The sequence below is a fragment of the Gallinula chloropus genome (genome assembly GCF_964237585.1).
Source record: "Gallinula chloropus genome assembly, chromosome: 2".
NCBI classification, from domain to species: Eukaryota; Metazoa; Chordata; class Aves; order Gruiformes; family Rallidae; genus Gallinula; species Gallinula chloropus.
The window spans coordinates 102,446,082-102,518,170 of NC_140086.1; positions in this window are offsets into that span (position 1 = coordinate 102,446,082).

Genomic DNA, 72,089 nt, shown 5'->3' on the forward strand with positions numbered 1-72,089 from the left:
AAAAGTAAGATCAACTGTGCTAGAATTGATTTCCATTAAAAAGCCATTGTCTTTTGTGTTTGTTTCTGTACTGAGTATCAGGACTGCTTTTCTGTTAATATTTAAGAGATACATTCTATTATTTTCACAATTATGATTATCACTAGGGTGACTATGTCTTTCATGCATAACATATGTAAGAAAGGCAACAGGAGTCATTATCAATAACACTTATAAGCCTTAAAATTTACAAATCCTTATATTTTAATAAAGTCTGTTATAGAAAGAAAGGTTTTGTCCCTTTTTATGATCTAGTAAAGAAATCTATAATAATAATAGCAAAGTTGATAGGAGATGGGTAGGTTTGGGGAATTCTATGATAACCAGCATCTTCAATACGAGAAAAATTTAATTCAGAGCTAATGATTTTTTTATTAAATTTAGAGTTTAAAAATATTCAGGTTTGACCCTATAGCTTCAGTCTTGCTACTTTTTTAGTTTGAGACTCTTGCTGATAGTACCTGTGTTATTCTGGTCTGTACCAAGCAGCAAGAGAAGCAGTAGTACTCTTCACTGAATAATTAAAATTAATATCCTCATACATATATAAAAATTATCTTTGTAAAATACTTATTACAGTACTAGTTTAGATTTAGAGCAAAATGAGGTTTTCTGTTAGGAAAGACATGTAGAGATCATTTTTAAACAAGAGGTTGATTTTTGGAAGGACTGGTTTTTTTGACTGTAGTGTTTCATCTAATATAATGGGTATTAAAAAAAAGTAAGAAGCTACTAATGATCAGAAAACTAAATCCTTTTAAAAATTAGGCAAAAATGGTTTGAGGGCAAGACAGAAATTCAGACATCCTCTCTGTACAAACTAATGAAACATTCTAATCATGACATTACTACTGACATTTATCATAAATTTCAATGGCTCCATGAGGACTTACAAAAGTCTGGCACTATATCAAATGAAATTACGTTTTTTAACTTCTTACAAGGCATTTTAGTTATGCACAGTAAAGCCAGAATTCAAATTGGCACTGGAAAATAGTTGTTTCATTGCAAAATATAAAGGAAATTATCTTTGTCCAAACCAACATGGATAATATGTGCACATTTCCAGATGTGAATACCACCTACTGAGAAAAGCTATCATGCTACTTCCTAGAAAAGGGTCCAGCAAATCTTACTAGCTTTCTGAAATTAGGCTGGAGATGAAGGTAGAAACCATGTTTTCTTCTGTGATTATACCTAATAATAGTCTTACTGGCAGAGGTCCTAAGATTATTGACAGCATAGTGAATTAAAGCTTTGCAATTTTTTTTGGCAAGCGAAAACAAGAAAAAACAACACTAGAGACACTGACCAGTTACAGTTCTTTTCCTGAAGGCAAGTAGTCCTGAAGCAAGTAACTTCCAAAAATTCACTTCTTACTAGTTTCAAGTATAAATGAAAATGTTAAGTTTTCAAGCAGTGAAAACAGCTTCTTTAATGAAAGTATTAAAGACCATGTGTTTTACATTTTTTGTTAGCCTTTCCATCATATTGATTGTCAAGGACTGATGACTTTTTCACAAGCTCTGGGGTAGCTATTGACTCATTTGAGAAATCAGAGAAGCAATTAATAGATGGTTTAATTGTTCATCCTCTCTGTGACACTGATCAAGTTTATGGAGAGAGAAATAAGGTACAACAAAGATGAGTAGAGATGGACATACTGAGAGCTGGTACCAAGAAAAGGTTGTTTCTCTATGCCAAAATATGTGGTCCACACAGCATGATTCCCTTCCTATTCCACGTTTTGAATGTGGAAAATGTTTATAATGAAGAATAGTTAATCCAAATTCTCTTCAGGTAGGTGTTGCAATGAAGAAGAAACCAAGAAGAAAAAGGGTTTAGAGAAAATGGAAAATAGTAAACAACTGCAATGTTGGAGACACGGGATTTTGTCTGCTAAAGAACTGGCTCATGAACTCAGAAATATATTTAAGAGTTACAGTCAAAATTGTAGGTAGAGAAGATAACGCAATTTAAAAGGGTTTTGTAGTACATAGTAAGAAAATAACATATTTTGGCACACATACAAAGACAATAGTCTTTAAAAAATGAAGTGTTAATTTTTTCTTCATTACAATCATAAAAGTTGCTTCTTAAATTGAGTTATTTTACAGTAAAATAGGTTTAAAAAATAGTCTTTGCTTCATGACATCTTTTTTCCCTCAAGTCAAAATTATAATTTGCAGTTAGGGTTTTGGCCTTTTAAAACAGTTTGATAAGAACTAGCAGGAGTCCAAACATTCAAGAAGATATTAATTTTTAATGAAGATTTTAATAGCTGTTGACTTTATAATTAAGTAATATGAAAGAGGTTTACATCAGATTTTTTTTTTTTTAAATCTGTGAACAAATAGCTATTATTTTGTTCCTAATAAAGTGTCTGTGTACTGGGTTGAATTTTTCCATCTTGGTTTCCATCTGCAGTAAGGAGGTAGGAAATACTGATGATTGTGAAGTTTGTTATGTTTATGAAACTGAGTACTTGCCAAGTATTTGATCTGATGGTATATCTCATTTCTACACAATAAAAAAGCAAATGATAGATAAACACTCAAACCAGATGAAATACAATTAAATAATTCCATGCTAAAACCAAATTAGTGAACAAAGTAATCTCTGACACAAGCCTCACCAAAGAGCATACCCAGTAGCAGCCATAAACCTGCCATTAGGACTGCCAATATAATCTATCAAGGAGCCAAGTAATACTTTCCTGAATTTGGCATCTGGAATTCCTCATTTTCTGATGAACATCCAAGTATGCAGAAGGGCAAAAGGCAGTCATTCCTTGCTAGTGGCCTTGAAGATATTAAAACAAGTACTGAGCACACTATGTAATATACCGCAAACTATGTAACAATTTTAAAAAGGTATTCCAATTACAAGACTTTTTTTCTTCTTTTCTTAAGGAAAAGCACTGCAACTGCAATTAACAGCCAAACTGTTTCCATACAGTCTGGTTTTCTCACACCTTCTCCAAATACTTTCATGTTGCCAGAAGGAAAATTATCTGAAGTATTCTCCAGGTTTTGGGCATTCCCCTCCAACTTTCTATGGACTCACTTGACACCATGCAGTGCTACAGAAAGAAACTCAAATTAAAGCATACTTTTAAAAGTTTTAGATTTATTTTATTTAAATAAAAAATAAGTAAAGTGATAATTAGTGCTCAACAGAGGAAATGCTGGCCAAAGCAATTATAAGCGCTGAATATTAGGTGGGGTTCACTTCCTTCTACTGTATTACATATAATACAGTTGGTATTAGTAACACTGAGTGAGGCTCAGTGCCCTAGTTTATTCTGCTTTATAAATTTTAATTGACCCTAGGTTCATTGAGATAAATACTGATATGGCTCTAAAACCTGGTATTTCTGAGAACAGATGGTTTTGATCATAGTAATTACTCCTGTGGGTATTGTAGAACTTTTTCTTTAGGGCTTTACATGGAAAGGTACTGAAATCAAGTGAGATTCTTTTGATAGTTGAAGGGATAATAAATGCTACCTGCAGCAGGCACAGAATCACAGAATGATAGGGCTTGGAAGGGACCCCTGAAGATCATCTAGTCCAACCCCCCTGCCAGAGCAGAATCACTTAGAGCAGGCTACACAGGACAGCATCCAGGCAGGTTTTGAATATCTCCAGAGAGGGACACTCCATAACCTCTCTGGGCAGCCTGTTCCAGTGCTCTGCCACCCTCACAGTAAAGAAGTTCCTTCTCATGTTTAGACGGAACTTCCTATATTCAATTAAACGCCCATTGCCTCTTGCCCTGTCACTAGGCACCACTGAAAAAAACCCAACCCCATTCTCCTGACACCCACCCCTCAGTCTTCTCTGCCCTAGGCTCAAGTCCCCCAGCCTTTCTTCATAAGAGAGAGATTTTCTAGTCCCCTAATCATCTTTGTAGCCCTTTTTTGTGCCCTCTCCAGTAGCTCCCTGTACTTCTTGAACTGGGGAGCCCGGAACTGCACACAGTGTTCCAGATGAGGCCTCATTAAGGCAGTGTAGAGGGTGGGGAGAACCTCCTTTGACCTGCTGGCCATGCTTTTCTTGATACACCCCAGAATGCCACTGGCTTTCTTGGCCACAAGGGCACATTGCTGTCTGATGGTCAACCTGTTGTCCACCATGACTCCCAAGTCTTTTTCCACATCGCTGCTTCCCAGCTGGTCAGCCCTTCCCTGTACTGGGTTATTCCTCCCTGGGTTCGGGACCCCACACTTGCCCTGTTGAATTTCATAAGTTTATTCTTCGCCCAACTCCCCAGCCTGTCCAGCTCTCACTGGATGGCAGCATAGCCTTCCAGTGTTTCAGCCACTCCTGACAGTTTTGTGTCATCAGCACTTTAGACAGTGGTGTCTTAAAGAATCTGAAAGAGAGAGAAGATTTGTTCTGGATGTTTTCAGAAAATAGCAGTGACTAAATGTGACTAAACAGTGACTAAACAGCTCAATCTTGCTCGTCAGTCAGTCAGCTTATTACAGCTATTAACATATCTGGAGTCAATCTCTGTCTTCCATATAGCCTGGCTATGCCTGTTATTTTGATAGCTGGTTTTCTTCCATGTCATTTATCCTCCTTGTTTTATGTGACCAGGCACACGATGGCAGCAAAGCATTAAGTAACCACACTTACCTCCTCTAGCATCCAATAGTGCAATACCTAACCACTCTGAGACTAATCAGAATGAGAGCCACAGATAATTTGCATTGATCCTAGGCACAAATAACGATGCTCAAGCAATAAAACATAAACTCTGTGTGTGTTCATCTGTGAAATTGCTTTACTGCTTCACTATAAAACTTATTTGTGTGTTAGATGTCAGCATGGTTCAAAAATGTCAGATCAACATAGAAAAGAAATTAAATTGGTTTGCTTTAAAACTCACATTTTTGTTCTAATTTACATAATCACCACTCTCAAATAAAAATGAAATTTAGTACAGCTATGTTCATCCCAGATGGCCAACCGTATCCTGGGCTGCATCAAAAGGAGCTTGGCCAGCAGGACAAGCAACATGATTCTGCCCCTCTTGTGAGACCCCACCTGGAATACTGTGTCCAGTTTCAGAATCCCCAACATAAGAAGGACATGAAACTATTGGAACAGGCCCAAAGGAGGGCCATGAAGATGATTAGAGGGTGAAACACCTCTCCTATGAAGACAGGCTGAGAATGTTGGGCTTGTTCAGCCTGTAGAAGACTCCAGAAAGATGTTATGGTGATCTTTCATTTTGTAAAGGGAGGTAATAGGAAAGATGGAGAGACATTTTACAAAGGCTTGTAGTGACAGGAAAATGGGCAACAGTTTTAAAATGTTACATAACAAGAAGTTATATTTAGGTTGGACATAAGGAAGAAATGTTTTACGGTGAGGGTGATGAGACACTGGAACAGGTTGCAACGTATATATATATCACAATATAAAATGTGTTATAATATGATGGAGTGGCATTTAGGACTATATCAGGGAGAACAGTTCAGACTTAATAATGTCTTTCCCTTTAAACACTAAATACACTCTAAAGCTTATTTTTCCTAATTTAGTTTTCTTAAATGTATGTCCTTAATAGACTCAAGTTTAGTTATCTACTAAGCTCATAGTGTCAGGCTTAAGGAATGCATCTCCTCCCTAAAACCTCAGTTACAAAGATGCTAGAGTCTGTTGTCCCAAGCCCTCAGCTAACAATATTTTGAAATTTTATAACTTACTCTACTTTGTTAATTTCATAGTATTTTGTAATGAGCAAGAATATTTTCAATTAAGGTTGGGTGGCAGTTTTTTGATCTTTCTGTTTACCTAAGAGAGGATTCTGTAATTTTTTGTAGATTTCAGATCATGCCTCTGAAGTGCTCATAGTCTGCAGTAATAGGAACTGTGCTCCGTGTTGAGAAGAAACCCTTGCTAGTTAAGATGATGGCAATCTGAATGAACTACTAAAAATTTGAAATAGGTGCCAGGGTTGTGAGCATAGATGTGCTTGTTTAGTTCTATAGTCACTAAGTGGCATCTTCTCACATTATTTTATGGTAGCTCAGAGTTTATTTACTGATTTTCTTAAATTTTAAATCAGATTTCAATGTAATAACTGTGTTTATAGAAACATTTTCTTTCTCATTGTTATATCTGATTCTAAAAGAAAAATCTTTCTCTGTTTTTTACTGCTTTTGTAGGCAAGCGTTTTGTTGATGTTAATTGTACAGATGACTAGGGAAGCCTGTGCTAACCTATGAAATTGGTATCTTTCCAAAACAATTTCATAGTTACATCTCAAACAACAACCTGAGTTATATTTTGATGATGTTGTATGCCTGTATTAAAATTTTGTGGAAAAGAAAATTGCTTTATTGCAGTAAACAGGTGTTACTAAAGGCACTGTTTCTTTCTTATATCTCAACCCAAATGTGCTACAAAGTTATTACAGATCTTATGGGCAATATGCATATACTATAATAACAGGAGTTTTCTGGTTTCAGTGTCTCTCTTAATATTCAAATGTATGTGTAATTCACATCTAAATTTTCACTTTGATGTCTGTAAATATCCAAATATGAAATGTCTGTCCCAAAGATAATGGCATACCACTTTAGACCTGTCTGATTCCCAAACTTTTATTTTGGGTGTCTTGTGTTGGAAAACTTTCTGTGAAGTGGAAATTGGAAAAAATGTTTTTCACAAGTATGTAAATTAGTTATACATTATAAAAATGGATTATGATTCCACTCAAAGATGCAGAGCAGACATGCATTGTCTCAGCAAACCTGCTCCCACTATTTTTATCTTTAAAGCCATAAAACCAACTGGAAAAATGTGGATCAGTAGTAGAATCACTGTTCCTGTATGTTTTGTGAAAAAGTTCACAAGATGCCTGATGCTTCAAACATGCTCCTAAAAAATCATCTAAACTGAGGTAAAAACCCCTCAAACTGGTCAAAATATACTTTTTTTTTGGGGAGGGGTGGTGTAAGCAAAGTCATCGTTTTGTATGCATGCTGGTTTTGGGTTGGATAGAGTTAATTTTCTTCATCGTATCTAGGATAAGGGTGTGTTTTGAATCTGTGCTGAAAGCAGAGTTGATAACACAGAGATGTTTTCATTACTGCTGAGCAGGACTTACACAGAGCCGAGGCCTTTTCTGCTTCTCACCCCATCCCACCAGTGAGGAGGCTGGGGGTGCACAGGAAGCTGGGAGAGGACACAACAGGGACAGCTGACCCCAACTGACCAAGGGTATATAGCATACCATATGACATACTGAGCATATAAAGCTGGGGGAAGAAGAAGGGAGGGGGGACATTTGGGGTGATGGCATTTGTCTTCCCAAGTCAAATGATGAACTAATGCATTGACTAATGTTAATGCATGATGGAGCCCTGCTTTCCTGGAGATGGCTGAACACTGGCCTGCCCATGGGAGGTGCTAAATGGATTCTTTGTTTTACTTGGCTTTTGTGCACATGTCTAAACCACAACAGTGCAGGTTTTGCTTCTCTTATTAAACTGTCTTTATCTTAGCCTATGAGTTTTCTCATTTTCACCCTTCTGACTCCCACATCCTGACATGAGGGGAGTGAGTGAATGGCTTTGTGGTACTTAACTGTTGGCTGGGGTTAGACCACAACAATATGAAATCTATAGTTAACTGAGAATAAATACTTTGGTACAAAGTGAAGGCATCTAAATGGATGGGTAGCTAATATATACTTAAATTAATGTAGTTTTACAAATTAATGTGGGGGAAAATTGAATGGCCATTTCTATTCAAAACCATTAATCTATTTCTTGCAAAAATAAACTCTGCAAAACCTCTTAACAATGTCTTGGAAAACTTTAGAAAAAAATCCTTACTAGTTCTTATTCTAATCCATTTTTAATTATGACTCTCATGATTTCTCTTTTTGAGATGGGACAGGAAAAGCAATTGATTTTAATTAATGTGAAGACATTTAAAATCTCACACAGAATTTTAAAATTACTTGCTTGTGAGAGTAAGTTTTAATTTGCTGTGAATTACATTAAATTACACTTTCTGTCTTCATCATTCTCAAAGATCAATCTAATGCTACCTCTGACTAATTTTAACGCATCATTTCTTCAGCAAAAACTAGTTTCTGGGTATTGTTGGAAAAATTGGTCATGTTTCTTCATAGCTGCTATGGGGAAATAATTAGTTAAAATATCAGAAGCAATTGTTAATATTTTTCTGATGATGGAATTCTATGTCTGTAAGCTTTAAGGATGATGAGAGCAAGTTACAAGGAAGGACAGAATCAGAATTCAGATCGAAAACTGTAGAATCAAATTGGAAATAGGCTAAAAATGGTGGTAGTGGGTCAGTCATAGTGAACACCATACTAAGCCTGTTACCAACATCTTTGGGGGAAAAGGCCTAATGTTATTAATGAATATACATACTTATGTAACCTCATGTAAGAAACCTCATCTATTATTCAACACTGATAAAATTTTGTCTAGATAAGTGCTTCCAAGTTTTCAGAATGTTATGCCATTTAATTTTACAATGTCACTTAACTGTATCAGCCATAGCTATCTTTGGGTACCATGTCAGAGATACTTTCCTCTTTTCCTCAGGTGTATTGTGCCTATCCAGCACAGAGTTTGTTTTCTATTGTGCAGGAAGACTGCTTCAAATATCTTTGTGTAAGTACTTATCCTGGTTTCCACTAGGATAAAGTGACTTTTCACAAAAAGCTGGGATAGAACACATCTAGGACAGGTGACACAAACTAGCTACAGATATAGTCCATACACTATGATGTCATGCTCAACATAAAAGGGGACTATTTGAGGAGGGGTGGTGCAGCTCTGGGATGGACTGTACTGGGTGAGAAATTCCATTGTGTCTCAACATGTTCTTTATATTCTAAACACTATTATTATTATTATTATTGTTTTACCCATTCTCCTCTGCATCCCACTGAGGGAGCGGTGAGCTAGCAGCAACATGGTGCACAGCTGCCAGCTGGGGCTAAAACACCACAGAGCCAGTGAGGTGAAGGGCTACTAAGCAGAGAATCACAATGGTGGTCCTTCCTTGAATGGCTAAAACAGCAGGAAAAGGCCCCAGAAAGCTCAGGAAGAGTTTCCCAGCCCAATGGGTAGGCAAGAGGAGGCTCTGACAACACGTGGCTCTGACTCAGTGTGGGCAGGGACAAGAACGAAGGCAGCCAAACTCCCTCACATACAAGAGCAGCTCCCAGGGAGGGTGAGAAAATAGGATGGGCAAAGGTAGGTTGGCACGTCAGAAGGGAGTGGTGCAGCAGTTTGTGCAGAGAGGGCAGGTGGGGAGGGTGTGGCAACTAACGGACATCTCATCTAATGACAATGACCATCCCAGAACTAGAACCAGCTATGGTCTGCACTCAACAGAAAAACAATGCCAGAAGGAATGTGGCAACCCAAACTGAGAACCCAAAGAAACATACAGCAGTCCAAGTCTCTGGCTGCAGACAGTGCCTCAGCCTGTCACTGCTGTCTGGGGGCAGCAGTGATACCATCTGTATGCAGTGTGAGCAGGTGAATGATTTGCTTAGCATGGTGGTGGAGCTTAGGGAGGAGGTGGAATGACTGAGGAGCATCAGGGAGTGTGAAAGGGAGATAGACTGGTGGGGCCACCTCCTGTCATCCTCACAAGAGAGGCAGCAGGGCGGTGCTCTGCAAGTTGCTGCGCAAGTAACAGATGTTCCCTTACCCTATTGCCATCAGACAGAAGAAGGGGCCAAAGAGACATGGAGGAATGGAGACAGGTCCATACTCAGAGATGCAGGCATATTTCCTCCCAGCTGTCTTTGCCCTCCTGGGTGCCCTTGCACAACAGGTTTGCAGCTCCGGAACTTGAGGAACAGGAAAATGAGAATGTGGACAGCAGCACACCCAGGGGGTTGCCTTGGGTGAGTAGGTTATCCCCACGCCTCAAGACTGTCTCTGCAAAAAAGGAAGGATGACTGTCATATGAAACTCGGTTCTGAGGGGAACAGAGGGGCCAATATGTCGCCTGGACCCTACCCCCAGTGGTCTGCTGCCTCCCTGGAGCCAGGGTCAGGGATATCACTAGGTAGCTCCCTAAACTGGTATAGCCCTCTGACTACTACCTACTTTTGGAGTTTCAGGTTGGCAGCAATGAAGTGGCAGAGAGAAGTCTGAGGGCTCTCAAAAGGGACTTTACGACACTGGGGCAATAAGAGGTGCAGGAGAACAGGTGAGTTTCCTCCATCCCTTCAGAAGCAGGGAAAAACACTGAGAAGCAGAAAAACACACCTGATCAATGCATGGCTAAGAGGCTGGTGCTGTCAGTGGAATTTAGGGTTTTTTCATTATGGGATGGTTTACTAGGCACCAAATTCTGGCTCTGCTCAGGGCCAGACAAGTCAGAACATGTGACTGAGCACATCATCCAGATGCTTCTTGAATCATGTTGTTGTGACCACTTTCCTGGGGAGCCTGTTCCAGTGCCTGACCACCCTCTCAATAGAGAACCTCTTCTTAATATCCAACCTAAACTTGCCAGTTTGCAGCCTCATACTGATCCCTTGGGTTCTATCACTGGTTGCCAAAGAGAAGACATCAGCACTTGCCCCTTTTGCTCCCCCTTCTTCCTTCCCATCATGGCACAGGGAGGGCAGGGACTGGGAAAATGGGGGTTTTGGTCAGTTCCTTGCAAGTTGGTTTCCTTCTTGGCCTGGTGGGGGCATTCATTCCACACACCCTACCTCTGCTGCACCATGGGGTCCCACACACAGGAGACAATCCTTCACAAACTTCTCCAAAATGAGTCCTTCCCCACAGGGCTTCAGCTCTTCACCAGCTGCCCTGCTGTGGATCACTGCTATGGTGGGCAGTAACAAATCACAACGTCTCTCAGTCCCAGTCCTCCACAGGGTCACCAGCCTCTGCCCAGCAAACCTGTTCCAGCGCAAATCTCTCTCTCTCTCTCATCTCTGTGTCTCTGTTTCTCTCCATGGGTTGCAAGTGCTGGTAGGGGCTTGCTCCAACACGGGTCGCAGCATCATCTCTATGTCTCCACCTGCTCCATTCAGCATGGAGCCTCTCCACGGGCTGCAGGTGGGGTCTCAGGCTTTTCCATGGGCTGTGGGGGGACACCCGCTCCACCATGGGTTTCTCTACTGGCTGCAGGGGCATCTTTCTCTCTGGCACCTGGAGCGCCTCCTCCCTCCCCTCCCTGGCCTTGGTGTCTGCACAGCTCGTTACATCTTCTCACTCTTTTCTCTGGTGGCAAAATTCATCTGCTTGTGATTTTTTTTCTCCTATATGTGATTCCTAGAGGTGCTGTGACCAGTGGCGATTGGCTTGGCCTCGGTCAGCAGCAACTCTGGCTTGAAATGGTCGATGCTTACTCTCTGGGGCCTGCAGAGAGCTTCTAGCTGCTTCTTACAGCAGCCATTTTCTGCAGCCCCTCGTTCTCTCCCAGTACCCAGCTACACAAAACTGTGACACTGAGGTAACTTGAGGGGGAAGCCGGTTGCTCAAGTTTTGTCAGCATAAAGTAGGATTATGACTAGCCTGACTTTACATTTCCATAAATTTTTAGTTTTCTGATTGAAAACCCCGAATTATTTGAAAAAATGGTATGAAATGAGTATGAAATAATTTTTCAATAAAATTTAGCCATTCTCAGACTTCTATACTTTTTTTGCCACTTGTAAACTTTAAACATGTATTCCATTGCATTTGATAATTGTTTGCACATAGACTTATAGATATGCACAAAACATAAATTAATTTAAAAAACTTTGGATTCATGTTGTTCTTACCGGGTTTATTAAAATTTCCAGGCTTAGCACATGTTGTAAAATGGAATACTTTTAGATCAAGTAATTTTTGCCCTAAAGTGTATCTGCAAAGAAAAGTCTGCTCTGTGGCAAATCTTGTGGTTAATTGTGGGTCGTTGTGGCTGAGTCTGGTATCTACTAAAGTGTATTTATGTAGGCTTTTACAGTCATATCTTTCATGAATAGTTGTAGTTTTGCAGGGCCAGGTTCTGGTGGAGGAGGGGTGGCTGTAAGGGTGGCTTCTGCCTAGAAATTTCTTTACTAGAAATGTCAGAAGAGAGTAACAAATTGGTTTGAAAACTGAAAGTGTTAGAATTAACATCTGTTATCTTTATGCAAAGACTTACTATATCCTCTCTTCAAAATGTTTTTTACAAATTATGAAAATCTGTAAGGACATTTCCCTTTCACCCCTCAAAGACTAAATTCATTATCATTAATTGGTCTGATATAGTGTATATATATTTCCTCTTAAAATTATTACTAATACTCTTAGCAAATGTAAGAAGGGAATTAACTGATGACTGGAATAGGAAGTAAGCAAGCCAGCCATCAAGGGGAACAGTAACTTAATAGCCACAACTGGGACAGTTGCAGGAGGTTGCTTCTTGTAGCATTGCAAGTAGGTCGACCATTTTCTAGGATGAGAAATGTGTGCTGAAATTTCAACAGGTTGAAAAATTACTTGAATTATAATGTTATGGCTGGGTTAAACAGATAGCCCTGATCTGTATATTCCTTCTTCTATATGTGAAAAGGGCTTTTCTAGCCAAAAAATTTGAAATCAAACTCATTTTTTGAAACCAAATTCATTTTTTGAAACCTGATAATTACTCAGCTGTGTATGTGTGACTGTATCATTGAAAAACCTCAATGTATTTTCTTTCCATTTTATCTATCATTTTATCTCTCTGCTAGTGAGTACTGTCAATAATAACAACTGAAGCTTAGCATAAAGTCTGGTTTTGAATGAAACATACACTTTAAATTGTATGAAACAGAACTGTTTAGTTTCACAGATGCAAAATTCAGATACAGGACTTTGGAAGTTTGACCCCAGCTGGAAGCCAGATGCCCTCCAAAGTTGATCTATCACTCCCCTTTTCAGCTGGACAGGAGAGAAAATATATGTTGAGAGGCTTAGGAGTCGAGATAGGGGCAGGGAGAGATCGTTCCACAATTAGTATCAAGAGCAAAACAGACTCAACACAAAATAAAGGAAAGAAAACTCTGTAATTTATTACACTACATTGCACACCTAGTGAAACCAGAGTTGGATAATGAGAAGTGTGACTAGATCTTAAAACACCTCCTCCCACCTCTCGCTTCTGAGCAGACTTCACTTTATTCATGATTTTGCTCCTTTCTTCCACCTGCATTGTGGCACAGGGAGGGGCAGGGACTGGGGGAGTGGGGGTTTTGGTCAGTTCCTCACCAGCTGTTTTCCTTTTTAGTTTGGGGGGGGGGGGGGGGGGGAAGGGGGGAGAGGAGGAGGCATGGGGATGGGACATTCTTCATATTCTTTCCCTGCTCCAGCATGGGTCCCACCCATGGGAGACACTCCTCCATGAATTCTCCAACATGGAATCCTTTCCCACAGGGCTTCAGCTCTTCACCAAGTGCCCCAGCGTGGGTTACTTCTATGGGGTGCAGTCATAAATCATAGAATGTGTCTCAGTCTTTCAGGCCCAGACTGCTCCAGCCTGGTCCCCCATGGAGTCACAAGACCCCCGGCAAACCTGCTCTGGTGTGGGTGTCTCTCTCTGTCTCTCAGTCTCTAGCTCTCTCCACGGGCCGCAAGTGCTGGCAGTCTTGCTCCAACGCGGGTCACAGTGTCTTCCGTATGTCTCCACTCACTCCAGCATGGAGCCTCTCCGTGGCTCCAGGTGGGATCTCTGCTCTCCATCATCTTCCATGGGCTGTGAAGGGACAATCAGCTCTACAATGGTTTTCTCAATAGGCTGCTGGGAAATCTTTCTCTCTGGTACCTGGAGCACCTCATCCCACGCCTTCTTCACTGACCTTGCTATCTGCACAGAGACACCATCTTCTCACTCCCTTCTCTGGTGGCAAAAAGCAGCTGCTTGCATTTTTTTTTTCTCTTAAATGTGATTCACAGAGGTGCTGTGAATACACCATTGGTAAATGAGAAAGGAAAATTGGCTGCAACTGATGTGGAGAAGGCTGAGGTACTGAATGAGTTCTTTGCCTCGGTCTTCTCTGGCAGCCAGGATTCTCATAAGTCTCAAGTCCCTGAAACTTGCATCCTTGGACCTCTGGGTGGGAACTGGTAAAGTAAATCTCCCCCCCACTGTAAGGGCAGAGCAAGTCTGAGACCGCCTTATGACACTGAATGTCAACAAGTCTATGGGGCAGGATGACATGCATCCCAGGGTCCTGAAGGAGCTGCTGATGTGGTTGCCGAGCTGCTCTCCATCATATTTGAAAAGTCGTGGCTGTCGGGTGAGGTCCCTGGGGACTGGAAAAAAGGTCATGTCACTCCCATTTATAAGAAAGGGAGCAAGAAAGGCCCAGGGAATTACAGGCTGGTGAGCCTCACCTCTGTGCCTGGGAAGATCATGGAACAGATCCTCCTGGATGACATGTTGGAGCACATGAGGGATGAGCATGAAATCCAGGACAGCCAGCACGGCTTCACCAAGGGAAGGTCGTGCCTCACCAATCTGATGACCTTCCATGATGGAGTGACAGCATCAGTAAAGGGAAGGCAACTGATGTCATCTACCTGGACTTGTGCAAGGCCTTTGACACAGTGCCCCACCACATCCTTATCTCTAAATTGGAGAGATGTGGATTTGATGGGTGAACCCTCCAGTGGATAAGAAACTGATTGAAAGGATGTAGACAAAGGGTAGTGGTTGGTGGCTCTTTGTCTAGGTGGAGGCTGGTGATAAGCACTGTCCCCCAGTGTCTGTCTTGGACCGGTACACTTTAATATCTTTATCAATGACATGGATGATGAAATTGAGTGCACCCTCAGCAAGTGTGCAGATGATACCAAACTGAGTGGTGTGGTTGACACAATAGAAGGTAAGGAAGCCATCCAGAGGGATCTTGACAGGCTGGAAAGGTGGACCTGGGTGAACTTAATGAGGTCCAACACTACAAAGTGGAAGGGGTTGCACTTGGGTTGGAGGAATCACAGACATACATAGAGAGTGGGAGAAAAGGTCCTTGAGAGTAGCCCTGCTGAGAAGGACCCGGGTGCAATGGTGGATGAGAAACTTAACATGAGCCAGCAGTGTGCTCTTGCAGCTCGCAAGGCCAATGGTATCCTGGGCTCCATCAGAAGAGGGGTGGCCAGCAGGGACAGGGAGGTGATTGTCTCTCTCTACTCTGCCCTCATGAGGCCACATCTGGAGTATTGTGTAAAGGTCTGGTGCCCGCAATACAAGAAAGATGTAGAACTGTTGGAGAGGGTTCAGAGGAGGCCACGAAGATGATTAGAGTGCTGGAGCACCTCCCCTTCGAAGAGAAGCTGAGGGAGCTGGGCTTGTTCTGCCTGGAGAAGAGAAGGCTGTGGGGGGACCTCATTGCAGCCTTCCAGTACCTGAAGGGAGCATACAAACAGGAGGGAAATCAACTTTTTAAAAGAGTAGACAATGGCAGGACAAGGGGGAATGGACTAAAGCTAAAGGAGGGAAGGTTTAGATTAGATATTAGGGGGAAGTTTGTTAGAGAGAGAGTGGTGAGGTGCTGGAACAGGCTTCCCAGAGAGGTGGTGGATGCCCCGTCCCTGGAGGTGTTCAAGGCCAGGTTGGATGGTGCCCTGGGCAACTTTGTGTACATCCAGTTCTGGAGGTTGGTGGCCCTGCCTGTGGCATGGAGGTTGGAACTCTGTGATCCTCGGGGTCCCTTCCAACCCAGACCATTCTATGATTCTATGATTCTATGACTGTCACTAATTGGCTTGGCCAGCAGTGCATCTGACCTCTAACCCAGCTAGTGTTTACACTGTTTGGCCTAGGTGAATCTTCTGTCTGCTTCTTGCAGAAGCCACCCGTGCAGTCCCCCTCCTCCACCAGAATCTTGCAACGCAAAACTACAACAGTATCCTAAACTGAATGTTTGAAAAGGAATGTTTCAGAGTTTGAACCAGCAGAATGACCTTTTTATTCCTAATCTTTGAAAAATTTCATCCATAAACAGAAACTAGGCCTGCAGAATTAGTCATCAATGCTTAATTTTATAGGAGTTAAATAGCTGTTTTAAAAATAAATATACAGATGACTTTAGGTATTATTTCATACTCCAGTGAAAACCAAAAATGAGAGGTTTTTTTACATTAGGGAGCATTATATGGTGCTGATTTTTAAAAGTCCTCATTTATCCATGAAAAAAGCTATAAGGAACAATAACTACCATGAGGAAAATATTATACTTGACAATATTTTTTATTGAAAACAGACTGAAATATTGCATAGACTAACTTGTAATTGAGTGGGCTTTCTTTGTATTTTTGTGGCATTGTGAGTACAGCTACTGTGCATATGCATCTCCCATGTGGTCATTAGGCATGGAGATGGTTTTATAGGTTCTCAGATAATTTTTTTTTGTAAATAAAATGCCTGTTTTATTCACACACTTGTCTATAATGGTTTTAATGCTGCAATGAGTGGATTTTCATTTTTACATATTTTTAAAAAGCAAAGAAAATAGAGACTTTGGTAACCAACCGCTGCATGTTTTCTGTCACCTAGGACTGGGAAACCCTTTTCCAGGCAGAACAGGGCTTTTAAGTTATGTTTTCAGAGGTGTAGGAAACAACTCAGCTCTCCTTTCTTTGTCCTTCTGGGACTTCACTTGCTTACCCTTAGTAATGTTGGTCCTGTTCTGATGCTGAAAAGAATTATGTTGAAATGTTCCCACTCTTGTAGACTGGTAAAACCATTTCCTGCCCAGTTCTAGCCTCTAACTTTGTTAATTGGTGCTAGTGCTCCACATGTTGTCTTTGAGAAAAGCTCATTGATGTATTAAGAACAGTCTAATGGGTACAATATATCCATTTAATCAGTGGCATATGCAGTTTGTTGCTGTTGTTATTATATGGGAAGGACTTCAACCTTTAAAACTCAGTGAATCACTGCTAAGAATGGTTGCAGCTATTTCCATTATAAGCCTTAGGACTGATTTGAGCACAGAAGAGCAGTAAATGGCTTATCTGCTGCCTTGTCACATTAGTGTCCCCGGAAAATCAAAACTAAAATGAGAAAGTAAGCTGATTTCAGCCTGGTACTCTATGCCTACTTGAAAACTATAATGTAGATAGGCAAGTGAATTTTCTTGTGTGTTGTTTTTGCCATGATAGAATGTTTTAGTCTCCAAGTCTGGATTTTTGATATATGGCCAGGAAGAAAAAAAGCAAGAAGGAAGAGAAATAGAAACTATTGAATTACTTCAATCAAGTCTTTTATTTTGCTGCTTTTGCTTCTACTTTTGCTTCTGCTTTGTCGCAAAGGAGCTACTGAGCTTTTCTTAAACAAGTAACATTTTACACTTTTACTATGTTCTTTATTCTTCAAAATTGGAAATGCCTTTTGAAAAAAAAAGCCAACCAACAAACAAACAAGACAAAACCAAACTTGCCTTCATCACACTCCAGCAAGTAAAACTTAACGTAGTAATGTGGGAAGCATTTAATCTAAAAGATGTTATTAGAAACAGAATTAGTGTACTTTAGATTCATAAATCTGAGTTGCCATTAACCTGGAAAGATAGATATTTGCACATCAGGACTGGACATATCTTCTTCCTTGTATGAACTGAGCTCCACTGTTCACAGATCATGAAGTCTGTGGTGTTTTGTCTTTGCTAGCTGTTTATTTTATGACATTATCGTAAAGCAGGATTTACAACTGTACAGACTCTTTCAAGGTTTTATTTTATGAGAAGCTAACTGTGCTCACTGCTCCCCAACAGTGGGATGAGAATCAAATGCAAAAATGTTAAAGTCGTGAGTTGAAATAAATACAGCTTAATAGGACAGAAAAGGAAGGTGTTGGTAATAACAATATCGATAACAATATACAAAACCAGTGATGCACAGCATAATTGCTCACCACCTGAAGCTGATATTCAGCTAGTTCCTGAGTCATGCTGCCTCCCAGCCAACCCCCCAATTATATGCTGAGCATGCTGTCATATGATATGGAATATCCCTTTGGACAATTTGGGTCACCTGGCTGTGTCCCCTCACAGCTTCTTGTGTGAACCTGCCTTCTCACCGACAGGGTATGAGAAGCTGAGAAGTCCTTGTCTGCTTGACAAAAACTAAAAACATCAGTGTGTTATCAACATTATTCTCATCCTAAATTCAAAACACAGCACTACCAGCTGCCAGGAAGAAAATTCACTCTATCCCTGCTGAAACCAAGACAGAGACTTTGCAGAGATACAGATCACAGTATCTAAACAGTGTAAATTTAAACCCTCCTATCATCTCAGAAATAGCTAGTAGAATAAATTGTTTGGCTATGCATGTCTGTACCTGCAGCTCATGACCAGTAGTTTCACCTCAGTCTTATTCTCCCATCCCAGCATGCCTTCCAAATCTGTGCGAATCTTGACTATGTGTCTGTCTGCTATTTTTACACCACAGTACATCTGCAATATTGATGCCACTGTTTGTTGTAAACTTTAAAAGATCACAGAACTCAGCACTTCACTCTTTCTACGCAGTTTTGATTTTTTTTTGTGTGCTGAGCAAGTTTTATTCATCACGTGATGATTTTGAGTTTTGACATAATATATTGATGTTATCCTTGCATTGCCTCATTTTTATGATTTGTGGTGACACTTGAAGCTAAACCAGAACTGTTGTTTCATGAGTTTGTCATCACATATTAGGAGTTCAGAATTAACAATGATATCTTTGTTCTATCGCTACTGGCAGTTTCATTAGATAATAAAAGCACATGTATCCATTATTTGTCCTTTTGCTCAGTTTTGTTAGTCACAGCTACTTAGTTTTTGTTTTGACATTTTTTTTACTTCTCACTCACGTCTCCCTTCCAGCCTAATTATTGCCACATTTCTGGGAACTGAGAGGATTCAATTATTCTAGTGACATAGGACTTGAAAAACAACACAGCTAGAGCCTATTTGCATGATGACTAATTTCCACTCTTTGTTTTACGTTTTGGGAGCTGAAGCATGCTTTATAGTTGTACAGAAAGGAAGAGCCCTTCCTTCTCAATGACTGCTTACAGGAAATGTATCTTGCCCTGCTGAGAAGAGGAAATAGATACAGGGATTGACTTAGATTGAGTAGGAGCACGCTGTGGCAGTAACAAATTATGTATCATCCTCATCACACATGCAGTGTGAAATGTGACTGTGAAATGTCTCACAGTCAAGGGGGGGTGCGGGTGGGGTGATTCCAGGGTAGGGATCAGACCAATAAACACAAGCAAGAATCAAAGTTGTGTGGAGGGCAAGCAGATAGAGTGACAAGTACTGTGATGCTGGTAGTGATTTTTTCATGAGGGAGCAAAAGAAGGCAAATGTGTTTTCACTACATAATCAGTTTTTAATTGTTACCTACACTGTTTCAATTGTTAGTTACATTTTAATATGTTGTGTATTTTAGAGCATAAAGCACATTCAGTTCTGTATTTATATTCTAAAAGCCAAGTTTCATCTTCTGTTAGCTGAAATGCAGGAATACTTTTACCATTTTCTGCAACAGTATTTCATGCCTTTTATCTCAATGTTTCACTAGTAAAAATTAAGAGGCATATGCATACACCTTTCAATGTAGGTGCAAATGTATGCTGAGAACTTTTTAAATTAAAATTTATTTTCACTAGGAAAATTACAATTCCTAGAAACTAGAAGCTTGGGGAACATATCACCTTGGGTAAAGGCTTTTTTTTTGGGAGGGTGGGAGCAGGCAGATGAGTGGGGGAGAGACTTCTCATTTGCAGACAGGAATAGCAGATCCAGGATTTGTTCTCCCTTTTTGTGGCTTTGCAGTTGTTATCATGATCCAAGTTGGATCAGACTTGATTAAACATACCCACATATATTGATGTATGGCATAAAGCATTACATAGTTCTTAAAACACTGCTGAATTATTTTGAATAAAATGGAAAAGTACACAAGTTAATATTTACTTTGATGGAAAGTTATGTTTCAAGAACTTTGGTAGGAATTTGTTAATAATACCTCATGCTGAAACATCAGTTTAGGTACAAATGTACAGATGTATCTATAATTTCTGTTAACATTCCATCAACAACCAATAAAATGTCTTTTACTTGGCTTGAATTATATAAATGGCTACTTCACTATCTGCAAATGTTAAAATTCTACATAAGAATCTGTTTTGTGGGGTTATTTTCTATCCAGGCCAGAAGGATAAAGGAATTTCAACTGGGTGAACCTATAGAAATGAAGTGTACTTTCTGTAACTGTGGGATGATCCATATGATGTGAACACATCACTTTTTGTAACTAACAGAATCCTAGAATCACAGATAGAGGTTGGATAAATGCTGATATGGCTCTAAAACCTGGTATTTCTGAGAACAGATGGTTTTGATCAAGTAATTAAGACTGTGGGTATTGTAGAAATATTTCTTTAGGGCTTTACATGGAAAGGTACTGAAATCAAGTGAGATTCTTTTGATAGTTGAAGGGATAATAAATGCTACCTGCAGCAGGCACAGAATCACAGAATGATAGGGGTTGGAAGGGACCCTTGACGATCATCTAGTCCAACCCCCCTGCCAGAGCAGAATCACTTAGAGCAGGCTACACAAGACAGCATCCAGGCAGGTTTTGAATATCTCCAGAGAGGGACACTCCATAACCTCTCTGGGCAGCTGCTTCCAGTGCTCTGCCACCCTCACAATACAGAAGTTCCTTCTCATGTTTAGATGGAACTTCCTATATTCAATTAAATGTCCATTGCCTCTTGTCCTATCACTAGGCACCACTGAAAAAAACCCAACCCCATTCTCCTGACACCCACCCCTCAGTCTTCTCTGCCCTAGGCTCAAGTCCCCCAGTCTTTCTTCATAAGAGAGAGATTTTCTAGTCCCCTAATCATCTTTGTAGCCCATTTTTTTGACCTCTCCAGTAGCTCCCTGTACTTCTTGAACTGGGGAGCCCGGAACTGCACACAATGTACCAGATGAGGCCTCATTAGGGCAGCATAAAGGGGGAGGAGAACCTCCTTTGACCTGCTGGCCATGCTTTTCTAGATACACCCCAGGATGCTACTGGCTTTCTTGGCCACAAGGGCACATTGCTGTCTGATGGTCAACCTGTTGTCCACCATGACTCCCAAGTCTTTTTCCACATTGCTGCTTCCCAGCAGGTCAACCCTACCCTGTACTGGGTTATTCCTCCCTGGGTTCGGGATCCCACACTTGCCCTGTTGAATTTCATAAGTTTATTCTTCGCCCAACTCCTCAGCCTGTCCAGCTCTCACTGGATGGCAGCATAGCCTTCCTGTGTTTCAGCCACTCCTCACAGTTTTGTGTCATCAGGAAACTTTCAGAGGGTACACTCTATCCCTTCATCCAAGACATTGATTAATATATTGAACAGGGCTGGACCCAGGACTGAACCCAGATGAGCACCACCAACTAGACTCTATGCGACTCTGGGTTCTGTCTTTCAGCCAATTTTCTATCCACCCTGCAGTCCATTCACCTAACCCACATTCCCTGAGCTTGCCTGTGAGTATGCTGTGGCAAATGGTGTCAAAAGCCTTGCTGAAGTCAAGGTAGACAATGTCTACTGCTCTCTCTTCATCTAAGCATCCAGTCATGCCCTTGTAGGAAGCTATCAGTTCAGTTAGACGTGACTTCCCCTTGGTGAATCTGTGCTGACTAGTTCTGATAACTTTTGTCCATATGTTTTGATGACCTCCAGAATGAGCTTCTCCAACATTTTCCGAGGAATGAAGGTGAGGCTGACTGGCCTGTAGTTTCCTGGATCATCAATCTGACATTGGCTTTCCTCCAATCTTCAGGAACCTCAGCTGAAGCTAAATTTGTCATAACATTTTAGGTTTTATATTCCCATTGAAGTTTATCTTTCTGAATACTTCCATGGCATAACACATTTTGACATAGATTTTTGACATTTTTGCTGTGTGGTCTCAGAAATTAACTTCTTCAGTCATTAGTCATCTCACCCTAAATAATTGTCTCTTTTGGCAACTCCTCTGTGTCAAGAAACAGCAACAATTGGGCAAGTACTGAAGACTTTTACCCCAAGTATTATTCCAGCTTGTGACTATTTTAACTTCTCAGGATTTCCTGACCCTGTTTCAGTTTTGTACCTCTCACTGGAATTCCTCTCTAAGTACTTGTCTTATGTCTTCTTCAACCCATATCTCTTTCAAAACCACAGTATTCAGAGGCAAAATATTCCAGAAGCCCACTGCCTGTTGCATGAAGAATGACTTAGTTTTTATTTTTTCTGCTGTTCTCACCTGATTTTAACCCAAATGTGTCAATAATCCTGTTGAACACCTCGTAGGAGAAGATCATCCAAAGACAGAACCACTTTAGCCAATAGCACTCAATAGCATGTCATGGTATGATGCTGTTCCGATCCAGTGTTAAATACTCTGAATCACTTCCAAAATTAAATGCTTAACATATTGAGGATGCTTATTGCTTGAGTGAGGGGAAAATCATTAATATCTGCAATTTAAAGTTTTGATTTGGAGTCTCCTATGCTTATTTAGTAGATAGATATTGAAACTAGAATAGTTTGGTTGAAAACCAATCAAATGAAAAACAGCATGAAAACACAGATCTACCCAGGATGTGAGCTTGGTATGTTTCAAAGGGAGGAAACAGTGGAGGAGAATCAGAGACACAAAGGTTGAACTAGTATTCTTACTGTTTTAGAGACAAAAATATACTTGGGGTTAAGAAATATTCATGGGGTTTGACATTTTTTTTTTTGTTTTATCCCCCTTGAGGAATTCAATATACAGAACACTTTTGAAAAATCCAAACAACCAACCCACAACTCCTCCTCTCCCCAACAAACCCCCCACAACCTAACAACCAACCCCTACCCAAAAATGCCCAAAATGTGTGCTTATTTTCAAAGTTGTATCTCCTTTCCTCATATAGAGATGGAGGAGAAAAATGGCAATATCTGTTAAGGAACATTTGGGCTGGACATAACAGCCCAAGAAGCAAGTCTGTACCTATGTACACAGCTGGTTACACAGATCAACCCAGACATAGAGAAGCAGCCACAAAGACACCACCAGTGGCCTCATCCTGTTTCCCTCTCTGGATAAGGAGGATGGAGGTTCACCGGTGAGAATATATGTATGCATATGTGTGAGGCAGACTCCTCCAGCAGCTGGGCTCATAGACTCAGTCTTCCCAGTAGCTGCCCCTTGATCACAGTCTCCCTGGATACTAGCGAATGGACATAAGAGACCCCAAGACTGCAGCCTTCCTCCTATTTCTGGTATGGACTGTATCACAGGATACTCACACGTGTACACACACAGACTGCTAATCTGGATGCTCCTGGCCTCCCCAATAGACAAGCTCCCTACCCATGGTCTTCCATGTAGAAACACACACACATGCTCTCAGAGCACTTCACCTACTTTCTGGCAAATCTGGTCTGACATTCACGAGTGCTCACACTTGCACCCACTCCAGATGCTGCACACGTCTCTGGTGCTTAGTTTTACTCCACCCAGTCTTTCCATTTAGTGGCACCCAAGCATATGAGCCCTTTAGTCCCTGATCCCCGTACAGTAGCTGGCACCAAGACACATGGTCACTCTAGTTGCTGGCACCGTGAACACAGTCACATACGGTCCAATGCCCAGAAGATGCTCCAGGGTTGACTCATCAGGATGGATGTCACAACTGGACTCGGGGGATGACAGTCTACTGGCACAGACCTGTGAAGGACTGGACAGGGTGTCACTTTCACTGAGTTTCACTGGGTTCGTGCCTGCCTTTGTGCCCTGTGCTCATCTGGCCTGGTGCATACAGGCCTTTGATGGGTTTATGGCTCCTGTGACAGTATTGTTTGGGTTGCTCCAACCTGTTATAACCTTTTATCACATAGCCTGACATCATCTGTCATGGTCTAATGCATTAGTCTGCCACGACGGAGAGACGGGACACAGCTTGATGCAAGCAAAATTCGATGTATTGTATAAAATCATTCCTTTCAATGTGCTCAGAAGACGGTGCGCTTTAAACAGATTGGTCCTTTCCTACATAGACTGCTCGCGGGGCGGTACCTGGTTGGTCAGAGATCTGCTGTCGTGCCAGTTTATCATGCTAAAACCTCGCCAGAGAGCAGGCATACCTTTTCTTTGACGACAGGATACTCAAGGCCTCTTCTGGCGCCTGTCCCAGCAGGGGGGCCTGCAACAATGTTGCCACCTCTGTTTAGTTTCCCCATGGTTTATGGCCTAAAGGCTCCCTCGGTTATCTATTAACCTAGCGGTGCTTGAGGCTTAGTTTTCCAAGCCCCATGCCACATTAGTCAGAAACTGGAATAAAATGAACAGATAGTATTGTCTCTTTCAGAAAGACTACTGGTTACTTAAAATGATATAGTATGCTGTATATTTTCATTTATACTTTGTCCTCACATGTAAAGTCCATATCTGCGAAAATTTTACACTTTTAATAATTTTAACCTGTCCCTTAGTTTGCTAGTAAAGCAGAAAGCTATCCTAATGCCTTCAGTTAATCAGATTTGACCACTTCAGATTTCTCAACTTTGCTATCTAAAACACATTGAAGAAATACCAGAGCTCTTGAGATTTTCAAGTTTGCAGTTGAGTCATTTTTAGACTTTTTCTCTGCTTCTGCTGGTTTTTTTTGTCAAACAGCAGAGAATGAATTTTGGCAGCTCTTTTTGTTGCTACTGGAAATGTATAGGAAAGGAGACAGTTAATTCAGGGAGGAAAATTTTGCAAAGCAAAATTAAAGATGGTCTTCCTTTAGTGATGAAAACCTTTCAAACCATACCCTACTCTCTTGTAACTATACACGAGCAAACATTCTTTCCATCTTCCGCTGTTCGAAATACCTTCTTTAATACACAGTAGAAGCTTCAGTTTATACAATAGAGACATCAGTGCAGTCAGGCAGTATAAACTGTGCTTAAAGTTATTTTGATTTGTGCAGGATTTTTTCCTGACTCTATTAGGCAAAAAATATTATAATTTATGGTATAAAATTAATTCTTTTAATTTGATCTAAAGTCTAATTCATATCATAAGGATGCTATAAAGTGTTTCTAAGGGCTTCTGAAAAAAACATTTTGAAGGGACTGTCTTTGGTCGAGCTAATAATTATAATTTCATGTTATTGTTCTAATTTAGGAATCTGAAGAAAAAGAGGGGCATGGAGTGAGATTTCAAGGCTCAGTGATTTATATTACTGTATCTGAAATCAGTTGTTCTGTATAAATGTTTCTTCTCTCCATTATCCTTATTTTATATGGGCTTTCTGTATTAATATGCAGTGTATAAATCCAGGATCTTTTAAACATTATCAGCAAACTATCAGCAGATATGAATGGCGATGATGAAAGAAGCGAAATGATCATATCCATGAGTGATGTATTTTTATATTTATGTGCATTTTATTATAAGGAATAGATGAAAAAGGCGTGGTGCTGTTTTAACATCATGCTGATACTTAGGTAAACTTTCATAGTGTAAAACTTTTCTGACTGGAAATAATGTGTTGATTTCTTGTGTACATCCTGCCCCTTTTTATCAGAATAAACTTGGGAGAGTTTTGGAATTCAGAACTATTTCACGTGCTATATATAAGATTAGGAAAAATGACTATTTTATACTTACAGCCTGTATGGAACTGACATTTGTTGATTATTTCTCATTTACTGTAAAAACATTTATTTTGCGGGGTCATTCAGTCCAACTACAAAAATGTTGAACGTCATGGTTACTCAAGCCAACATGCTCCAGTGAAGGCTTTTTACACCCTAATGTTTAACCTAAATATTTCTTTCTGCAACTTAAACCCATTGCTGTTTACACTTTCCACAACAGAAATAGAAAGATGGTATTTCTTTTTGTAGCAGCCTTTTCTAGATTTGAAATTGTCATGCTCATTCTTCTCTAAACTTCTTTCAGTCTTTTCTCATAAGTTATATTTATATAAAGGTCTCACCTTCCCATCTTGCTGAGCTTTGGACTTCTAACATCTTCTGCAACTTTAAGGATGCTACACAAAATTGGGCATACTGCTCAGAGGGAGGACTTTCTATCCATCCATATATCTAAGATGTTGCTTCTCATGCTTTCTTTCTGCCTGTGAGCATTATAGCCCTTTCTACCTTACATTTTTTCCCATCCTTACACCTCGAATTTTCTAATTTCTATACCTTTTCTCTGTCTTTTCTGAATTGCATTCTACTATTTTTCACACCAAGTTAGTCCAAGGACTTTAGAATTCTATTCTGTTCTTCATTTCACTTGTGCTTCCTGCAACCCTGAGTGTGCTAACATTAAACACACACTCAGCATTTTATTATTTAGTTCTTTAATGAGAATAGTGAAGGACCTAAATAAAAACCTGCAGAAGCCCTATGAAAGGGAAGTAATTCTTGTTAATCTCAATATAGATATTAACCATTTACAGTACATTCATCTAGACTGTGCTTTTCTCAATTTACTCTTGAATATAAAATATGGTTTCTAACTGTAGTTGTCTCTATTTATACAGGTTGATAAGATGTGTTACTTGGATAGTTGATATTTTTTTTCTTCATAAAATATGGTTGTCTCTTTGCATGTCTCCTTTGGTGTTTTTAGGTCTTAGAAATAATCTGTTTCTTTGTCTCAGTGTTCTTCCTGAGGGTTGAAATTGCCCCCTTCTCTGCAAGTTCAAAGATTAGTGCTGCATAATTACTTCCTTTCCTCTTTGATGGGTTCTAGAAAAGAACTGCTAATGAGTCTGAGGTTGCTTTATTCTAGTTTACTAAATTTTATGTGGTATATTAGGGAATATGCAGCTGACTTGGAAAAAGTAATTTTGCTTTTGATCCTTGTTTGAGATCTTACTGTGAAGTCACTAGCATCACGTTGCATTAGCTATCTGATTTGCAATTGCTATTTTGTAAGAAGAAGAGACAAACAAAGCTATTCACCAAGTCTGGCTTTCTTACTATCATCACAGTTATGCATGATTCTATGAAATTGTCAGCACTTCATTAGAAAACACATCTAGTGCTCATGGTTCCAAGTAAAATCTTGAAAATATAGCCAAACTCATGATGTGGTCTTGTCTTTGAGCATAAAGGCAGAAATAATAACTCCTAGAAACACAAATCAACTTTTAATCTTGTAAGCCTGTGCACTTCTGAAAGCATTGCTGTACTAGCAAACATGACTTTGTCTGAAAATGTCTTATAATAGAGATAAAGTATACGGGGTTTCTGCCTTTTTGGGACAAGGACTACCTTCTTCCCATTCTGTGTTCTTCAAGAAAGACTGCTGTGGCAGGTAGGGGTCTCATTCAGCTACCCTTCTCAAGATCACCCAGACATCAGCCATATCCCAAAATGGAGTAGTACTATGTGTTTCTACTCATTGCCTTTCCAGTGTTGAACATAAAACCTAGTTTCAGTGCTCTAGAGTCCAAATGGTCAGGAAATGATGTATTTAAAAACCTGAAATACACACTTATTTTCCTGTTTAGTTGCTCTTCAAAGAAATAGCAGTCTTGGAAGTACCAGAAACTGGAAATGGCATTTAAGAATAGTGTACACACACCAAAATAGTGCATAAAAATATATTTTTAGAAGTAAGTGGAGGTGGGTTGCTTTTTAAGGGATTTTTTGGTTCCATTTGACAGATGCTCAGTTTCTTCTGTGATACTTGGGTGATTTTTAGTATAACTCATATCAAGTAAAAAAAAATAAAAAGACTTACAGAAGAGAAAGGAATTTTGTGTGTTCCATTTTTTTAAAGGACTATTTTATTTGCAAAGTCAAAATTCCTACTTCCAGACTTCAACTGAATTATAGGAATTGTGAATAAAACCATACTGAACCATCCTGATGATGCAAACCATCCTGATGAAAACTTTGTGCTGTGGTTCTTGTTATATTTTCAAAGAGTGGATATGTTTTTCTCAAAGTGATGCACTTTGAAAACTGCTGGTTAGGCCTATGAATCTGATTCAATGAAATACCAAACGATTGCTGCAGCCTATGTTACGCATTTTAACAAACTCAAACTGTAAAGCATGGCTACTTTTCAATTGGAATAGCAAAAATGATTTCTATTTAGTCTATGAGAAAAGATTCTGAAGCATTTATTTTAATTTAGGAACCTGTAAAGTATTTCCTCATATGAAAACAACAGTTCTACATTAAAAAATTGTATTACGTTTCATTTAATTATAATTCATTTTTATATTGCATACTATAATTAGCAAGGTTAATTTAGACAAGTCAAAAGGAGGAGAAACTATAGTTCATGCCAGTTGCTGTGGCAGTTTTTAACAAGAGATGATTACAGTTGAGCTGTATCAAAATATTCATTAATATTGAAGGTCTTTATCTGAATCTGAATTTATGGCTTTGGGCCTGTCTTGCAACCTTCTCTGAATTTTCTTTCTGTAAAGTTGGCTGAAGTAAAGGGAAAGCAAAAATTCTCAATTGACATTCAGGCTTAAACATATTTAAATTTAAATAAACTTTAGGACTTTGCTGAAGAAAGGTTTAGTAAAAGGGACAGAACACAAGAAGAAGGAGAAAGAAAAGTAACAATTAAATTGAGATGAAATAAAAGTAACACTAAGAATTGGTAGCTTTCTAAAATTACATATTTTTCTTCAGAAGCATTTGCAAAATACAATGAATCAGCATTTGGTCATCATTCATTCCTCAGGCAGAGGAATCAGTGGTGTGCAACATTCAGACTGAGTCTGATTAAGTTTCACGTATGGAATTTTTCTGTGAATGTCCCTTCCTTTGTGTTGCCTTCACACCTGCTGAGCTAGAGAAACATAACAGCTCCTTTCATTGCTCCAGCTAAATCCTGTCACAAGGATGACATCATTGCCACTGCAGATATTTCAACTTCAGTCTCTGGAGCCAGTATTTCAAACTCTTTGACAGAAAAATGTCTGAACTTTTATAACTGATTGTGCTAAATAACTTGCCAGAATCAGTTTGCAGGTACACAGTAGGTTATAAAGTTTCTTCAGGAACAATGTCTATCAGCTAAGCATTGTTATTTTTACCCATTTATTTTTCATATAAAGATGGATATCTCATGAAAAATGACTTTATGTTAGTCCAAGCCCTAGCTGAACTTCTGCAATACCTCTGAGGTTTGAGTCTCAAAGACAGGGTATGCAAAGCTTTGGCTTCTTCTCAAATCCCCAAAGAACTCCACAGATGGTCCTAGTGAAGCATGAGTTTTCAACTTTAAAGTAAGCAAACAAACAAACAAAAAAATCATTCAGTGAGACTCTTATGAGTACAGATCAACAACAGCGTATTATTCTTGGGTCTCTGAAGACATCTTTGATCATTGTTGCCATTGAAACCATAAAGAATAAGAAGACGGCTGCGTGTGAGAAGAAGGAGGAGTTGAAGAGCAAAATGAGGGATGGGGAAACCCATTACATGTTAGCAGAGTAAAATATGTACTTTCTCAATTCTGGCCTTTCTAGCTTCATGGCATTTTTGTTCATGTGTGTGAATACCAATTATATGAGAGTTATCATTACGACTTTCTATCACCATGAAGAACTCATTTCAAAATAAAAACTTGGAACATGGACTTGCTTAATTACATAGTAAATAAATTAATGCAGTAGATGGATTTAACAAGAAAAGTGAACTGTGCCAGGAGAAAAGTTGGGAAAAATCAATCATTTTCCAGTGCAAAAGGCCTTTTACCAGCTTAGGACTATGTCTTTACTTCTCTATTTTTACAGCTCATTTGTCAAAATATTCTCTTTGCTAACTGGAGTTGCAGGAAGCAGTAATAATACTCATATCTTGCATACATAACAATGATAATAGAAGGATATGTTTTCCATCTTGTGTTTTGACTGATGTTAGGGGGAAGGGAATAGAAGTCAGACCATACTTCTATTCTGTGCTTGAAGGCATTATAAAGTAGTCTAATAAAATATTTTAAATAAGTGTCTATAAAAGCACAATAAGCTGTGTGTTATTACTGGATTGACATTATTGTATGCTTTTTAACAGGGATGTTCCTATGAGAGGTAAATTTTTCTTTGGCCTCAATTCCTGAGGGAATATTCAATGGGAATATTTATGCATTTTGTTTAACCTAATTAGTCATTAGTGAGCAGGAAGAAGGTCTGGTTTTATACACTGTATTATGGGATTTGCACATTCTCATTTTCTCAGCATACGGACAACTGTAAGTGGGACTTTGTAATTTTTTATAATATGCTTAAATGATAATCAGAAGCAGAAGAGAGGGAAAAAATGTAGATTTTTTTTAACTTCACTGCAGATACTTGTTTTAAACTATTCTGCAAAACCCTTCCTGTTGCATGATACAAAGTGTCACTGGAAATGACTAAGGAGACTACACTTATTCTCTTGCTGGGTTACCTGTAACTTTTACACTAAGACATGCAGTAAGATATACACAATCCATTTTGGGTGCAAAACCAATTTTTGCTTTCAGGACTGGTATATAAAATGCATGCTTTGTGTTTTGGGTTGGTTTTTTTATCTCTTCATAAAAACATTATTTCCTTTTTTTAACCTTTTATAACAAAACAAAAAAATTATAGTGAACCTGAAGAAAAAAGGTGAAAATTATGACCAATGAACATTTCTGGTAGAATTTCTCTTTTTAGATCTCTGCCTCTGAGAAGATCTGAACATTTTATACTTATCTATGTTTTTGTCCATGGAAAATATGGGTTTCATTTTCAATTATACTGTATCCAGCATCCTTAATAAGTATATACCCTATTATGAATAGTATAAGAAACATTCATATATATATATACACAGTTTTTAAATTAAAGTACAATAAATTGAAATAAAAAAATTTGTTTGATCAACCGTTCTTTGAATAGTGTATTTGCTTCCATTTTGCTTTCACGGTGGCTGTCAAAGTGAAATGCCAGCTTCTGTACTAAAACATTTAAATAAATTCTTAGAAAATTGGTTTTGCTTAACTGTACTGAAAACCAGTTAAGTCTGGGGCTTTTTACCTACACATGACAGGGTACCAAAAATTTACATTAACTCATGTTTAGCTTCCAATTCCAGTTATTCTGAGCTTGAGTGTTGAAGTTAGCTCACTTGTGAACACGAATTATTGTGTTCAGGTGCATAAAATCACATTTTCCATATTGAATTGAAAAGCTTCTAAGTTTTTTCTTTGTGAAGTTTCTATCATTCGATTATAAAAAGGCATATGCAAATGAGAGAACAACAAAATTGTGAGTATAAATGTTTTCTAAGGCTCCTGTGCAAATAGAATAAATTTGTGCTAATCCTAAACAAGTAGAGGTTCTCATGTCTTAGGCTAAACTGTTCTGACAGTGGTCTTGCCCTACCATAAAGCTCATTTAACACTTTCACTGCTTATCTGGGTACTTTCCTGGAGTCTAGCTTCAGGTCTTCTACAAATAAATGAGTTTTCTTCAGAGGTGAAGTTAGGATTCAGAGCTGAAGATCTGGAGGTAAATTTTGGATCTCACTAGAAGTACAACATCCAAAAGTGAGACAAAAGAGATTCAGAAGAAATGAGGCACACCACCCTTACAACATGACACAAATATGAACACTTGAACAGTAAATATTTTATCACAAGAAGGAACATTAAAAGACATTAATATAAGAATTTGTGAACAGACACATGGCATATGAAATCGATCTGCATCTGCCAGGTGTTAATCAGCTGAAATTGAATTCCTTGAGCTTTTGTACTAAGTGATCTGCTCTTCATTACTGAGCTGCTCTAGCTTGCCTGCCATGCTGATATCTTAGAAGTCATAGTTTCGGGTTTTAGTTGGATGGGCAGCTGCTTCTAAATCTTTTCCACAACAGGGATTTCTGAAGGTTAAAATCTTGCTATGCAGCCTTTGCTCCTGTCTGGAGCCAAAGGTCATGGAAGCCCAGAGAGTTTGGTAGATGTGAAGCAAGCAGCTGCCCAAGTCATAAAATTTTTGTGGAGATTCACTGGAGTTGAAGAGGTAATGAGAATCTTGGACTTGAAGGAAAAGTGCTATGTCTCTTTGTAGGGACTTGAAGGGATAGTTACCAAATACAGAAAGTAAGTGTATAATACTAAATCCACACCTTGTTCTGTGTGGATTTAGTATTCAACACTAGCCAGAGAACCCAGAGGTGAGTAGAATCTCTGAAGTAAATTCAAATGATTAAATAGCAAAACCAAGTCTGTATTGCCTCTCTTAACTCCTGTTTCAGTGGCATTTTAAGACCTTAAATAAGGGTTACAAGTAAGAATAGTCTTAATTCTCTTAAATACAGAAAAGTTTGATGGATACAATAGAACTGAGGGAGTTAATAGAATTGGATCCCAGCCCATCCAAGCTTGTAAAACTCTGCAAGCTAGATCTGAACACTGGAGTTTGGCTTCTGTTTTGAATAATTCTCTTCACCCTCAAAGAAACCCCCCAATCTTGTGGTCCAATAATCTGTGACAAAATGGTGCTTTGATAGTTAACAAAAGTGCTCCCAATATTACCTATAGTCTCAGGAGCTACTGTGAGTAGAAGTGGCTGTGATTATTTACTGTGACTGTGAATACCTGTAAGGTTGAAATGCATTTAATGTCTTTACGTATAGTAGTAATCTTATGATATTCTTTAGAGTTCAGCTCAATTTCATAAATGAAGACAGATATCAGTGCAAGCAAAATCTAATCAGATTATAAGGCTTCGCTTAACTGCTTCAGTACTCCTATGAATGGTATGTATCTGTGCTCTATTGAAATTTACAAGACAGTCTCACATATCAACATTTCTAAGACTAAAAGAACACAATTGAATCGAATGCATTAGTAGAAGACATTAATGGCAATTAGAATTTTAATATGAATGCTATAACATAAGACTGTTGATTGCTGGTCTGATAACTAGAGCATTCAAATCTGAGAGACATTCTGCCCCTGTTGATCTCAAGACAAAGTCCTTAGCAATTCCAGCCTGATGCCAAAATAGTACAACTACAGCGTATGCAAATGGCATTCAAAAGAGATCAGTGCTGCTCAGCAGCAAGGCAAGTCCATGACTTTAGATGTGACACTAGTTTCAGTGGTGTAAGCAAATATGAAAAAGCATTATGGTGTGCTCATAGACTTGAAACTGGGGGAGAAAAATAATCATTGCAAAGGCCATAATTATAAACCTGATATACTTGCTGTAATGAGAATACTGACAAAGTAACTAGATTCGGGTAACTAGGCTAACATTTCTTTCTCTAGTGTTTCCACTTCAGATGCATCTACTTTTTTTAAATATAGTATATAAATAAATATTTATACTTCTGTACTTTTACAGTAGTGCTCCTGCAATGTACTGTATTTGTCACCAAACTACTTTCTCTCATACAGTTATTCATTCTCACTTCTTACTCATAGTTGTGTTTAACACATCTTATTCGGAAGGAAAGACTGAAAATGCATGTTTGATTAAATTAATTTTCTTTTTTAAAAATTGCTTTGAAAAAAAAATTGTTAAATAAAATGAAATTCGTAATTTGCTTTTTTTTTTGCCAATAAAAATCCCACAAGTAGTATTTATTTTCCTAGTTTGTATTTTAAATGTGACAGATAGTTAGGTAGTCATAGTGACAGATAGGAACTTTAGAACTTAACACAATCCACTTTTTTCCCATTATAAAAATAGCTAAAATGAAAAATAAGATTCTCATTGGCATTTAGTTTGGTCATGGGTTAGAAAAATAAAAGTGAGATTATTGCTTTGCAAAGCAATTTGAAGTCTAGATATACAGGCACTATGAAGAATGAATTTTAACATGTAGAATTATAGTTGATGTGCAACATAGAGATACTTTACAGTGACTTCATAATACCTTTTAATATTGTTAGTACTTTTTCTTTCTAAGGTAGAGAAAAAGCCAACATCTGTCTTTGTATCTGCAGAGAATAACAAGAACTTTTAAAATCAAACAGCTTAATCCACAAGAGTCTTACGGATTATTAGAATTATTTTTAATGAAAATTATAGATTTTATAAACACGTAGATAAAAACAGTGAAAATGGACTTTGTTGTATGTTTGGCAGCAGTTAAATTTTCAGTTTTGGGAAAAAGCATGCAAAAAGCATATTTAGTTTTATTTCTTTTTCTCTGAGAAGCTGTTTGTTTGAAACAAAGGTTGGGAGTGGATCACCGTGCTTCTATTGTCCCAGTTCAGTGCATATTGCTTTGAGTTTTTCAACACATTCCTTCATTTGTCTTCATCCTTGGTATATATGCTCAGTTCCTTTCCTCCGCTCCCTTTTTCCCCTGTTTCTGATAGTCAACATGGCATTCAGATCCTTGTCATTGTGTGCCATGTATCTGCTTGTCTTTTGTCTTCATTCTTCATTAAATCTTGTTCATGGTTTGTGTTCTCCTAGAATCATGTTTCTTTGTCTACATTAATTCTGTATGTTCACTCAGTGTTCATTGACTTGCCTGCATTCATTCCCTTGCAGTGCACGTGAGCTGAGCATTCACAATTTTATCCTGTGTGTCCTCTTACCTTCACATCCATTCATCTGTGGTCTCCTTCCTTTTTCTATTCATTATGATTTGAATCACTCTCTTAACGTGTCAACCACCTGCTGCCAATAAACCGTGAAGCAAGATGACTGAGCACATTTCTCTTTTGGAATTTATGCCTGGATTAGAGTCCAGACTTGACAGGGAATTTATCTTCCATTCACACCATAACACCATTTAGTTGAGACTGTAGGACTGGACAAGAGTTGCACTGGTTGTCTTTCGGTTGCAGCTAACTTCAACTGTAAACAAGGCTCCACAAACAGAGGGCTGAGAAGCAATTATCCTGAACTAGTGGCCTGGAGGAGCCTGGGCTCCAAGAAGGTATACCACCCAAAAAGTGGGCTGCTGTTTCAGCCGCTCAATGGAGGGGAAGCTGTAGCCCAAATATTACTACAGGGACAAAGGTAGAGGGTCACCATTTTTTCTGGACCAGATTTTGAACTTCGGACTTACTGTAGTATTCAGAATAGAGTGCAGCAACATCTAAATGAGGTTGAATAGGTTTGAAAGGTTTATGTATTGCTATCTCAGAAGGTAATCAAATGCAAGATCCTTGCATCATGCAAGTTGTTAGCATGCAACTAGTTAGTAACTTGTTAGATACTGAACTATACAAACTTTGTATATTAGTATCTTGGCCTGAAACTGTAGTCAACGGTTAGATGTTGCATAAGCACATAGGGAAAGCAAGGTTTTAGTTCTTTATTAATGCACTATATATTAAATTGGAAAAGTGTGGTTCAGTTTGGTTATGCAGAAAACATTGGCAAAGCAGATAACTCTTCATTAATTCACTGGACTGGTAGATCATGGAATTGTCCGTCCCTCCTCTTTTTTCCTCTCACCTAACCAAACCTCATTCCTAGCACACTATACCACCACCACCGGCTCAGGCTTCCAAGGACCTAATGACTATTCAACAAGCCACCCAAAAGATAGCCATTCACACTCCAGGAGAACATTCCACTATCAGGAGAGACATCAGGAGCCGTTCATACATCCGTTATCAACCCTGAAGCATTCCCACAAGGCAGGTGGAAGCTTGTGAGGATACAAAGGATGACTACAACAAGAGAGCATTCTGCCATGGAACCAAGCAACTTGGAGGAAGGGGAAGCAACAGAGAATGAAGACATCGAGGAACAAAGGAAGGAACACTCTACCCTGCCACTGGATGGAATGCCGTAGCCTCGTGGTGGTAGATATACCAGGCCCCCACCCTGTCTCTCTTTCTTCCTCTTTACCACTCTCTCTATCTCTCTCTCTATCTCTTTTTTCCACCTTTTTGTCTTTCCTCCCCCCCTTTCCCTGCACGTTTGTTGTGTGCCAAATAAAGCAACCTTAACCTTGACTCCATTTCGAGTCTTAATTCTGTTCTCCAAGAACTGCAAAGAACTTACCATGATAAAACACCTAATAATTGGACATCACTCAGGGTTAAGCCCAGCCGCCCCCAGCCACCCAGAGCAGTCTGAGGTTTGGTTGGAATGCAAGGGGGTTTAACCTCTGCCAAATTAAGTCTTATCTAGGTTGTGGATCGTGACACATGGTCCAGAACAAATACTTCAAAAATTATTTTTGTTTTAAGTATTAATCATTAAATCATGAGAGCCTGGTTCTTAATTAAAAAGTGACAATATGAAGGGCCTATAAACAGAGTCTTCAGACAAGTTTACTCCTAGCTTGCCTTATGTTTCCAGATAGTGAGAATGAAAAATTTCTGGTAAGCAGTGGAGAACTTTCTGGCACTAAAAAACTTAGCAGAAACTACTTCAAGGTCTGCATAGGGGTTAAGCCACTGCATAGAGGTTAAGCCAATGAGAAAGAGGAAGAGTACCATAGCCAAATTATTTCTTATGCTCTGTTCAGTGTCCACTACAGAATGCTTTTGTGGTAGAACTTATGAAGACTTTATTTCTGTTATCATCCCAGGCATCAAAGGCAGCTTTGCATTCTACCACAGTGGCGTTTCTATGGAGATGTATGAGAGACCACATCGTGAAACACCCATCATCCATCTCTTTCTTAGAATCTCCCATGTGGATGTCATGTGGGAAGGCCTCATCATCTGTGGCAATGTATTCAGCATCGCAATTAATCTGCCTGGGCAAGGATTGCAGTTGCTACCAATTCCTTGCCTTTATGTCCTTTTAATTGAACATTGCATGTGACTCTTAGAAAAACTGTATTGTGAAAAGTAATAAAAGAGAGTTTAACTGCTTCATATACTGTTCTGTAAAAACAGTAAGTAAGGGACAAGAGTAGATAACGTGGAGTAAGATAGGTCAGGTGGACATGATTAGCTACTGATATCATATCAAACAGGAACAAGACTAATAAGAGTGCCTTGTCTTTTGGGAATGACTGCAGAATGATTTCGTTTGCAGGGAGACGAAAGTGTTTTGTTTGTTTAACTATGGTTGCTGAATAGGTAATACATGGCTGTGCTTTGGAAATTGAAACATCAGTCCTTGTTTATGTTTACTCAAAATACTAGATGAAGTGAGCCAGGAAGTGAATCTCTCTCAGAAACTCCGTTTTTCACATCCCAATCCATAATCCTTAGCCTGAGGTAAAACCACTTCAGAAAACTTGGTAAAACCAGAATTGGTCTGATAAATCAAATTTCCAGAGCAGACTGTCTGCACATGAACTAATTGCTTAAGTTGTGTGCGGAATCTGTGCAGCCATTTTTTTCTTTTTTATAAAATCATCTCTTTTTTTTTGTTGCTTCAGAAAATGCTGGTGATGTTTGCTTTTTTATAGCTTTATTTTATTGGGAAACTGATGTCAAGAAATAAAAGATATCACGGATGAGTTTGTTGTCCTTTAAAAAGCGTTAAGCTTCTTTGGTGCAAAATTATGCTTGTATTTAACAGAAAGCATTTAATGTGAGTCTTGTAGGTGAAATAAACAGTGTGGAACCCACCATACTGTCTTCTCCCTATTACCATTTTCCTGACAGATAGGAAAAATTAATTTATTATCTTAACTGCTAGGCATTGCCACAAAGTCTTGACCTGCCTACTTTGTAGATCACCACACTGTTTTATGGAGTTATACAATAATTTAGGTTGGAAAAGAACTTTAAGATCATTGAGTCCAACCTTAAATCCAACACTGCCAAGTCACTAAACCATGTCCCTTAGTAAATCTACACATATCTTAAATACCTCCAAGGATGGTGACTCAACTACATCCCTGGACATCCTGTTCCAGTGATTGATAACCCTTCCAGTGAATAAATATTTACCAATATCCAATCTAAGCCTGGTGCAACTAGAAGTCTTTTCCTCTTGTCCTGTCACTTGTTACTTAGGAAAAGAGACTTATCTCTACCTTGCTACAACCTTCTTTCAGGTAGTTGTAGACAGTAATAAGCTCGCTTCTGAGCCTCCTTTTCTCCAGCCCTCCTAAATCCTGTCTAGACCTTTCACCAACTTCATTGGTTGCTCTTCTTTGGACATGCTCCAGTAGATTAATGACTTTCTTGTAGTGAGGAGCCCAAAACTAAGAAGAGTATCTGAGAACAAAGTATAATGAAAATTAGGGTTTTTCTGTCAGACAGGAAGAAGACATTGAATGTCAGTAGAGCTGAGTGTGTTTGGCCAGCAGTGGAAAGAGCATCTTAGAGTATGACTTCAGTAGTTTAATTCCGAAGCAAAAAGTTCTGCTTTGTAAATTTGACTTATGGACCTACTTTTGGCTTTATTAGCCTGTCCAAAGTGGTTTTACTTCAGGCGTAGGATTATGGTCTGGTATGTGAGGAACTGTGTGTGGAATATTGTCACTGTTCAGAAAACACAAAAATACCTTTACATGCTTAATAGTGTTGAGTGGGACGGGGGGGGGGGGGGGGTGGGTGGGGGGGGTGGGGGAGGGGTCCTATTCAGTTCAAGACAGTATATTCAGTTGAATGCATGGAACAATATTTGATTGTAATTTGTAGGAAGAATAAACAATTTACTGTTATTAAATTGTGAAATTTCAGTGAATGATTGTGAAACTTGTGGGAGAATAGAATGTTTCTTTTTTCTACAAAACTTTTGTGTTGTGCATGCAGTAAGAAATGTTTTGTTTGGTTGCTCCCCCTCCTGCCCCCACATTCAGATACTGTAAAAAAACCTACTGAAGTTTCTTCTATGTCATGGGAGCCCTGTTTTTTTCCCCACAGAGTAACTATCTTGTCCCCATTTACTGTTGACACGCTGATTTTGTCAAATACTTTACTAGAGGGATGGAAGTGGTACAACTATGCCTGTGCATAGAATCAAGCAGTGCATAGAATCAAGCAGTTTGCACTTTTCATTATCAACAGAGAAGACAAACTAAGTAGTTCTCTGTACTCCCATTGACTTTATGTAAACTTCTTTTTGTTTTGTGCATTTCTGTAGTGAAAGACATTTTGACTTGAGCAAGGGAGAAAAGGGAAGAGGGAGTACAATGAAATCAAGTTAAGATTGGGGGCTGAGGATTACTATTTTTATTCAAGACTGCAGTTTACTACTCAGTCTCTTTATTTCTCCTCTGATATTTTTTACTGAACTAAAGAGCTATAAAAGAATAACAGTATAACAATACTAAAATACATCATGTGACCTAAGGTGGAGATTACTTGAGCTTCAGTATAGAATAATCTATGTCCAGTTTAGACTTTTTAATAATCACAATCTTCTTTTATTAAAGTCTAAGTGAGGCTGTATCACATTCAATTACTCTCAGATCTGGTGAAAAGCAATTTGTATTGAGAAAGATAAATAAATGTTAAAACAAGAACCCAGTCATTCACCTTAGTTATTTTGCTGTGCAGTGCTAGCTAAAAAAATTTTGTATTATTTTGGGTTTTAGTGTTAAACAGTCAAGATAGATAGTAGATATGATTTTAAGAAATGGTAGCTTAAGACTCAGCATCATGTAGGAAGCCTATGACAGAACTGTGATGGAATATAGGTTGTTTTGGTTCCAGTGTACTGACATTGCCTAGTAAATGAAAGGTATGATGTACAACAGCTGAAAAAATGACAAAATAACCTTGATTAAAAAAACAAGTTAATAACTTATTTTTTAAGGTCATAAAGTTTCTTAATTTATAATCTGCAAATGTAATAAAGTAGAAAGTTTTCAAGAATCTATGTGGTGCTGCTGAAATGTTTATTGCATTAAGAATGCTTATGCCTAGGTTTCAGATAAGATTTAGTTTGAGGGAAAGCAGATAATCATTTGGGGTAAAACAAATTAGTGTGGTCAATGGTTTGGTTTTGATACCTATAATAATCATAGAATCACAGAATTGTAGGGTTTGTAAGGGAACTTGAGAGATCATCGGGTCCAACCCCCCTGCCAAAGCAGCTCCCTAGCTCATATTACACAGAGAGGTGTCCAGACGGGTCTTGAATATCTCCAGAAAAGGAGACTCCACCACCTCCCTGGGCAGCCTGTCCCAGGGCTCTGTCACCCTCACTGTGAAAAGGTTCTTCCGCATGTTGGTGCGGAACTTCCTGTGCTCCAACTTGCAGCCATTGCCCCTTGTCCTGTCTCCACAGAGCACTGAAAAGGGGCTGGCTATTTCCACCTGTGTCCCACACTTGAGATACTTATAAACATTAATGAGCCCTTCTTAGTCTTCTTTTCTCAAGGCTGAACAGCTCCAGTTCTTTCAGCCTATTCTCATAGCATAAAAAACTCCAGGCCTTTAATCATTTTTGTAGCCCTCCTCTGGACTTTCTTCAGGAGATCCCTGTCTTTTTTTACAGCAGGAACCCCTGAACTGGGCACAGTACTGCAGGTGGGGCCTGCCCAGGGCAGAGCAGAGGGGAAGGATCACCTCCTTTGACCTGCTGGCAACGCTCCTTTTGATAAGAAGTGACACATGTATCCAGTCTGACAGAACTGGATATCTGCCAAAATTATCATACATGTAAATTATAGCAATGGTTATTTTGCTGCTGTAATCAATCTCCTTTTCTAGACGTGTTCTGTTTTTCAGTTGTAGGTAGTAAATCTGAATAGATACATGGAGTAACATGCTATATCACATCAAAAGGATAAACCCAAATGATATTGCTTATTTTTAAGATTAGGGAAATTTATACTGACTCAATGGAAAGAAGATCCTAGGATTTTTAATCATCTAACTTTGGTGGGTACACTATGAAAATATAGATATAAATGAAAGTGCTCAGGATCAGTGCACCATTTTGAGCAAGAAATCAGGAAAGAGAGGCAGAAAACCTGCATGGATGAGTAGAGACCTCATGTGTAAACTCAAAGGGAAGCAGAAGGTCTATGAATTGTGGAAAAAGGGTCTGAGCACCTGAGAAGAATGTAGGAATGTTGTCAGGGCCTGTAGGGATGCTACTAGGAAGGCTAAAGACCACCTGGAAATGAAACTAGGAAGGGACATAAAGGATAATGAAAAAGGTTTTTTTAGATATGTGAATAGTAAGAGGATAACCAGGGATAATGTAGGTCCCTTGCTGAATGAGATGGGTGTCCTGCTAATGGGGGATGCTGAGAAGGTGGAGATGCTGAATGTCTTCTTTGCTTCAGTCTTCATTTGAAAGGCCCCTCAGGACCCCTGGACACAGGAAGAAAGTAAGGGAGTTTGGGAAATAAAGAGCTTCCGTCTGGTTGAGGTGGGGGTGGTCCAGGAGTGTCTCAAAGGGATTAATGCACTCAAATCCCTGGGCCTGGATGGGATGCATCCATGTGTGCTGAGGGAGCTGGCGGAGGTGATTGCTGAGCCGCTCTCTATCATCTTAGATAAGTCTTGGAGAACAGAAGTCCTTGAAGACTGGAGGATAGCCAATGTCACTCCAGTCTTTAAAAAGGGCAAGAAGGAGGAACCTAGTAACTATAGGCCAGTCAGCCTCATCTCTGTCCCTGGAAAGGTTATGGAACAGCTTGTACTGGATGCCATCTCCAAGCAAGTGGAAGAGAAGGTCATGAGGAGTGGTCAGCATGGATTCAACAAGGGGAGATCGTGCTTGACCAATCTCATAGCCTTCTATGATGTCATCACTGGCTGGGTAAATGGAGGGAGAGCAGTGGATGTCATCTACCTTGACTTCAGCAAGGCTTTTGATACTGTCTCCCATGACATCCTGACAGCAAAGCTGAGAGAGCATGGGATAGATGAGTGGACAGTGGGGTGGGTTGAGAATTGGCTGTCGACCGAGCCCAGAGTGTGGTGATCAGTGGAGCAGAATCTGACTGGAGGCCTGTGACTAGCAGTGTTCCCCAGGGCTCGGTGTTGGGTCCAGTCCTGTTTACTATCTTCACTGACGACCTTGATGAGGGAATAGCATCCACCCTCAGCAAGTACCCAATGATACAAAGCTGGGAGGAGTGGCTGACACGCAGGAACACTGTGCTGCCATCCAGCGAGACCTGGACAGGCTGGAGAGCTGGGCAGGGAGAAACCAAATGAGGTTCAACAAAAGTAAGTGTAGAGTCTTGCAGCTGGGAAGGAATAACCGCTTGAATCCGTACAGGCTGGGGGATGACCTGCTGGAGAAGAGCTCTGCATAGAAGGACCTGGGGGTCCTGGTTGATGACAGGTTGGCCATGAGCCAGCAGTGTGCCCTGGGGGCTAAGAGAGCCAATGGGATCCTGGGGTGCATCAGGAGGAGTGTGGCCAGCATGTCAAAGGAGGTGATCCTCCCCCTCTACTCTGCCCTGGTCAGGCCCCACCTGGAGTATTGTGTCCAGTTCTGGGCTTCTTGGTATAAAAAAGACAGGGATCTCCTGAAGAAAGTCCAGAGGAGGGCTACAAAAATGATTAAGGGCCTGGAGCATCTCCCCTATGAGGAGAGGCTGAGTGAGCTGGGACTGTTCAGCCTTGAGAAAAGAAGACTAAAGGGGGGACCTAATTAATGTTTATAAATATCTTAAGTATGGGATGCAGGGGGAAATGGCCAGCCCCTTTTCAGTGCTCTGGGGAGACAGGACAAGGGGCAATGGCTGCAAGTTGGAGCACAGGAAGTTCCGCACCAACATGCGGAAGAACTTTTTCACAGTGAGGGTGACAGAGCCCTGGGACAGGCTGCCCAGGGGGGCTGTGGGGTCTTCTTCACTGGAGATATTCAAGACCCATCTTGATGCCTATCTGTGCAATATGAGCTGGGGAGCCTGCTTTGGCAGGGGGGTTGGACCCAATGATCCCTGTGATTCTGTGAAATTGCATTGTTGTGGAATTTCTTTAAAGACAAACATCATGTCATTTTATTATAGAGTTCTGTTAAAAATTGAATTTTTTTTTTTGTCATTTAAAAAAAAATCAGATGGAATCCAGTGTCTATTTTGTTCCTTCTTATAATGAGCTTTTTGGCAGTATCAGATGTATGTTTTGATAGTGTGTTTTCCTTCACAGAGTTTAAATGGAACCTTCTTGACAGCTCTTCTTTTCTATGGTGATTTTTGTTGTCTTTCTGTTTATGGTTCTTTTGTTAATGTATTTGTCGTTCTTTTAACTAATCAAAGAATTCTCAGATGTGTTAGGAATCAGATGGTCTAGTAGCATCGCTTCTATTAACCATAGAACTTTTTTTCTCTACTTAAATTCTGAGAAGGAGGGTCTTTTGTATTGAAAGTATATCTGGAGCTATGTTTCATGGCATAGGCCTGCTCCAGAACGACTTAACTCTGGAGGAGCCTAATCTCCATTAAGGACTTCATTTTAATTATGTTTTCCTATGGAAACAAAGTTTACATGCTGTAATCTTTTCTTCCTGTACCCTCCTCCCTGTATGATCAAATTCAGGATGTTTCTGAAAGTGGGAGTCACCTCCTCTTCTGAAAGAAAAGCTCCATTATCCTCTTATCAGACATGGAAGAATTCACATGGAACAACTTTTCTTCCTGACATAGATTCTTTGATCTATAACAAGGGGGGAGGTCACACTTAGTCCTGTTAAAAAGTCATCCAACAACTATTGAAAGCCAGCCCTTAATTATTCTGTTGTTCACACAACTGTTGTTTATCTCAGAATTCTCCAGGCATGCAAGATTGAGATAGGAATGTTTTCTTCTCAGCATTTCTGACCATCATTATGTTATCTTATGGTCACACAGATTCAAGCCTCATTGCTTTGTCAGTCTGCTTAGTCTTAGTGGTGGTGGTCATCTTTACACCCGTGGTCAGACTTCATGCAAATACGGTGGCAGTCCAAAAATTTCAGTTTCCTGTCTGCTGGAATGCTTACCTAGAATAAGGAAGCATCAATTTTGCTTTGCTGCTTGAAGACACTCCCACATGTAATTCATGGTAATTTGTAAACTATTTGCTGGGGCAGATGGAGATTAGGAATCTGGATTTGGTAGGTTATGTTCTTGTCTGTCCTACTTTGCAGTTCTTAACTGAACTGCATTCCTGAATGTCATCACACCTGAGTTACAGGGAAACTCATCCTCAGAACTGAATGTTATCATGAGCTCCAGGACAAACCAAAATGAGAGCCTTGGATCCAATTTGTCCCTGTTCCCTGAGTAAAGGGAAAATTTATATCCAGATGATGTGACCCAGGCTCACATCTATTTACAGCCTGTAAAACTATTACATATCCAGCAATTATAGATGTGTAAGTCACATGAAGCCTTCTTTATTAGGATGAAACAAGAAAGGAGCACAGCTCATGTAAGGAGACTGTCGCTTTGCAGAGTGCATGAGGATATCAGTGGTATGGCACATAGTGTTGTGTCTAGGTGTATTTTTTATTGAAGCAAGTGACTAAGTTTTTGAAGTTACCACTATTGTTTTTTATAAAACAGCTGTTGTAAGCAGGTGTTCCTTCCCAGGCTATGTGTGTTTGCCTCGGTGTCTGTTGCCTATTCCTTAACACCACAGCTGCAGATGACAAAGTTATGTGCAACTGAAGACAGCACATACAACTTGAAAAGAAATTACAGGAAACGTTTTTCTTTTTCTTAGAATCTCCTCCACAAAGAGGAAAAGAATATAACAAAACAAAATATCACAAGTACGTAATGGTCATACATTCCTATTTATTTTCCCCTTTAACACTATATTTAGTATGTTTGTTTGATAGGACCATATGTCTCTTTTAAAAACAATGTCTGTATCCGCTAAGAAGAAAGGTCTTCATTGGTGGGAGATGCTCTGTGGAAACAGATTTTTCATCTCACTTTATTTCTTCTTAAATTAATGTTTTTACTGTAGGCTCAGACTTGTTTGCATCTGAAATCAATTAAAGATTAGTCACAGACTTAAATGAAAATATGACTAAATTTCCAACAGTAGGCCTTTGAAAGAGAACCTGAATTGAATGTGCTATAATCACTACAGGACATACACTGCTATTAGTTTCCCTGACTTTTTTCTGTCTACCTTTTTAGTTCTTGAATCATGGGATAAGCATATTCCAAATTTTTTTTCTAATATCTTCTTTCAAATATTTCCTTTTAAGAGTGTTAGAGTTATATGTCCTATAAAACAAATGCAGAAGTTAGAGAAGTCAAAAGTCTTTTCATAGAATCAGAATCTTTAAGGTTGAAAAAAACTTCTAAGACCATCAAAATGTTGATATGAATTGTTAGCATTGAGTTGTGCAGAAGAAGTCATCCAGAATCAAATAGATACTGAATTTGATCTAGCTTGTCCTAAACAGTGGAATTCTTAAAATAAACAAACTGAGCTCTGTCCACAAATAGATGCAACCCATAGCATTTGAATGACATGAATGAGAGATCAATATAAACTCATAAAAATGTCATGTGCATTCAGCTTCCCAGAATACTGCCTAGCCTTTGTTTCAGTCTTTTAGAAATTTTTTGTACTCAACTGTACTTTATCAAGCCTTTTTTTTTTTTTATAGCAGGAGATAGCAGTTAGTATACTATGTGGTCAATCATCTTAAAAAGGTATGAATCTATTCACTAGTGCTTTGACATCTCTTTAGCAGCTTTAATCATCAGTGGTATTAGAGATAAAGGTATGCAAATCCTGGATGAATTAATGTATTTTAATGGAACATCTTTGTAAGAATTGAGAGTGCAAATACACATTCAAGTTTTTCGTGCATTATCAAAGGATTTGTGTGCATGTTCCTGTGTATATATAAACATATATGTGATACATTTTTGAGGTTTTATAATTTCAGATCCCTAAAGAAGTATTTATCTGTGTAACTGTAATATGTTTATTAGATTGCATATAGTTTTCAGTACCAAAACTAATGCACATCCTTTGTCAGAAATAGCCTGTGATATAAACCAAATGTCTGTTTAGTAAGAAAAGTATTACAGAAGTTGTCTGTTTTAATTCAATTACTGAAAGAGATTAAAAGAACTAGGTGATTATGGTGTAAGACTTAACTCCTTGTTCTTAGGAAGTCCCTTCTAAGGCTCACTGTAGCAGACAGTAGTTTAAATGACTTCTGTGTGTAATTTTGACCATAACTGATGCAAGTAGATGGAGGCTGCAATTGGTGCTGGATCCTCAATGGAAAACTTCTGAGTATGTTTTGAGGAGATGAGGGGAACTAATATACTATTAAATCAATGGCAGGTAGCCTGGAAATTTTTTGTGTCTGAACTGAGTATTTTTGTAAGTCCCAGTAGCAGAAAGAAAAAAGTTCAACATTTTACGTCAGAAAGAACCTTTTTACTAGCGAAGTTCCACAAGCAGGAGCTTTGAATAGTAGCCTCTGTATAGTGGCTTATCAAATGGACAACTTGATGCAAATTTTCCTATGTTGCTCTGTGTAGTCTTCCTTATAACAAAGACTGAAGAAAAATAGACTTAAAATTTAAGAATTCGTATATTTAATTTTGTTAAATGTAGAATGGAAGGAAGCCATGTCTCTGAGGTTTCCTAATCCTCACAGTTTAAAGCATCTGTTTCTGAAACCTATTTTTTTTTATATTGACTTTGATACAAAGTTTTATTTGAGGTTTTAATCAAATGTTACTCTATTGTCATTATCATCATCCTTGGTGCTATCTAGATGCTTCTCATTAAATAACTGAGAAAATGGTTGAGAAAATGCCTATTTTGTTACAGGTCAGATTTAATAAACTAGTTATGGCTTGTATTTATATTTTTCCCAGAAGAACACATGGCTTTTTGCCATATTGGCTTTGGTTCTTCAGTGAATCACTCATAAAGGAAATCCAACTTGTGAAGTAATGATTTGATATTCCTTGTTTTGCTTTTTTATTTAATTTTTCAAATATTGTCTTGTGAATCAAAACGACACTTTATACAAAAAAACCCCCACCAAACCAAGCAACAAATTAGCAATGTAGCCATTTGAACCAAACGTCAAGGTTAATAGATATAATAGAAAAAACATATCAATATATTTTTGTGTGCTTCATATTGATATAAACATATTTGTTTATAATTAGCATGTCTTCTGGGGGACAATAATAATGAAGTCGTGAGAAGTGGTAATCTTTCAGTGGCAGTAAGGTTAAGGAATGACATTTCAGACTGAAGCCAACTCTTTGTAAGCAAAGTTGGCAAAAATATATAGGTACATACTCAGAGCTGGTTTCAGACCTTGCTAGTGCATCTCAATGAGAATAAATTTTTCCTCTGCTTAGTTAAAAATTGTCTTGTCTGGGAGATCTTCTTCAGTTAAATAATGCATTGAAAATTATTTTTATTCACTACCTTGACTCAAGTCATTGACAGGTTTAAAACCATGTTGTGAGAATATATAATGTCTGCATTGAATTAGTCAGATGATAAATTTGCTTAGACAGAAGTCTTTATAGAAATTTCATCTTTCAGATGGAAATCAGTTAACACTGGCTGAGTAATAGACTTTGAAAATATCTTGCTTTGCCCATCCTTGGAGCCTTAACAGAATAGTTTGGCTAAAACCTTTGGCTAAAAACTGTACTGCATTGATTGCTCTGGCCTTGGGTGAGACAAGTCTCTTACAGTAATTTTTCTGTCAGATGGGACAAAAGTGACTAGTGGGCACAGTGCTACCCATTCTTGTCCAAGAATGCTCAGCACAGAATACAGAGAGGATAAGTGAGTAACAGGAAGAATACATGGGAACCAGAAGCTCAATCTCTTCAGCCTTTTTATAACATTTCCCCATTTATAACTAACTCTTCTGTGAGGAATATATTATGATTCAATTAGGAATAGTAATGAGTGCTGGTAACTTTGACTTGGAATAGGTGTAACCCAGCCTGTGTGTTTGCATATGTGTATTCATATATACATCCACATATATAAATGCATTTATTTTTACTGAGAAATTCCACTATGTGCATGTTAACTTCAAAGCTAGTTAAGAATAAACTTTTCAAAATGTATTTTACTTCTTTTCCATAGACAGGATATTAACCCTAGTAGAGGGGAATTTTTTAAGAGCCTTTTAATGATTTCTCTGTACTGCTGCTTTGTTAGACTTTTTACTTACATTGACGGAGCTGTCATCTAAAGTCCTTGAAATTTAAATGACTGAAAAATACACATGTGTATGTGGACATGCCCACAAATCTCCACACATATTTTTTTGCAACCTATTTAGTTATAGGTTGCTTGAACACAATGGTTAAAACTATTGAAGTTTAACCTGTGCAAATTATACCATTCTCTGGCTTTTAAGAACGACCCCAATCTTTTCACATTCAGGAAAGGATTTCAACTGAAAGTTGTCCACAAAGATTTCTGAGGACTCTGTGGTACTCTTCCATTTAAGATAAATTCAACAATTTCCTATTAGTTGTCTGCTTATTCATATTGTTTTAGCTTCTTGGTTTTCCAATATATTTTTTAAATCGAGTTGTAAGACTCATATCCCTTCAAAAATAACCCTACTATTACAAAGTGTAATTGACCTTTGTTTTTGAAATACAAATTCTGTCATAGTTGGTTATCTCCTCTTTCATAGTACTTTGACAAGCTGAACTTTCCCCAACGTTTCAAAATCAATAAATAGCTGATGTATCTCTTAGTAGTACTTTATCTTACCTTGCTATGATATACACCATCCCACAAATCCTGACACATTTTGTGACTCCCCAGTTTTGTCTTTGTATGTGTTGACTTTCTTTTATGGATCTTTAGATGTTTTCTGCTTTATATGCACTAATTTCTGGAATAAATCCAGCACTGAGTTGAAGTGCAGCAGATTTTAGTCTAGTTCACAGCAATAATGCATTTCAGGTTCCACTCCAAAACTATGACGGACTAATTAGAAACTAATTACCATTAATGATTTTGAATTTCACAAGAGTAGCTCCTACTATGTGCTCCTCTTCCAATAATTTTTCCTTTGTTCCTATCTAAGGATTATCTATATCATCTGTTCAACAATTTGTGACCTTGGACTCATGCTACAAACTTCTTTTTATCTTTCTTTAGTAACTCTTCTGCTCATATTGCAGATACATTTTTTAAAGGACAAAGGAGGATTATGAATTTCTGTATTATATATAGAAAAATAACATCTGGTCTAGGATTTTGTTTGATTAAAACACAAGATCTAGAAACACCCTGTTTCTTCATTCAAACTTTCCAAGCTTCTGCTTTAGATCATGTTAATCTACTGAAAGCAATGCCTTTGAGCATGTAGGCCACAATGGAAGGAGAGAAACACAAAAAAATGAGCTGTAGAATAGTTAAGATATTCAAAACTGGAGGAATATTCTGGGTTAAAATTGCATCAGCTTTTACAGCTTCTTTACTTTTTACAAAAGAATTCAAAGATCTGTTTTCTGTCAGTTTCTACTAAATGAACATTCCTGTAAAGTATCTTCTTGAGCCTTACTGAATGGAGTATAGAACCGTAAGTCATATATACTAACTTCACAAAATGTTTCCATAGTAGTTCTTTCTTCCTGAAAGGAAACTGAACCTGATGCTCAAAGGCCATAGAATTTTATAATCACTGAAGACAGTTTGTCAATCTATTATTCCCTGTATCTTCTTCCATGATTAAACCTTAGTCAACAGCCACTTATGACTTTTAATTAGTCTAAAATTGAATGCAGACCCTCATACTTTCAGTAGCTCACAATTTTCTGTAGAAAGGCTGATGAAAAGAAGCTGAATGCGTAAACCTGACTGCTCAGCACTTCTTCCTAGCCGTATGTCTCTAGCCCTTTTAATAGCTAATTGGCCTTTAGAAACATGTCTATTTGATTTATCACTGCTTTCTGTCTCAGTTATGTCACTTTGTTTTACCTAAGGTCTCAGCTTTGTTGAATGGTAATATTACAGTAGATATGGTGAAGACCAACAGTGCTTGCAATGTTTGTGATGCTTGAAAAAGACTCAATTATTCATGTTGTTTCAGTAGGATTTCTGAATACAAGTTCCTATTAACCAACATTTTAAAAAGCTGGCTGGAGGCAATGGTAGAAACAATAACAGCAATACAGAACAACAAAGGTTAAAGAAGGTTTGAGATTTACACATTAAATTTTAATTTAATAAAATTTTAGACTCAGGACATGAAATAAAGAACTTTTCTACTGTGCATGCATTTTTGCTTTTCAGTAACCTCCTGTCTATACATCAAATTAGGCCAGTCTTGCCTGCACATAGATACACACACTATTGTCAATTGCAGATAATATAAAGCTATTATTAACCGCAGATGCTTCTCAGTAAGATAAAAGTAGTGTAAGACACTAACTTCCCTGCAATCTTATGAGTCTGACATATTTTCAGCCTGAGCAAGCTTATACATGGATGTTTTATCAGCTAGGCAACCCAGTAGATGTAGCTAGCATTGATTTTTTGTATAAATGGACATGTACAGCCATCCCTCATGTGATTCAAATATAATACTCCAAGAAATGGAGTTTAAATTTACTCTTAGTTATCACAGTTCATAAGAGACTTTATTTTAAAAGGCTTGCATTTCAGATAATTGCTAAAGCAGGTATTAGGTCAGGAAGAGTAAAAATGTCTTGCCATGTTTTTCTTTTAAAGTAGAAATTTTTATACTTACAATCTTTTTTCCTTCCTAATCTAACAACCCCTTCATCTCTTCTTACTCATAGTCTAATTAGCATGATGACGTTCCCAATGTAATGTTTATGTGTCTTTCTAGACTGTAGCCAGCAAAAAGCAGAAAAGTAGGGAAGAATGATTTGCAGAATACATATGTCGGCAAATAGTAAGGAAGGTCATAAAGGGAAGGTCACATTTAAACTTCTCTACTGAAGTTCTGAGTTACCAGGCTGCAGTAGCTGTAAATATAGGTTGATTTTGTTTGTAAAGGAAAATGACAATTTTCAGGACTATGAATTTTTATTTCAAATCATCACATTGGACCCATTTCTGCACTGACTGAAAAGAAAATTGTGTTCTTTCCTATACAGTAGAAAATTAAACACTTGAATATGATTTGGGGTGGAATAAATGACTCCTAGACTCTGCTGACATAGTCTGTAGCTTACTACAGTTGGTTTTGCCAAAGGAAAAAGCAGGGTAAGGATGTAGGATCCCTGTGGTAGAAGCTGGAGTTCTGTCAAGGGCAAAAAAAAAAAAGTCACAGCAAATCTCAGCTTGTCATGATGTCCTCTGAGAGAGGAGAAAAATTAACATGAACATTCAGGAGAAATAAAGTGAGTAAGGTTAGTGGTGATGAGAGGCTGTTAAAATGTTATTGCCTGCAAGTCACACGTTTCTGCAGGTAGTATTTCAACCCAAATGCTGATGGCTGTGGCATCTGGAAATAATTTCATAACAGAAAAATCTGGGAGAGAAGTGCATGGATAGAATGATAATACAATTCATATGTGTAAATTGAGAAGCAACGAATTCTTCTCCAGGGTGGTACTGGATGATCTCTGGTAGAGATGGTTTCTGCTTGGGGGTCACTGAGGTTGGTAAAAAAGCTTTGCTATTCTCAAAGCAATTAACTCATAGAAATTATGGAAACAGCAAAAATAAGGTTCAAGGTTATCTTTGGTTACAGGTCCTGGTGTAGATTATAACCGTAGGAGATGTGATGGTAGAAGTCCATTTACACACCCTCAAAGGACCACAGAGAAAGAATAGAAAGGGTGGAGACCCTAAATAATATCCCATCCCTGCTGTTCCCAGACCCATCACAGGATCCTTCATCCCATCACCACATAGGGATTTGGGGACACACGGACACAAAGGCAGTTGGAAAGCCAAACAACAGACTCAGAGAAAGAAAATGACCCTCCTGAACTGACTGTCCAGAAACTCCCAAAGGTATCCCAGGAAACCTCTTATCCTCAGGTCCAAGTGTGACACCCACCAAGATCAGTGTTGCAGTTTTGTGAGGCTGTGCTGTTGAGACAGTTTCTTTAAGTAGCAGTTACAGTTTTCTGCCAGCCTAAACTATAAACAACGAGCAGTTCAAGGCCAAAGTCACAGCCCGAGAGACAGTCACAGAGCCTCTGAGAATCACATAGAGGAGAAAACAACCCGGAAGCAGCTGCATTTTGCCACCGGAGAAGGGAGCGAGAAGATGTAACGAGCTGTGCAGACACCAAGGCTGGAACAGGGCGGGGGAGGAGGCGGCCCAGGTGCCGGAGAGAAAGATGCCCCTGCAGCCCCTGGAGAAACCCATGGAAAAGGCTGAGACCCCACCTGCAGCCCGTGGAGGGGCTCCACGCTGGATGGAGCAGGTGGAGACATAGAGAAGATGCTGTGACCCTACGCTGGAACAAGCCCTTGGCAGCACTTGCAGCCATGAGGAGAATCAGAGACACAGAGATGAGAGAGAAATATTTGTGTCAGAATACGTTTGCTGGGGGGAGGCTTGGAATCCTGTGGAGGACTGGGACTGAGAGACACTGTGATAAAGAGAGAAAGCCCTGTGGGAAAGGATTCACATTGGAGAAGTTCATGGAGGACTGTCTCCTGTGGGTGAGACCCCATGTTGCAGCAGGGGGAGAGTGTGGAATGAATGCCCCCTCCCCACCCCCCAGCCGAGAAGGAAACCAACTTGCAAGGGACTGACCGAAGCCCCCATCTCCCAGTCCCTGCCCCCCTGTGCTGCGATCAGGGGGAAGAAGGGAGTGAAATCATGACTAGAGTGAAGTCTGCTAAGAAGGGAGTGGGGGCAGGGGGGAGAGGTTAGAGGTGTTTTCAGATCTGAAAGAGGAAAACAGCTCATGAAGAAGTAACCGAGAACCCCATTTTTCCCAGTCCCTGCCCCCTGTAGTGCGAGCGGGGGGAAGATGGGAGCAAGATCATGGCTAAAGGAAAGTCTGCTTAGAATGGAGGGGTGGGGGGAAGGTGCTACTGAGAACCCCATTTTCCCCAGTCCCTGCCCCCCCATACTGCGAACAGGGGGAAGAAGGAAGCAAAATCCTGACTAAAGTCTGCTAAGGAGGGAATGGTGGGGGGAAAGTGTTTTAAGATCTCGTTGCGTTTGTTTTAAGATCTGGTCAATCTCCCAACTCCGGTTTTTCAGTGTTCTTTGTAGTGTATTATAATAAATTAGGTAGTTTCTCTTTCCTTCACTTCGTGCTGAGTCTGTTTTGCCCATGTCATTGCTGGCAGAATGATCTCTCTCTGTCCTTATTTTGTCTCCTGAGTCTCTTAGTATGTATTTTCTCCCCTGTCCAACTAAGAAGGGGAGTAATAGACTGACTTTGGTGGGTGTCTGGCATCTGACCTCCAGCCAGGGCTAAACCACCGCAGTCCTTTTCTGTGGGGTCTCACCCATGTTGGGCACCAAAATAGACTGTTGTGGTTTTATCCCAGTTGAAAGCCAAGATCCATGCAGTTGCCTGCTCTTTAAAGGAATAGAGGAGGCAGTGAAGTGGGGGGGTGGGGGGAAGGGAAGGGAAGGGAAGGGAAGGGAAGGGAAGGGAAGGGAAGGGAAGGGAAGGGAAGGGAAGGGAAGGGAAGGGAAGGGAAGGGAAGGGAAGGGAAGGGAAGGGAAGGGAAGGGAAGGGAAGGGAAGGGAAGGGAAGGGAAGGGAAGGGAAGGGAAGGGAAGGGAAGGGAAGGGAAGGGAAGGGAAGGGAAGGGAAGGGAAGGGAAGGGAAGGGAAGGGAAGGGAAGGGAAGGGAAAAGGAAGAGGAAAAAAAATCCAACCCAAAACCAAGAAACCAAAAACCCGTGGGTTGGGCTAAGGATAGTTTACTAGAATAGCAGAAAGATAAAATACAACAATGATAACAGGACTTTAGAGCAAAAATATATGAAACTGTTGATACACAATGCAGTTTCTCACTGAACCACACAACTCAGGCCGTGCAGACCAGAGCCTTCCCGGAACTGGACTATCCCCCAAAAAACTCCGTGTCCTGGAGCCACCTGCTCCTCCTCCCATCAGCCCCCCTTTATACTGAGCTTGACGTAATTGGCATGGAATACTCTCTTTGGCCAGTTTGGATCACCTGTTCTGGCTTCGCACCTCCTTTCTCATTAGCAGGGAAATATGAAGAACTGAGAAAGCCCTTGACTACTTGACAACTAAAAACATCAGGGTGTTATCAGCACTGTTCCCATCCTAACACCCAAACACAGCATTCCATCCGCTGCTACAGAAGTTAAATCCATCCTGACTGAAACCAGGACAATCAGTCAATGCTGGAGTCCCTGTGACTGAGGAGTGTAGCTGCCTAAAGGTGAAGGGCACATTATGGTGTGCACGGGAAGAACAACAGGAGGGGATTTTACAGGTACATTGGCCAGAAGAGACAGGCCAAAGAGAGCATACACCCTTTGGTAAATGAGAAAGGAGAAGTGGCTGCAACTGATGTGGAGAAGGCTGAGGTACTGAATGAGTTCTTTGCCTCGGTCTTCTCTGGAAGCCAGGATTCTCATAAGTCTCAAGTCCATGAAACTTGCATCCCTGGACCTCTAGGTGGGAACTGGGGGAGTAAATCGCCCCCCACTGTAAGGGCGGAGCAAGTCCGAGACCGCGTCATGAGACTGAATGTCTACAAGTCTATGGGGCCGGATGACATGCGTCCCAGGAACTGGCGGATGTGGTTGCTGAGCTGCTCTCCATCATATTTGAAAAGTTGTGGCTGGTGGGTGATGTCCCTGGGGACTGGAAAAAAGGTCATGTCACTCCCATTTATAAGAAGGGGAGTGTCCTGGTTTTGATCAGGATGGAGTTAACTTCATTTGTAGCAGCGGATGGAATGCTGTGTTTGAGAGTTAAAATGAAAGCCGTGCTGATAAGACCCTGATGTTTTTAGTTGCTGTGAGTCAAGGACTTTCTCAGCTCTTCGTATTTCTCTGTTCATGAGAAAGGAGGGGCGAAGCCAGGACAGGTGACCCAAGTGACCAAAGAGAGTATTCCATGCCAATTACGTCAAGCTCAGTATAAAGGGGGGCTGATGGGAGGAGGAGCAGGTGGCTCCTTAGCCCAACCCACGGGCCTCTTAGTTTCTTGGTTTTGGGGTTATTTGCCCCTTCCTTTTCCCTTCCCTTGCCTGTATCACATGTTGAAGCACATGAGGGATGAGCGGGTGATCCGGGACAGCCAGCACGCCTTCACCAAAGGAAGGTCGTGCCTCACCAATCTGGTGACCTTCTGTGATGGAGTGACAGCATCAGTAGATAAAGGGAAGGCGACCGATGTCATCCACCTGGACTCGTGCAAGGCCTTTGACACAGTGCCCCACCACATCCTTATCTCTAAATTGGAGACGTGGATTTGATGGGGTGACAATCCAGTGGATAAGAAACTGGTTGACAGAACGTGGACAAATGGTGGTGGTTAGTGGCTCTTTGTCTAGGTGGAGGCCGGTGACAAGCGGTGTCCTCCAGGGGTCTGTCTTGGGACTGGTGCTCTTTAACATCTTTATCAATGACATGGATGATGGAATTGAGTGCACCCTCAGCAAGTTTGCAGATGACACCAAGCTGAGTGGTGTGGTCGACAGAACAGAAGGAAAGGAAGCCATCCAGAGGGATCTTGACAGGCTGGAAAGGTGGACCTGGGTGAACTTAATGAGGTTCAACACTGCAATGTGTAAGGTGTTGCACTTGGATTAGAGGAATCCAGACATAGATACAGAGTGGGAGAAGGGCTCCCTGAGATTAGACCTTCGGAGAAGGATCTGGGTGTTCTGGTGGATAAGAAACTTAACATGAGCCAGCAGTGTGCTCTTGCAGCTCGGACAGCCGATAGTATCCTGGGCTCCATCAGCAGAAGGGTGGCCAGCAGGGACAGGGAGGTGATTGTCCCTCTCTACTCTGCCCTCATGAGGCCCCATCTAGAGTACTGGGTCCAGATCTGGGGCCCCCAATACAATAAAGATGTAGAACTGTTGGAGAGGGTCCAGAGGAGGGCCGTGAAGATGATTAGAGGGCTGCAGCACCTCCCCTACGAAGAGAAGCTGAGGGAACTTTTTTATAGGTTAGATAATGGTAGGACAAGGGGGAATGGATTAAAGCTAAAGGAGGGATAGTTTAGATTAGATATTAGGGGGAAGTTTTTTACAGAGTGGTGAGGTGGTGGAACAGGCTTCCCAGAAAGGTGCTGGATGCCCCGTCCCTGGAATTGTTGAAGGCCAGGTTGGATGGTGCCCTGGGCAACCTTGTGTAGATCCAGGCCTGGAGGTTGGTGTCTCTGACTGTGGCAGGGAGGTTGGAACTCTATGATCCTTGGGGTCCCTTCCAACCCAGACCATTCTATGATTCTATGATTTTGGGATTGCATGGAATGTTTAGGTGAGGATCCAAAGGTGGGGAAAAGGAAGGATCTAGTTGACAAGGTGATCTATGAGAAAGGGAAGGACTTATGTGGCAAACTTAAGGTATGCTAGTATATTTTTTGTTTAATACAGTGTTAATTTTTAATTGCATTCTTTTTAAAAATGAAATAAATTTTGGTCTTCAGGATGATTAAAAGTATAATCTATACTGTGTATGCTGTTTCCTGACCATGTTGTATTTCTGCTGTTTGAAAATATTTTCTATAAATTTGTGGGTTTTCCTGTTTCTTTTCTATTCCATTTCATCATTCAGTATATGGTTATGGTAAAGATCTTTTAAAGCTAATTGAAAGTGAGTTAATAGAAAGTTTGTGAAGAGTTTTGGGTATTTCATAGCTAATTCTGAGTTTAGAATTTTTTTTAACGATATTTTTGGAAGAGTTAGTTAGGAAATCAGTAGCATTTATATTTTTCAGGAGAGAGGATAAGTGCAGACAGGGCATAAGAGAAACACACAGAATGAAATTAATAGACTGCTAAGAAGAAAAAGAAGGAGTTGCCTTATCTGTGATAAGGGAAGGATGACAAACATCATCTTCCTGGACTTGTGCATGGCATTCAACACTGTCTGGCATGACATCCTTGTTTCTATATTGAAGATACATGGATTCGATGGATAGACCACTCAGTGGATAAGAAACTGGATGGATGGTCACACTCAAAGTGTTGTGGTCAATGACTCAATGTCCATAGAGGTCCATGACAAGTGGTGATCCTCAAGAGTGAGAACTGGGCCTGGCACTGTTCAACATCTTCGTCAGTGACATAGACATGAGTGCACTTTCAGCAAGTTTGCCAATGACACCGAGCTGTGTGGTAAGGAGGGAAAGGAAGGCCATCCAGAGTGACCTTGACAGGCTGGAGAGATGGGCCCATGTGAACTGCATGAAGTTCAACAAGGCCAATGAAAGGTTCTGCATGTGGGTTGACACAATCCCAAGCACAACTACAGGCTGCGCAGAGAATGGATTGAGAGCGCCCTGACGAGAAAGACTTGAGGATGCTGATCAATGACAAGCTCAACATGAGCCAGCAGTATGTGCTAACAGCTTAGAAGGCCAACTCTGTTCTGGGCTGCATCAAGAACAGCTTGGCCAACAGGCTGAGGGAGGTGATTCTGCCCCTCTGCTTTCATGAGACCCCACCTGGAGTACTGTGTCCAGGTCTGGGGTCCTCAGTACAGGAATGACATTGATGTGTTGAAGTGAGTCCAAAGGAGGGCCATGAAAGTGATCAGGGAGCTGGAACACCTCTCCTATGAAGATGGGCTGAGAGAGTTGGGCTTGTTCAGCCTGGAGAAGAGAAGGCTCCAGGGACACCTAATTGCTGCCTACCAATACTTGAAGGGGTTCTATAGGAAAGTGGAACTGTTCATCAGGGAGTGTAGTGACACGGCAAGAGGTAACGGCTTCAAACTGAAAGAGAATAAGTTTAGATTAGACATTAGGAAGAAATTAATTTCTATGAGGGTGGTGAGGCACTATAACAGGTTGCCCAGAGAGGTTGTGGAAGCCCCATCCCTGCTAGTGTTTTAGGCCAGGTTGGACGAGGCTTTGGGCTACCTGTTCTAGTAGAGGGTGTCCCTACAAGGCAGGGGGGGTGGAACTTGATCTTTGAGATCTTTTCCAACCCAAAGCACTCTATGACTCTATGATTCTATGATACTGTGATACAGAAAGAAAATAGCAGCTGGGCAATAAGAATTTGATTCTCAGGGTTGAATTATGTAAAACAGCTTGCCCATAATGTGAGTATGACGTACACTCTAATGTGGGTGTTCATGTTCATAAATCAGTGTTAGTTGTTCAATGTTCTATTTAAACCACATGCAGAAACTTAGGCACTTTGAGGTTTATAGACACACAATCTTTTCCTATTAAAGTGCTTGGTGGACCTACAGTCCTATGTCTGAATATATATTGGAATGTCATTTGGGCAGAACTGAGCACACAGTTAGTATTTCGTATTTCTTTTGTAGTTGGCATTTAATCTTTAAGTGTCTTATATGCTAAAGGGAACAATGCAAATCTAATATGTGAAACATCTGAAGATTCTGATTCATAATTGAATAAGGATGAGTGACAAACAAGAAGTTTTGTAATATCTTGAATAAATTAACCATATTTTGATGCAATTAAAATTGAGTAAATTTTTTTTTCTTGAATTTGCGAAGTTGTTGAAATTAGACAAATTTAATAATTGAGTGGAAATAATGATGTTATTTTCCTGATTAAATCAGTTTAAAATACTTTAGAAAAAGTATTGAAGAGTAAGAAGAACAGTTTGCAGAATATTATAGAAAATGTTCTTTGTAGTGTCTGGATAATACAGCTGAACAAAAACACTGAAAAAATATTAAACCGGGTTTAAAAAAGAACATTTCCTTTCTGACATGACTCTTGCATAATACTTGCTTTTTAGAACAAAAGGGAGTGGTTAGAAGAATGGACATTATTACACATCATCAAAGTTTTCTGATGTTATATGGGACATTATTTCAGGTATTATATAGAAAAAGAGACTCCATTGTCCTACTGTGCTCTTAATTCTTGATTCTTGGATCTTGCGCTGCTCAGTGCAATCTGACTTCTCTAATAGCAACTGAGCAGAATTCAGAGTTTGTAAACTCCATCACTGTAGAAAAAGTTGAATAGCAAATTAGGAAGTATGTAATTCCTCTCACTTGCTTTTAAAAAGAAGGTAGTTTTTATCCTCTTCCTGCTATAAATATTTATGGGCATGGATCCTTGATCAGACTTTTATCTATCTTCATCTATTATTATTTCTTGCAACTCATTATCATTTGATGAAAGCTCACATTCATTAAAACTTAAACAGAAAATTTAGCCAGCTTCTTAGGATATATATAAGTTTACTTTTAGAACTTTTTGAACATCATTCCATGCTTGAGATTACCTGTTACTAGTTACACTTGAGGAAAATAATCAAATAGACTATAAAATGTTTTTGGAAAATACAATCAATTGTATCTAGGTGTTGGTTTATTTGTTTGTTTAATTTGTAAGTCTCTGCTTCTTTGAAATTTCCTAAGAATGAAGTAGTTATGTCATCCAGATTTATGTCAGTCCAGCCTACAAGCCTTTATATTAATGTATCAGACCTTGAGAGATGAGTTCTCTTGCTGTTGAAGGACTGGAGTTATGAACATCTCCATGTTTTATTTTAAAAATGTCTCTGTTTAACGTATAAGTCCAAAGCTTACAGTCTGACTAGTTCAACCATTAGTTGTGGTCATCACAAGTAAAAGCAACTCTTACAACAATATGAAGAACACTTGAATATAGATTTGGCTACTTGAGTGCCTGTCAAAGAGATGTTTCTGTTTCTACACAATTGATGTTATTTCTTAGCCCATTTGTTTATAAAGTAGACACATGGTTTTGTTGCAGTTTTACATAGCTGGGTGCTGAGAGAGAACGAGGGGCTGCAGAAAATGGCTGCTGTATGGAGCCATTACAGTTCTCTGCAGGCCCCAAAGTGTAAACATCGGCCAATTCAAGGCCAGACTTGCTGCTGACCAAGGCCGAGCCCATTGGCAATGGTCATAGTGCCTCTGTAAATCACATTTATGAGAAAAAAATCACAAGCAGCTGAATTTTGCCACCAGAGAAAAGGGTGAGAAGATGTAACGAGCTGTGCAGACACTAAGGGTGGGAAGGGAAGGGAGGGAGGAGGCGCCCCAGGTACCAGAAAGAAAGATGCCCCTGCAGCCTGTGGAGAAACACATAGTGAAGCAGATGTCCCCCTACAGCCCATGAAAAAGGCCGAGACCCCACCTGCAGCCCTTGGAGAGGCTCCATGCTGGAGGGAGCAGGTGGAGACATAGAGAAGATGCCGTGACCCACGTTGGAGCAAGCCCCTACCAGCACTTGCAGCCCATGGAGACAGAGACACAGAGATGAGAGAGAGATTTGCACTGGAACAGGTTTGCTGGTCAGAGGCTGGTGACCCTGTGGAGGACTGGGACTGAGAGACATTGTGATTTATGACTGCCCGCCATAGCAGTGACTCATGCCAGGGCAGCTGATGAAAAGATAAAGCCCTGTGGGGAAGGAGTCATGTTGGAGAAGTTCGTGGAGGACTGTTTCCCATGGGTGGGACCCCATGGTGCAGCAGGGGAGGGTGTGGAATGAATGCCTCCTGATCCCCCCCCCAGACAAGAAGGAAATCAACTTGCAAGGAACCGAGTAAAGCCCCCATTTTCCCAGTCCCTGATCCCCCGTACCACAATGGGGGGGAAGAAGGTAGTGAAATCATGACTAGCGTGAATTCTGCTAAGAAGGGAGCAGGGGATGGGAGGTAGAGGTGTTTTAAGATCTGGAAAAGGAAAACATCTCATGAAGAAGTGACTGAGAACCCCATTTCCCCAGTCCCTGCCCCTCCACAAACCCCACCCCTCCCATGCCATGATAGGGGGGAAGAAAGGAGCAAAATCATGACTAAAGGGAAGTCTGCTGAGAATGGAGGGGTTGGGAGGAAAGTGCTACCAAGAACCCCATTTTCCCCAGTCCCTGCCACCCCCATGCCACAACGGGGGGGGTGGGTTGGTGGTGGGGGGGAAGAAGCAAGCAAAGTCCTGACTAAACTGAGAAGGGAGCGGCGGGGAGAAGTTGTTTCAAGATCTGGTTGTGCTTCTCGTTATCCAATTCTGGTTTCACTGTGTGTGTAGTGTAATAAATTAGAGAGTTTTCTTTCCTTCGCTCTGTGTTGAGTCTGTTTTGCCCATGTCATTGGTGACAGGATGATCTCTCCCTGTCCTTACATTGACTCCTAAGCCTCTCAATATATTTCCTCCCCTGTCCATCTGCAAAGGGGAGTGATAGACCGACTTTGGTGGGCGTCTGGCCTCCATCCAGGGATAAACCACCACAGGTTTCTAAAGCCCTGGCTCTTCTTCTTTCACCATAATAATTACTGGCCAATTTACTAGGTTCTGCATGTATTAAATTCACTTAGTAATGTGAAATGCAAAGGAAATTAAACATTAAGTTGAAACATCTTCCAAATACACGTGCTGTTCTGGGTATAAAATTCTTCTAATATATGAACTGAATTGACATGACTATGACTGGAATAAAATACAGAATGATAACTCAGAAGTTATTTTTTTAAGCTTAATATTTTAAAGAAAATAAAGAGAAAAATCTAAAATAAACAACAGGAGACAAAATGAAAACAAAAAATAATTCACCATCAAATTTAAATTACTGAAAGCACAGAGAATAGAAAACTAATTATTGTCTTACTGTTGGGCAAAATTTGCAGTACAGCTGTAAGAAACCTTGTCTTGGTTTTCAAAGAAGCACTACAGAATTAAATCAGTATCAATACTAATATGGGAGAAATGATACGTTAAAAAACTGTATGGCTAAACTTAGATTTTTCAAATAAAGTTTTCTCAGGGTTCTTTTTATGATAGCGAAAATATACCTTAAATCTCTTAAATTTGCGTTTGCTGATTCATTAGCTCTGAGCTAGGATTAACACCAGCTTTTACTTCTAAAGGGTATAATAAATGACCAATGTAACTTTTAAAGACATGGTACCTATCTAATTACTTTAGGGTTTTAAGCATTGAGAAATTGTTAAACAAAATATTTCTCTTGTGCAGTCTAAACTGTTCATATTAAACATTTCCCTCTGTTCCTGCTCCCATCCTCTTTTAGAATAAGGGTTTTTCAGTCTTCTTACTTGGAGCTATGATATACACTGAATTCTCTCGCCCAGCAGTTTTCCCAGAGTAGGTTTAAATTTTTGGTTCTGGTTGGGTTTTTTTTTTGTGTCCCAAATGTCTAGCCCCACCCTTAACTTGCATAGGAAACATTTTATTGACTTTAGCTTGAAACCTGAACCGCCCTCAAGTTATTCTTCTTGAGTAAGCATCCTATAAAAGTTCTTGCTAGTCTGGTGGTGTGGATATATCCATTTATCTGTGTTATCTGACCATAGTTTTAATCATGAAGACTGTTTATTCATTGAGGTCAACAAAACCATTACTACAGCATAAAGTGAGGAATAAATCTTTGCCTCGTTTTGAGGCCAAGGAAAGCATCTCCCAATTAAATTAGTTTAGCTAGTGAATACATATGAGGGGACATAAAAGGAAAAACCAAGGAAGAATCTTTTTAAACATTTTTGAGAATTTACCAAAAACAATTTAGTTGTATCACAAGCAGTTTTTCTATCCTGACATTAGCGATATTTGGAGATTTTGAGGAATGGCTCAAGTGAAAGGAGTGCTTGTAAGACAACATTGTTGTTCTTCACCTAGCAATAGTTCATTTTGCTGTGCTCTACCTTCTAAGGATTCTGCTTTTTTTTTTTTGTAGTGTTTTGTACAGGTCTCTTGCTTCGTAGCTTGTAACTTCATACAGATGCTTGGGATTTTTCATGCAGTCTAGCAGCTTGCAAAAACAGAACAGCAGGAGAGGCAGAGACATGAGGCACAATCTGTCTTTTCCTTCTGGCTGTCACACTATAATGTATGGTAGCCTGCCAGGCAGCACAGTGTAGCTTAAATTTAAAAGAGCTGTTTACTACTATTAAAGGTGTAGAGAGGTGTATCTCCCATGTTAACTATTTGAGAGTTTCTTGTGAGGTATGGTGTGAATTCTTTACATGTAGTGGCATGTAATAGAACATGAGAATTATAAACAAGCAATGGAAAGTCTGTCAGAAGTAGTAACAGAAGTAGTAACAGTATTTTACCAGGAAATATATAGTGGTTTGGGTTTGTTTTTCTTTTGTTTTCTTTTAGTAGTGAAAATATCATAAGGCATTAAATTTATTAGTTTTAAAAGAATGGCAACAGCCAGCTATGCTACATCACTGAACAGACTTTCTGAACTTCCCTTCATGAGGAAGTCTCTCCTTTTCCTATGTCCTACACATTCGCATTCCATAATCACCTCTTTAAAAGTTTCCTTTGTGGCAAGCTCACTTAATGGTAGCCAACTGAATATGCTGACCCTCTTATTTTGATGAACCTCTTATTTTTTTCTTCGTTAGCTTCAAGGCAGTTTCAATACCAAGGTTTGCATTCTTCACAAGTCTTGTTCAGGAATTATGCCAGATAGTATAGAGTTTGCCTGCTAAAAGCTAATGATTGCATTTCTTCTTGGTATTCTAAGATTTAGTGTTAGTCTTCTTTACCTTTTTTGCCTGTCATAATACGTTTTTCCATTCACTCTAATTTGTAAGATTTTTAGAATCATAGAATGATTAGCATTGGAAGGGACCTCATACAGTTTCAATACCCTTGCCATGGGCAGTGACACTAGAACAGGTTGTCCAAAGACCCGTCCATCCTGGCCTTTAACACTGCCATGGGGGGGCACCCACAACTTCTCTGGGCAACCTGTTCCCGTGTCTCCCCAAAATCATTGTAAATTTCTACATAATATCTAGTCTAAATCCACCCTCTTTCAGTTTAAACTCATTACCCTCATCCTGTCACTACACTTCCTGGTAAACAGCCCCTCTCCAGCTTTCCTGTAGTCCCTCTTTAGGTATTGGAAGGCTGCAATAAGGTTTCCTCATAGCCTTCATTTCTGCAGGCTGAACAAGCCCAACCTTCTCAGCTTGTCTTTATAGGAGAGGTGTTCCAGCTCTTGGATCATATTTGTGATCCTTCTCTGGGCTTGCTTCAACAGCTCAATGTCTTTCCTGTACTGGGGACCACAGAGCTGGGTGAAGTACTGCAGATGGAGTCTCACCAGAAAGGGGCAGAGGGTCAGAATCACCACTCTTGACCTGCTGCCCATGCTGGTTTTAGATGCAGCCAAGGATATGGTTGACTTTCTGGGCTGTGGAAGTGCATTGTTGGCTGATATTGAGCTTTACATCAATCAACACTCCCAAATCCTTCTCCTCAGGGCTACTCTCAATCTATTCTCTGCCCAAACTGTATTTGTGGTTAGGATTGCACCAACCCATATTCAGAACTTTGCACTTGGCTTTCTTGAACTTCATGCAGTTCACACAGGCCAAACTCTCAAGCCTGTCGAGGTCCCTCTGGATGGCATGCCTTTCCCTTCAGCATGTCAACAACACTACACAGTTTGATGTTGTTGGCTAACTTGCTGAGGGTGCACTCGATCTGACTGTCTGTATTACCAATACAGATGTTAAACAGCTCCCCTTGTCATGGACCTACACGTGGACATTGAGCTGCTGACCACAACTCTTTGAGAGTGACCATTCAGCCAATTCACTATCCACTTACTGGTCCATCTGTCAAATCCATGTCTTTCCAAGACAGAGATAAGGATATTGTGTGGGACAGTGTCAAATGCTTTGCATGAGACCAGGCACACGACATCTGTCATTCTTCCCCGATCCACCAGTGCTGTAATATAGCCATCATAGAATGCCATCAAATTTGTGAGGCACAATTTGTTCCTGGTGAAGCCATGTTGGCTGCCACCTACCACCTCCTTAGTTTCCATCTGTCTGAGGATAGTTTCCAGTAGGATCTGCTCCATAATGTTGCCAGCCACAGAGTTGAGACTGACCAGTCTTTAGCTCCCTGGGTATTCCCTTTTTCCCTTTTTCAAAATGGGGTTTATTTTCTCCTTTTCCAGTCAGTGGGAGCTTCACCAGATTGCCATGATGTCTCAAATGTAATGAAGAGTGGCATGGACACTTCATCTGCCAGTTCTCGCAGGACCCGCAGGAGCTTCTTCTCATGTCCAATGAACTCGTGCAGTTGCCTTAGAAGTTCTCAGATCTGATCTGCTCCTACAGTTGGTGGTTCTTTATTCTCCCAATCCTTGTCTTTACCTTCTGTGACCTAGGCAGTGTTACTAGAGCCCTTGCTGGTGAAGATTGAAGCAAAATTTGAGTACCTCAGCCTTCTCCGTATCCTGGGTAACCAGGTCTTCTGTTTTAATTAGGGGGGACACCCATATTTTCCCTCATCTTCTTTTTGTCACTGACATACCTATAGAAACTTTTCCTGTTCTTGGATCCCTGGCCAGATTTAATTCTGTCAGTCTTTAGCTTTCCTAACCTGATCCCTGGCTGCTCAGGCAGTTTCTCTGTATTCCCCCCAGGCTACCTATCCTTGCTTCCACCCTCTGGAGGATTCCTTTTAGTGTTTGGGTTTGCCTAGGAGCTCCATGCAGGCCTCCTGACATTTTTACCTGTCTTTTTCTTTGTTAGAATACATTTTTTCTGTGCTTGGAGGAGGTGATCCCTGAATACTAGTCAGCTGCTTTGGGCCCCTCTTCCCTCAAGGGCTTTTTCCCATGGTACTCTAACAAGAAGGTCCTTGAAGATGTCAAAGTCTGCTCTCCCGAAGTCCAGGGTGGTGAGCTTGCTGTGCTCCCTCCTCACTGCCCTGACAATCTTAAACTCCACCATTTCATGGTAACTGCAACAAAGGCTGCCCTTGAGCTTCATATCCTTTACCAACCCTTCCTTGTTTGTGATAACAAGGTCCAGCATGGCACCTCTCCTTGATGGCTTCCTTGGAGAAGGAAGTTATCATCAATGCATTTCAGGAATTTTTTGGATTGCTTGTGCCCCGCAACAGATATTGGGGTGATTGAAATCCCCAGTGAGTACCAGGGCATGTGAACATGCAGCTGCTCCTATCAGTCTATAGAGGGCCTCGTCCACTCAGTCTCCCAGGGTGGCCTGTAGCAGTATCCCCTGTCCTTGTCCTCCCTTTAATCCTGACCCATAAACTCTTGGTGGGCTCCTCATCCATCCCCAGGTAGGACTCCATGCACTCCAGATGCTCATTGATGTAGAGATGGTACCCTCTTCTTGTCTTCCCTGCCTGTCCTTCTTAAAGAGCCTATATACTTCCATTCCAACACTGCAGTTGTAGAAGCCATCCCACCACCTCTGTGATGCCAATAAGATCATAACCTTGCAGGTGTCCACATGTTTCTAACTCTTCATACTACATGCATTTGCATAGAGGCATTTCAGTTGGGCCCCCAGTGAGGCTGACTGACCGGCTGGAGTGGTTGGAATTCAATATTTGACTATTTGTGGTGCAGGCATTGTGTGCAGGTACCACAAATCTTTTGTCCTAGAGGCCCCTAGGCGAACCTTTGAGGAAACTTTATGAATTTCTCAACTCTGCCTAAGGCAGTTTTGACTTCTGTAAATAGTGATTGTGTGCATTTTATCATAGTCTGTACCAGTCTCATGATTCTTATTAAGTGTTCAGAAATCTTTTAACTCAACTGGTCTCATGATTCTTATTGCTCAGAAATATTTTAACTCAACTTATCTATTCTCATTTAGTGTGAAATGCCTATTCTGAAATATGTTAAACTTATTTCTGGGTATCAATAAAAATTATATCTAATATTTATATTTATTTTGTTTATATTTATTATATTTTAATGAAAAAGATGACCCAAATTAGCATTCAGGACAATTAATTTTAAAGCTGAATTAGAAAAATAAAGATGGGACACTGAAGAGGAATTTTCAGAAGTATGTTTGCACATGGAAGTTTTCTGCAGTGTTGTATTTTCATGTTTTGGTGAGCACTGGAAAAGAACTTAGTAGTAATCTCCTATTTTTGTTTATTTGTTTGTTTTGTTCTGAACCTGTGTAATGAGAAGAGATTCTCTTTTATTTAATTCAAATTCTGATTTTTTTATCTGAATTTGAGGCCTAGAAATCCCTTTTCCATGTAGTACTCAACCAGTACTCCTCTATAATGTTAGACAACTCTAGGTATAGTGAGCCAACAAATTTTGTTGATTTTGTGCTGCTAATCCTTACTACTCTAAGGAATTGTGTACATCTGTGTTCATGTGTATATGGAGGTGATTAACTGTCGTATTCATGATTAGAGGAAAGAAAACCTCACTGGATGTCAGAAGCTGTAATTTTTGTCTTATTATTTTGAATTCAAATTTTACAAAGAACACATTTGTGTCCACTGATAGTAATCAAATTTTTGGAAAATGCAAGAAGCTTCAACATCTAGTGCTTGCCTAAATGCATAAAAGGCAGAATAGCTCTATTAATTAAGGTTCAAAAAAAGTTCTTTCTTCACTAACACTTACAGGTGTGGCTCTCCTCCTCATGCAGTGTCTTCAGAAAGGTTCCCTTAGTTCTCTAAGAGATGTGACCAGTGACCAAAGATTGTGCCTGATATATTGGAATGTGGAAAAACAGAATCTGTTTTCAGTTCCACTTTACCAGCATGCAGATGACACTTCAAATATAGATCACAGAATCACAGAATCATAGGGGTTGGAAGGGACCTCAAGAGATCATCAAGTCCAACCCTCCTGCCCAAGTAGGTTCTTTAGGACATATCGCAGGGATTGGCATCCAGACGGGTCTTGAATATCTCCAGAGAAGGAGACTCCACCACCTCCCTGGGCAGCCTGTGCCAGGGCTCTGTCACCCTCACTGTGAAAAAGTTCTTCTGCATGTTGGTGCGGAACTTCCTGTGCTCCAACTTGCAGCCATTGCCCCTTGTCCTGTCTCCACAGACAACTGTGAGGAGGCTGGATACTTCACCCTGTGTCATCTCTGTAGCCCTTCGCTGGACTCTCTCTAGGAGATCCCTGTCTTTTTTATACCAGGGACCCCAGAACTGGACACAATACTCCAGGTGGGATGAGAAGAAGAAATATATTTGATCCCCATCAAGACTTAAACCTAAATTTTAAAAATACTTAGGCAGTTAACAACTGAAGAGGTAATTCTCCTTTGAGATTACCTCAGTCCTGAAAGTGGTATAGGCCTTACTCATACTTTAAACAAATAACAAGCAAATATCACTTTAGCTCCTGGTCAGAGGGCAAAGAAAAGCAGTTTAAAAAAAAGAGAGACCTGTTCTAGGAAAGCTAAAACTAGCCCCTTTACAGGTCTTGGTGATAAGTGATAGCATTAGAATCCTTAACCAATCTATCAATCACACCAAATACAAAGTGTAAATAGTAAGCAGATGAGTATATTTTTAATGCAAAAATAAAGAATAATTAACTTTGAATTTATAAGAAAGGATCAGCTGTGATCTGTTTAGTTTAGATCACTTAGGTGCTTGAACAGTGAAAGAATTGAGCCTCTTCTCATTTCTGCTATGGAGATTTCTAATCTCCTTATTGTCCATTTACTAAGCTATCATTAAAGTGTCTAATGATGAAATAGTAAAGTTATTTTCTTGATTTAGAAGATTAAAATATAACAACATGTCAAAATATAACAGATACCCTTCTGGTATAAACTGGTATGTCTGCATTTGAACTTAAGTGAACTGTCAGTTTGCATCAGCAAAATTTTTTTGCTTCTTCCTTAAAATTTTCTTTTCTTCCTTAGAAATTTTGCTTATGAACCATAAGACAGGAACATCCTGCACATTTCTGGGACACTGCAATGTCTGTGACTGTGCAGAAGTGTCTGTTTACAATAAAAAGTGTGTTTATCGGTTTCTTAGTAAACAACAGATTTTGGAGGAAGAGGCTTAGAAACAGGAAAGCAAGCAGATATGAAGAAAAAATTTCAGCTCAAAGAGTATAGTGCTTCAAGTGATCTTAGTGGGACATTTTCTCCTATGCTGCTTCCTGTTTCATTTGTGTTTAGCTTTCGCCTATGCACAGGACACTTAGACACTGATCTTTTAAGTTCTGATTTACTTAAGTTTTGTAGTGGAATATAAAACTTTACATATGATTTCTGAGTCATCAGTAGCAAAATATAGTGAATGGCAACATTAAAAAAAATCTGCTGCTTCTCTTTCCCTAAAGTAAGGAAGTACCTTCTGCATATAAGTAGCAACACTGGTAAGGTACAGTATCCTTAGCTAGGGAGGAGATACTGAAGTAGTTCTCTCTGTGTTCTTTCTTTCCTCTTGTTCATGTAGAGACTAAAACTGTCTTCTAATTTCCTTTGTATTTTTATCATATACCGAATTTTTTTAATATTTTATATGCCTGTTTGCACTCTTGATAACCACTTATAGTCAGCTTTCAAAGTTGCATTCCTTTAGTGCTCTGTAATTGCCCATTTATGATTTGCACTTATACCACCAGAGCCTTTGATATCAGTGGATGACTATGTTATCCTGGTACCAGTTATCATAGAATTACCTCTAAAGTTTTTAACTGCCTATGTATTTTTAAAAAGTGCTCTTAGGAGCCTCTTCCACCAGTTTGTGACCACCAACTTCTAGTTAAAGTGGTGACATTTTTCTTAATAGCAATCAGAAAATAAATTAGTAAGAAACAGTTGAAGGACATCTTGTAGAAAATATCCAGTCCTACATAGGGCATCAGAGGATTTGATTGGGCAGCCTGGTTTACCTAAGGCAAAAGAAAGTGGCATTTACCACTGAACTCAATAGCATGATTTTCATATACATAACTTTCTTGACGGTAAGAAACCCATGGTATTTGCAATCATTTCACTGCATGAGTCTGGGGCTTCGCTGTTATTTTAAGGTAACTGTATTATAGAATTTGTTTCCTCAATATTAAAAAAGCAATTACATTAGTAAGCTCTTAATTAATGTAAGTGATTCTGGAGCAGATAGCTACAGTTACATAGTTTGTGGTCCTGCCTTCCTTCAGCTGTCAGCTGAAACTTTGATCTCCCTCTGCTCAGGTTGTTCTTCCGTCTCCCTTCCTTACTTCTCCTAGTAGTAAGAATTCTATCAGTTCATGATCACTATACCCCAGACGTCCTCCAAGCTTTACATCTCCCACTAGGCCTTCTCTTCTTACAAACAAGTCCAGCAGGGCACCTTCCCTTGTTGGTTCACTCACCAGTTGGGTCAGGAAATCATCTTCCAAACACTCCTGGAACTTGCTAGACTGCTTCCTCTCTGCTGTATTGTACTTCCATCAAACAATAGGGAAAGAAAGGAAATCAATATGACTTTCAAAAACCCACCACAGCCTGGCTGGAGACTGTTCTGTATTGCAGTGTATATGCCATAAGCCATGAGCCAGCAGTGTGCCCTGGTGGCTAAGAGAGACACTGGGATTCTGGGGTGCATCAAAAGGACCATTGCCAGCAGGTCAAAGGAGGTGATTCTCCCCCTCTACTCTGCCCTGATCAGGCCCCACCTGGAGTATCGTGTCCAGTTCTGGGCTCCCTGGTATAAAAAGTATCCTGTGGAGGGCTATGGAGATGATTAAAAGACTGGAGCATCTTCCCTATGAGGAAAAGCTGAAAGAACTGGGCCTGTTCAGGCTTGAGAAAAAAAGGCTAAGAGGGAATCTTATTAATGTTTATAAATATCTCAAGTGTGGGACACAAGGGGGGATATTGAGCCTCTTTAAAGTTGTCAGTGGAGACAGGACAAGAGGCAATGACTTCAAGTTGGAGTGTAGGAAGTTCCGCATCCATATCACAGAATCACAGAATCACAAGGTTGGAAGAGACCTTTGAAGATCATCGAGTCCAACCATTCCCATCCTAAGCTAAACCATATCCCTAAGTACCTCATCTACCCTTTTTTTGAACACATCCAGGGAAGGTGACTCAACCACCTCCCTGGGCAGCCTGTCCCAGGCCCTGACAACTCTTTCAATAAAATTTTTTTTTCTAATATCCAATCTAAACCTGCCCTGGCACAGCTTCATGCCATTTCCCCTTGTTCTATCTCCTGTCACCTGGCTGAAGAGACCATCGCCCACCTCTCTACAACCTCCCTTCAGGTAGTTGTATGTAGAAGAACTTCTTCATAGTAAGGGTGAATAGAGCACTGGAATAGGCTGTCCGGGGAGGTTGTGGAGTCTCCTTCTCTGGAGATATTCAAGACCTGTCTGGATGCCTATCTGTGCCATATGTCCTAGGGAACCTGCTTTGTCAGGGTGGTTGGACCCTATGATCTCTTGAGGTCCCTTCCAACCCCTACAATTCTGTGATTCTGTGAAGTCAATGTGGCCAGATGGGGTCCACCCAGAGGTATTGAGGGAGCTAGTGGATCTGTTAGCCTAACCCCTTTCCATGATCTACCAGCAATCCTGGCAGACTGGGGAAGTTACAATTGACTGGAGGCTGGCAGATGTTACACCTATATATAAGAAAGGTCTGAGGGAGGATCCAGAGAACTATAGACCTGTCAGTCTGACCTCAGTCCCAGGGAAGATCATGGAGAGGGTCATCTTGGGAGCTATCATGCATGATGGCAAGGAGATTAGGCCTAGTCAACATGGGTTTACAAAAGGTAGATCCTGTCAAACTAACCTGATTGATTGCCTTCTATGACAAGGTGACCCGCTTAATGGACAAGGGGAAGGCTGTGGATGTAGTGTACATGGACTTCAGCATGGCCTTTGACATGGTTTCTCACAGCATTCTGACTGAGAAACTGGCTGCCATTGGCCTGGACAGGTAGACCTTCGGCTGGGTTAAAAACTGGCTGGATGGACGGGCCCAAAGGGTGGTGGTGAATAGAACCAAATCCAGCTGGAGGCTGGTCATGAGTGGCGTCCCCCAGGGCTCAGTCCTGGGTCCAGTCTTGTTCAACATCTTTATCAATGACCTGGAATAAGGGATTGAATGCTCCCTCAGTAAGTTTGCAGATGACACTAAACTGGGAGGAAGTGTTGATCTGCCTGAGGGTAGGAAGGCTCTTCAGAGGGATCTGAACAGACTGGACTGATGGGCTGAGACCAATGGGATGAGGTTTAACAACACCAAGTGTAGAGTGCTGCACAGGGGACATAACAACCCCAGGCAGCGCTACAGGCTTGGGGGAGACTGGCTGGAGAGCTGTCAGGCAGAGAAGGACCTGTTGGTGTTGGTTGACTGCTGACTGAATATGAGTCAGCAGTGTGCCCAGGTAGCCA